Below are 72089 nucleotides of genomic sequence, written 5' to 3' on the forward strand. Positions count from 1 at the left end.
TTAAGTGAGTGTATTTATGCTTATAAAGTGTCAATGCAGTAATATACCATCGGACGACTCAATAATGAGGTACTTTTCGATTTAAATTTAATTCTTAAAACTTGTATTTTAATATACTGAAATGATATAGGATTGAAGTATAATTAATTAATAATTCTGCTAATACAATTAACAAATAAAATTATGTAAGCGTAGATAATTATGGTCAATTAGCTGCTACATTGTCTATCTAAAGAATGTATCCGATTAAACTTGTAGTATCGGTTGTTATGTTAAGTCCATATGTCTTATTCTCACTTCTGGGCAAGTCAATTCACCTATTCATCATGAGTCTTGTTCTCATCTTGTTAATTATTCACTTATTAATCCTGACTATTTTTTATATGAGCGTAGGTGTGTGTACACTTCTTACCCTATTTATCGCATGTCTGTCACCTATTCTTGTCTGACTATAAATATTGATTACCGCTTGGTAAAAGTGAGTTGGCTTACCAGCCATCTCCAATGCGTGTTAGTTTAGTTTCACTTGCTGATATTTATTTATGTGTTTATAACTTTCTGGCCTGCGTCATTTGTCAATAAAACTGTAGCTGCCGCTTCTCTTTGCCTTTTGATTTTATGCACCGTTAAGATTTGTATTATAACGGTTGTCAAGGTGAATGATTAGAGAAGAACCGTACCACAAACTGTAAATAGATGGAACTAAATTCACAGATCAAGTCGCTATTCACATGTAGATATTTTGTTTAAATAAATCATATCGATTTCAATCAACAAATAAATATGTAAGTATTCAAATCTTATCAGTGCAATCAAAATTTCATTGCTACGTAAATCTAATTCATTTATCTACGAATATATCAATGCATTAAACAAATGAATAAAAGAGTTGAACTTTCAACAGTCTATTAAGTTTATAATCACAAACTTTATCAATTTATTAGGTAAATAAAATTTGTATTTGAATAGAGTGAAATGATGATATTTGTTTGGTTTTTATATTTTCTTACATTTGTAACATTCATTTATCATGATAAACGTGTGGAATTTGTTAACACTGAAGAATAATACGATCATGATCCGAGGACTCTTTAATGTTTTATAATTAGGGTCGTTGATAGATAGATATCATGAGCTTAAAGAATAGTACAGTTATTTGTTGACCCAAGTTTCCATACTAGATAAGCGAGAAAAGATAAAACTAACAAAATAGATCGAAGTAATGTAGAAACAGTGACAAAAAGAAAGATTAAGTCTTGAAAATATGATTTGAAAGATGGGGTTCAAATGCCTGTATGAAGGGGTACTGGGATTCAAGAACGTGAATGCATCGACGCTACATTAAGAGAACCACCTAGATTTCTCAGCCACTAACAGTGGTTATCATTCAGAGCACAGCCAGGTACTCTGTATCTATTAAGATGGCTCAGACTATTGGTCAATTATTTGGTTGGCTGACTCCACGTTTCAGTTTACTTCTTCCTAGCTTCCTTCCGATCTACTCCTACATCAACCATCATCACACTTTTAGGTGGGTATATTTTATACACGCCCCAACCATGACAGTTGATAAAAACCCATCACTTATCAATTTATTTGCGTTAATTACCTGTTACTCTGCACCTAACGTCAGAATCGCCAACTCGATGGCCCCCAAATGTTTAAGAGCAATTCTTCGAAGACATTAATAAAGAGTTGCAACCTTATAAACTGATTTTCCACTATTATCAAGTACCTTATGTCTAGCTTCAACACTCCTAGTGTTTGTTGGCGTGACACTTTTCTTGCAAGCTAATTACGGTATAAATAAACACTTCAAACAAACCACATCGTCTAAGTTCTATGCATTGATTCGACAGGATATAATTTTCTTAATAGAAAATATTTTACAAGCAAAGCGTTTGTCATTTTAAGCCAACCCATATTTAAGACGAATCGTTTTTCCTAAAGAACTTCAATAAGCCCAGACTCAGAATTCAACTACCAGACATTAGTCAGTCATATGAATTACGGCAGACAAAATTATTCCAGATAACAATAGACTAGTAAAAACCATGCATTATTGCACTTATTTCATTGATGAAAGTGATATTACTAAGGCTAATTATTGAGTAAATGAATGTTAGTTTTGTTATAAATTGATAATTATCAACATTTTGTAATATACAGTTCACTTAATGTGATTTCTGTATTCCAATATTAGATGCCAATATAAAAAGCAATTATTCAGATCTAAAAGGTTTTTATTCACTTTCGATACATGAATATAATTATTATACAGCATTACATTTCTCCTCTTAATAATAATGATAGTAGTAAAGCAGCTTTCACGATTATTTCAATATGTGATATGTCATATACCTAACCAGTTATTCGTTATATTTGTTGCAGCAAGAAACCCTTTGATGTGATTACTAGCATTAGCTGCTTCTTGAAGTTTTGTCTCAAACTTTTCCTCCGTAAGTTCAACACTTTTCTTATGTTGTTGATGATCTGTGTGATAATCAGATTCGTTCATCATGGATGGTAAACTGGAAAGATTCAAGTGAGACCATGGATTATTTGGGAACTTCATTCCTTCAATATTAATATTCGTTTTATAATCTTTCGAATGTAAATTAAGCGTTCTATTTTCTGTGTTGATTTCTAGTTCAATGTTTAATGAAAAGTTTGTATTCTGGTCTTTTATCCAAGATTTTAGAAACGATGTATTAACATCTCCAAAAAACTGTTTCCCATTTAAATTCTCAGACATATTATAAGAAGCATTTCCAGATGATTTGAATGTATAATGTGTTATGTTGTAAACAAATCTATGACTGGATACACGTAAAGCAACTCCTAGCAGATAAAAGTGTAAAATATTCATTTTCGGAACCTTTCTTCTAGTGAAATGTTAATTTATGGTGTTGAAGACACTAAATAGTATATGCTGAAATATATATATTTGTATATATATATATATATATATATATATATATATATATATGTATAATCACGTGATAATCAAATCTCAAAGTCGAAAATTACTTCAGATTTAAATTATTCGTTTCGATGTGATTGAATGAAGCACCTTGATTCCCCATACTAGAAAGTAACAATTCAAACTTCTAGCTAAAGATAAGATTTGGGAATAATTATAATGACATATATACTTTAATGATAATATACCCCATATGAAATCCGGTTATTCTATTCACTATGACAAGAGTTACACTATTTTAAGAGAATATGAATTTGAAATCTCTGATATTTATTCTTGTTTTTATTCTGAAAAAGCTTAAATTATTTGAAAAGTCAGTTTATATTCTAAACCAAGGATTAGAATGTCCATTATATATCTAAATATGAAGCAGCTAACTGATTGAACTTGATCACTTAAACATAATTACTCAATATTCTATTAAAACTATTTAGCAGATATGTCACTTTAACTATATTTTTATACAAGCGTAATATTAATTTATAATCATACTTGTAGTCTAAAAGTTATCACTTTTTAAACCATGCAAACCATTTTATCTGCTCAGGATAGAGTTCGATGGGGAATGTTGGTAGGTGGCTAATGTTATTCCACGATGGGTAACAAGATTAAGTAAGTAAATCATTTTATCATCTAAATACTCGTTTCATATTTTCATTCTTTGATTATTTTGATTACAGCTGATTACCTCTAAAATGGGAATAAAGATATTGATAGGTCAGTAAATATTTAAATATCTCTTTCTTGTCGAATATTGAACACTGAATAAAACATATTCAGTGTTTAGTTTAATTGCATTGATAGACAGATACATGTACAACTAGAGTTTTCATTTGATTGGTTATAATTTACAACTATGTTGCATTCTATTAGTAATGACAAGACCTTGCGAGAAATAATAACAACTAACTAATTGATCGGTGTACTTTTGTAAAATGTTAACCGTGTTCAAATATATTCTTGCCATTATCAATATGGGGATTTTTGGAGGTTGTGGTATTTTCACTAATGAATTCCATCATGACAATAATTCTGTTAAGCTTTTTATTTTAAAATTTTCTGTTTAAATTTAGGATATGAGGTAAAGGCGGAGTTGTGGTGAATGTTGAGTTTTGACTGAAATCATGAATCGATCAATGTTAGGCCACCAACGAAAACCTAGGGACACTGGACGGCCAGTTCGTCTTAGTATGGGACTTCTCAGAAATGCGCACCCACGATCCCATGTGAGGGACTCCAACCCAGAACATTCAGTCTCGCACGGCCACCTAACTTCCAGACCAGTGAGCCTACATCTGGCGGTGTTAATTTCTAACCTCAACCAATCCACGAAACTGCACAATCATCCTCCATTGTCTTCAGATAGAGACTGCATCAAACCCGACACGGTTAGACTCCATTGATTACGGCTTCTCAATAGAACTCCGAGAATTTCCTCACGGATCTATTCACTAGTCAGCATATAATTATTATCGGTATAGCCGTGATCAGTGGAGTTCAATCGTTGCGGATGTGAGGCGCATACCCACCTAAGAGAATGAAAGATGGTCGATCGATATGGTAGATCGATTGAACTTTTGAAAAACGTTAAAACAATAACTACTTATTGCAAAATTACTCATGTTTACGATTGTTTGTTCAGTTTTATTCATCCGTACAGCATTTTCAAATCACTAAACTTAATGCAAACCTCTATGTAATATGAGCAACAAGAATAAATTTGTGCACTCATCTCTGAAGCATACAACAGGTGTGATAGATAGTGGTAAAGCTTAGTTCCTCAAGCTAAAAGTAATCCGAACCCATAACGTAATGATTGGAATTCGAATTATCCATAGACCACCCTCCTAATATAATAATCACACCAGCTCATTACATATAAAATATAAAATCTATCTGTCGAGTTAAAATAGATGATGCATTATAGAACTAATCGAAAAACAATATTAACCTTCAGTTTTTATCATTCAATGAATTTCAAGCGTAGGCAAAAATGAAACCTTCGGGTAACATGAAAATATGTAAGTCATCTTACAGGTAATGTTTTTACTCACTTCAAATTATATCAAAAAAATATCTGTCAAATAAGCCTAACTATTCAACTTATGAATGAATAAAAACGAAGCATTGAAGTGTTACCCTAAAATAGGATAAAGATAATGTGTAACAACAAAATAAACTGTTACTATTACAGACAAGAATTTGAAGGACCTACATAATTTACATAGCAAAGCATAATATCTATCTATTCAACCAAGTGGAATATCTCTGTATCATCTTTTACATTGATAAACAATTGAGAAGACAAGTGATATATTATATGTTTTATAGGTAATGAAAATGTGAATAGCAATAACCTATTACGTATTTATTATTATGTGACCTAAAATATGGATACATAATCTAAAGATATTATATTATTAATATGTCAGCTTATAAAACAATAAATAATGTTGTTATATACGGAGTTCAGTGTCAAAATGTAAAATCATCGTTATCAGGTCTCGTGGTAGTACGACGTGATTCAGATTCTTGTCTGTCATCATCGTCTTCTGCATTGTTACCTGAATACTCATTATATTTATTTGGTTTCACTCCGTTATATTGATAATCATAATTTGTATTTGGTTGATAATCATCCCAATTATATAATATACGGTCATGATATTTGAACTTAGGACTTTTGAGTTTTAGATAAGCATAATAATCAGGCGCCTGTGTTTGATGATTACCATTATCTGAAGTTTGATAACTATCATAACCTCCAGCATTATAATTGTTGTCATTATCAACATTGTTATAATCATCATGATCATTTCCATAATAATTATTTCCTTCATTACTTTCATATTGTTTATGGGGATTTGGAAGATAACTATAATCGGAATGTTCTTCATATTTTCCTGGTTCTTTAACATCATCATATCTATCATTCGAATAGTAATTATCTTCTTTTCCATTATTATTATTATTATTATTATTATTATCATAATAAGAGGAGTATTCATCAGAATTGTCATAGTTTCCATGGGAATAATAATTTTTAGGTTTATCCGAACCAAAAAATTTATCAAAATCATCTTTTTCACCACTATAAATAGATGTTACGAATGTGAGAAAATATAAAAACCAAACAAATCTCATCATTTCACTCTATTCAAATACAAATTTTATTTACCTAATAAATTGATAAAGTTTGTGATTATAAACTTAATAGACTGTTGAAAGTTCAACTCTTTTATTCATTTGTTTAATGCATTGATATATTCGTAGATAAATAAAAATTGAATTTACGTAGCAATGAAATTTTGATTGCACTGATAAGATTTGAATACTTACATATTTATTTGTTGATTGAAATCGATATGATTTATTTAAACAAAATATATACATGTGAATAATGGTTTTTGTGATATAATCAGAAGGGGTTTTGTGGAGATTTCAGTAGTTTCATAGTTGAAATCATGAGTTAATCGAAGCTAGACCACCATGGAAAACGTGGAAGCACTGCTTGACGGCCGTTTCGTCCTAGTATGGGACTTCTCAGCAATGTGCATCCACGATCCCGCTTCGCGAGATATATATCCTGGAGTTCTAGTGAGAAGCAGTGACCAGTAGAGTTCAACTACGTCTGTTGTGAGATAAAAACTCACTGAAGACAATTGGTGAATGGTTGCTCAAACTTCGTGGATTGGTTGAAGTTGGACATTAACACTGTTGGATGCCGGCTCATTGGTCTATCGGTTAATTGCTCTGGAGCGAGACTGGTGGGTCCTGGGTTCGAATCTCGCTCGCGAGGCGGGATCATGGATGCTCACTGCCGAGTCGTCCCATAATAGGACGAGTTGGTCGTCCAGTGCTTCCAGGTTTTTCATCGTTTGTGATATAGTTTAGTATATACCTTACATTGATAATATAAAGTATTAAGCTTATGTAATAATTATTTTTTATTAAACTTTAACAAGTCAAGACTATTCTAATAATAAATACAACATACTATGGGTTTTATCATACTACTGTTTCCGTTGAATTATATATCCTTCCAATGAGTTCTACATCTAATAGAGTAATCACCATTGACTTTACAGTTAATTAATGACAAGTAAAATCAAGTCTCCATTCAATATCTATGTTATTTAAGTGGTACTATTTTAAGCGTACTTTACAACATTATGCTTCACAAAGCAACTGAAGAAAAGAAACATCTGCTTTCTACGTGAATGTGAAATTATTGTTTTAAACAGACTTTCAACAGTAATTCTGAGATAAAGCATTCATTCTTCTTACATTTATTAAATTGGTTATGGTATTTTGTAAAAGTCCAAAACAAACTGAGTCACTGTTAACTAAGTGAGAATTACAACTACAGATTAGAATGTAAGCTGAAAAATAACAGTGAAATCCACAAAATTACACCTCCACAATTGTCGTCAGTTGAATGTAGAATTAAACCAATTCATTCAGGAACTTTATGTGAGATAGTAAACCTACTTAATAACAATCATGTAGTACATAAGATGGTGCTGAATTTTGACGACATTTAACACCAAATTGCATTAATATGAATATTTCATACTACTTCATAAACGCTGTTTTAGAATCCAAGAAGAACTTTTTTTCATTTGGACGAATTTTTAAAGTTTTAAAATAACCCATTGTGTCATTGAATAAAAATAAAGAGAATTCAGCGAAGAAAGTTTTCTTTTCGACGAAATCATTTACTTAAGCTGTACATTCGTATTTATAGTTTTATGGAAAATATATGTCTATAGAAGGATAGAATAAATTGCATCATAAATTGATTCGAGATTCCACGTAAATGTAAATACGAATGTACAGCTTACGTAAATGATTTCGTCGGGAAGAAAAGTTTCTACGCTGAATTCTCTTTATTTTAAAGTTTTAATTTATTTAATTTTCAACAAATGAAGTTTAGAAATCAGTCCAAACGTTTATACTATTTAACTTCAGTGAGAAGCCGTGATCAGTGGAGTCCAACCATGTCGGGTTTGATGCGGTTACTAACCGAAGACAATGGATGATGGTTGTGTAATTTCGTGGATTGGTTGAGGTTAGACATTAACACCGCCAGATGTAGGCTCACTGATCTGGAAGTTAGGTGGTCATACGAGACTGAATGTTCTGGTTTGGAATCCAGCAAGTGGGATCGTGGGTGTGCACTTCTGAGAAGTCCCATACTAAGACGAACTGGCCATCCAGTGCTTCCAGGTTTCTGATAGTTGTCTAATATTTACCGGTTCATAATCTCAAAGAAATTCGACAGTCTCCACAATTCCAAACTGAGATTTTTTCAAAAGAATATACCATTATTTCTTCGATCTTATTGTGTTTCATTCATAACTTCACCATGAGTCACCGTTAACTTAAACAATAATTCAAATCTCTTCATCGATATCAAGTCGAAGTTAATGTCACGTTTCAGAAAAGATATACTTCAAACTAAATCGAATTTCATCAAACGCATTCCGTTGAAACAGAAAAGAGCATTACACAAAGGTTAGGTCCTGTTACAGATCTTTCCAAAAATCTTAATGATTCATTTGACATATATTCTAGTAGTACGAAAAACGAGGAGAAACAAGTAAAATATTGATCTATTCAAAGGGCTAGATAATCATAAATTTCAATCTGATTATCCTGGCAACTGTAACTAGTAATATTTTTATCGAATCTTCTGTTAATCCAATTAAGACTGAACTAGATGTTTTAACATAAAATTCAAAATTTTTTGTAACATTTAGATATATGATTCACTGAAAGACAAATTTCCATCTTCTGAATCTATTTGTCCAGATATAAGAATTGGTTGTTCAAACAAAGGTTGAACTATAAATATTTAAGTACACACTGATTGACTTTTGTAACTATTTTAAAAGCAACAACCACCATATAAATATTATGTAGACTCGAAAACATTGAGAATCCATAAGAAAACTAAAATCAAAAGACTTCAATAATCACGAAACTTAATAAAAGATCAGATATTGTAATTTCAAACAAGATCATTATAATGGAAAAGATGAATCTTCTGACAAATGATCAAACTAAATTCTCAAGAATTGGATAATGTAAGGACTTGACTGAAAAGACCAAGTGTCAGCTAATCACGACATTACAATTTCTCAATCTACCTATTATGTACTAAAAACTTCATAAAGCAATATTCCACAACCATATGATCTACCGAAATTTCAAAAACCAGGGTTTCCTTTATATCCGATTACAGGTACATCAGAATTACTGTATCACTCAGCAAAAAAATAGTTAATGAAATTGTTTGAATCATTACACCAAGACTTGTTTAAACGCAGTATTGACGACGTAATTGAATTTGTTGGTGTAATAAAAACTATGGATTCAAGAGATAACACTATGTCATCTCTAGACACAATATATGTATTTAAAATAATCTACTGACCAAAACAACTAATTATATAAGCGAATAAATTCCAGAAAAAACAACAATACTTGTCCCAACAAAGGAAACAAAGAAGCTTCTGACTAAACCCATGATTAAAGTTCACTTCATGTTGGACAACAAACTCTAAAGTCAAATAGACGGTTCCATTGGAAAGATTTCATTGTCATTCTGGATAACATGACTGTAATATTTTGCCTTTTTTAAGTCTTGTTATCAGAATTTATTCTTATATTTCTGTGGATTTTCTCATTCGGTTGACCTATGAATATATGGTTGACTGACAATTTCCATATGGATTATCTGAACGAATTTGCACAAGGCTTATGGCATACCTAAAAACCTTACTGCATCCATGATATTACCAAGAATGTCAATGAATGTTTTGCAATTAAACTATCTAGCTTAAAAAAACATACTATCACATCAACTACCTTAAGTTCAAGTACTTTTTGTCATTTCAAAGAGGACACAGTAATTGAAGATAGAGAAGTGGAAACTTTGCACTTAAATTTTAAACAAATTCGAACATATTCACTATTTAAAGAAAAGCAATATTGTTAAAAACGATATCATTTAAAGCCTAAACTCATTGCTAACACCCAACAGGGCTTGATCAAGTGGAACAATAAAATGTTACATAACTCATTCCTAAGTATTGAGTAAATTCTATTTAATGTTTAATTGTTTACGGCATTGAATAAATTATCGCTGAAAGTCGAGTCCTATCAATCAACGAATGAAGTCCTTAAAATGGTTCGACAAATAAAATGTTAAATGAATATAAATACTATTTGAAAAAAGCAGTAATGAAGTGTAAATAAATAATATATTTGTAATATCCCAATGGGTAGAAAAATTAGATTTTATGATGTTTCGTAACTCAGTGTAATCCACTTCTTCAAAGAATTAATAACCAAATTAAAATTAATCCAAGTTTAAATAATACAGCGGAACAACCTGAATATTATGGTTATCTATTCTATGAAGAAGTGGCTTACACTGAGTTACGAAACGTCAGAAAATCCTAATTTTTTCTACTCATTGAGATATTACAAACATATTATTTATTTATAATAATCAACCTTATGGATCGGTTGAAGTTAGACATTAACACCATCGGATGCCGGCTCAGTAGTCTATCGGTTAAGTGCTCTGGTGCGAGACTGGTAGGTCCTGAGTTGAAATCTCGCGAGATGAGATTGTGGATGCGCACTGCTGAGGAGTCTCACAATGGGACGAAACGGCCGTCAAGCAGTACTTCCAGGTTTTCCATGGTGGTCTAGCTTCAATTGACTCATGCTTTCAATTATAACAATCTACCCAATGCTCAATTTATTCGAACTTATCAAGTCAAACCTTGGTAACGATACCTAGTAATGAAGTATGTTTGTATTTTATTCTCACAAAATGTTGTCTTGCTAATTTATACAGCCTCAATTTTCACAATGAAATAATGAGCTAACACTTTTTATTATATAGAATTTCTAGTACTGAAATTTTATCTGTGCTGTTTAGTTATTCAAATCCAAACCTTAAAGAAAGAATGAATTCCTCTATGACTGATGATAATTTTTATTGAGTACTTGAGCGTTGTAAGTATAATAAAATCCATATACTAGTACCCTACAAATATCTGATGTCACTAAATCAGTTACTACGAATTTTATTCATTTTTATTTGTAAAGGTTGACATTTGATTAGTTTTTTTTGATACATAGGCTACTTCAGAAGATTTCTTAATATTAACTGAACAATAAGCATCAGCCGTGGTATCCAGGTATATGCAATGAAAAACTGTATAAAAGACCAACTGTTCATCATAAACTCAACTTACAACCATTATTTCAAAATCTAGTTGGATATTTATTATTACCTTGTATCAGTTTAATAAAACACTTTACAACCCATCATAATTTAGTAGCTATGCACTGATGAAATTGGATGGTAAATAGGAAATATCGCAAACTATTGAATGATAACTTGGTGATTTATAGGTTAAACATCTTCAATGGAATTCAAATGTCGTAGGTTTGAACCCCGGTTATGACTGTGCATGGAGCTGTTTCTTAGCTCTATTTTAGGAAAAAATAGGAACCCAGTGCTTCTTGAGCTTCACTTGTTCTTTACTCAGGATTAATGAATGATATGAACTACAAAAGTCAACAATCTCCACAAAATTATTATGCAAATAATTCTAATTTGTTTTTGGTTTGGAGTAAACATTACCATTTGACAACTTCTTATCACTGAATTCTTGTCATCATTATTATATATGCTTGACAAATACCATAAAGCTAATAACTACAATGAATTTGGTCTTTGTCGTTATTACCACGTTCATAAGGAGATTATTGAAGTTAGGAAACAATTGGATATTCACAACTTCGCAGCTGGGAATCGAATTCAAGTCTTTCGGCCTCTCATAGGAATGTCAAACCTTCAGACCACTAAGCTGAGATCTATTGGCGTACAAGTTCAAGTTCAATCAATCCACGGTATTTTAAGACCATTTTTCATTGTCTTCAATGAGTACCTTACTTACATCTTACACAATTGAATTCCATCTGATTTCTCATTAGAACTCCGATAATTTTCCCTCCAATCTAGTCACTACTGAGCACATGATAATTGTCAGAAAAAAAACCAAACGTTCTTTAAACAATTTATTTTAATTATTATGTGTTCACTTTACAAACTAGTATTAGACTTTTTCTGATAATATCTTACTTATTATTAGTCAAACTGAATTTTTCTTATTTTTTTAATATTGCGGTTGATAAGTGTCAGCAGAATATCCATTATCATTTGATGATTCTCCATTGTTTTGATCATAATAATTATTATTAGTAGTATCATAATTTGTTGGAGCATTATAAGTTGAACCACTTCCATATGCAGCATATTCAATTGGTATTTGTCCTTCACTATATTGTCCACTTCCAGTACCAGCAAGTTGATCAAATTTACCACCATTATATTTTCCTTTAGAATATAATTTACTTTCAATATTAAATTTAGCTTTTACATTTTGTTTACCATATGAATGAACTTTACCTTTTGTATCATAATTAGCAAATTTCTTTTGATATTTACTACCTTTATGGAAATATGTAGTTTGATGATATTTTAATCCTTTATCTGCATTACCATATGCTATAAATTTGCCTTGTGTATGTATTTTACCATGATTATCATTGCCATGATTTTTATCTCCACCATAATAATCATTATTATTGTTATATTGTCCATTATCAGTATATGTACCATAATTGTCATTTGAATATGGTGTATATGGTATATAAGATTCACCGCCAAATGTACATGATATAATTACTAATAAATACAATGAGATAACACTTTTCATTGTTTTGTTTTTTTTAGAAATAATCTCTACTCTACTATAATGTCTAGTTGTAAGTAGTTGGAGATCTTCTTTTTTTTTGTTTACTTATAACTCGATCAACGTTTATATAGTTTTTTCTCTTGTTAAAATAAACTTTTTTTTTAAGAGAAAAATAAAGATTTAAATAAGTGCATTATGATATTACGTTATTTAAAGAAATAAAACCAATGATTGAGTGCATAGTTACGTAATCAGTTAATTGAACTTGTTCATTTAAAGTACACACGTAAATAACAAGAAAGTGTATGATAACAATAAGAGAACTTTTTTCATAGTTGAAAGCGTCAGTCAATTGAAACTAGACCACCATGGAAAACCTGGGAGCACTGGATGTCCGTTTCGTCCTATTGTGGGACTTCTAAGCAGTGCGCATCCATGATCCCGCCTCACGAGCGAGATTCGAACCCAGGACCTTCCAGTCTGGAGCCAGAGCCCTTAACCGATAGACCATTGAGCCGGCATTCAACAGTGTTAATGTCCAACTTCAACTGATCGACGAAGTTGAGCAACCATTCACCAATTGTCTTCAGTGAGTTGATATCTCACAACAGACGTAGTTGAACTCCACTGGTCACTGCTTCTCACTAGAACTCCTGGATGTACTTCTCGAAGTCAGTCACTAATGACACTGAAGACAATTGGTGAACGGTTGCTTAACTTCTTGGATCAGTTGAAGTTAGACATTAACACCGTTGGGTGCCGGCTCAGTGGTCTAGCTGTTAAGGGCTCTGGCTACAGACTGGAAGGTCCTGGGTTCGAATCTCGCTCGCGAGGCGGGATCATGGATGCGCACTGTTTAGAAGTCCCACAACAGGACGAAACGGCCATTCACTGCTTCCAGGTTTTCCATGATGGTCTAGCTTCAATTGACTCACGCTTTCAACTGTAAAAATACTAAATCTCCACAAAACCCCTTCTGAACTATTTTTTGTTTGTTTGGTGTTTAAACAAATCATGATAAAATAACCTTTTGCTTTCTATCATAAATTCATAATTAGTTATGTACTTAGTAACAGTCTCTGCATTATAATATCTAATATTGGTGAAGGTATAGGTACAACAACAACAACAGCATGATGGATAAATACTGTATAAAATATATATCCATCAAAGTGTATCAAGTATGAACATAATTTTGACATATGATTCCCGTTTAAACCTTAAAATTAAAAATACGAAGTTAAGCGAAGGGATCTCTTTTCAACGAATTTATTACCAAGCTGTACAATCGTATATATGTATGAAAATGTTTTGTTAAAGTAATAATTCCGTGAGGAAATGTGAAGACAAGTAACCAAGATGACGCAATAGAAAGATTATAATACTAGATTACGTAATACGAGTAATAATGGAATTAGTGCTTTAACAAAACATTTGAATATATATATATATATACGATTGTACAGCTTGATAATAAATTCGTTGAAAAGAGATCCCTTCGCTGAACTTCATAACAGTTTGGTTGTAATAAATAAAGTTTATAAATCGAAGAAAATTGATCAAATATTTTCACTTAAACAGCTTAATTTCAACTCATTATAGACTCTTGAATAATAAAAAAAATTTGTGGTTTTATCAAGTGTTCACCTGTTTCTTTTCAAAATCCTCTCAATAGATTATATGTTAGACTCGAATTTATACGAATATTGGTTTTGTGATATTGCTTTTTGTAAAAACAAGTTTGTTCGAATAATGTTATGGAAATTGTTAAGTTTAATAGTTTACATCATAAACTGACCTTAGTTAGATAACCAATGAAAACCAGGAACCAGTATGAGGTTCCACAACATAATGTATCCTTTCTATTGATAGGGATAAAACACACGAACTGGAGGTTTCGTTAAGATGTGTTTGGTCTATAGATCATCAACTTGGGATCCAATCGTTTATAATTTTGACTTGAATCCGTTTGTGATATTTCACCACCATCGTTTATTCTTATTAATGATAATACTTCTTAGTTGTCTAACCATGATCACTTCGTAGTGTAAACTACGAACAACAAGTTTGTGTTAGAGATATGAACAAAATAGACTGTTTTTCCTGAAGTTACCCACTTGTGACATCAAAATGTTTAATCATTGATAACTCATTTATTGCGACGTATTAGTATGACTTTTTTGATCAAAGAGAAAGGAACAATTTTTGTAAAGTTAGATTAATTTACTTCGCTTAGCAGGAATAAAAATTTAACTTCATTCATCAACAATTATAAGAACAAAATAAATATAAGATCTAACCTAACAAGTGTTTCGAAGGTTACTATCATTGAAGTTATCATTCCAAAATTACACTACCAATAAAATAATAACAAAAAGGTTAGGAAAAGATTGTCAAAAAAACTTTACTACGGTCAAATCGAATGGATTTTCTACAATCGTCAGATAATCAAACCACCAAAGACAAATTATTTGATCTCGTTACATCCACTTATGTTCACTAATACAACTGCTCCTGTGTAGATAATTATACAGAGCGTATGATTCGGCAAGTCTCTTATTGCACAGCAAAACACCATCTGTCTTAATTGAGCAAAGAAACGTTGAGTGTGATTAACAGTATTTTTCTCGTTCAATTGATGGACACAGGATATCAAATTAACTTGAATGAAGTTTTTAAAATTATCCAAAGTATTACATCAAATTTACTACATGTTTTAATGGTTTGTGTTTTACGTACTACTGAAGCTAAAAAAATCCATATTCATAAATCTATGATTCTTACTGAAAAAACGTTTACACTACCCCTTTCCACCTTGGTTACTAATGTGCGAATGAATTTTATCTTAACTTTGACGAAACTTATTCTTTTAAAAGAGAATTCAAAAAGTTTATTTATTTTGAAGAGAGCAAAAGCAATGAATTGAGAAGAACAACATCGATTACTTTTACTTCTTTAGGTTCTCGTCAGCTGCTTACAACCAATACCGTTTTAAAGACAAAATTATCATCAACTTAATATGCTAATAACAGTGTAATTGGTTAGGTGTAAATATGTATCATTATGGTGGAGCAGCAATTCGAATAAATGTAATGAGATTAAAGGGATATGTATTTTCATGCCAGTATCCTTCACTTGGTCATCACAAAGCGTTTAAAAAACTGACTTCTCTTATTAAATAACCTATAATTTGGAAGCTATTCAATTGAGTTATAAGCAGAGATGGATGATAGCTAGCACTGGAATCCAGGACGCCCGTTTCGTCTTATTTGAGGCTCATTGGCTGGATGTCTGCATTCCAGAGTTGATGTTCACTCCGTGACTCGAACGGAGTATCATCCGCTTGAAACGCCATCACATTAATCACTTTGCTACTGAATTCCGATAGCCACCAGCTTGTGCGATGGTGTGAAGTTTAATTCATTTTTGTATCGGTTGTTTGAATCCTCTCATAGATGTTTAGGACTGTAATTGATCATTATTTTATTGCTATATTTGCATCCTATACAGACTGCTTCGATGTTGCTTTAGATTACAAGCATTCTAAGCAGTGGACGAAACGCGCGTCCTGGATTCCACTTTCGGCTACCATCCATCTCGATAGTTTCCAGATCACAATTACGTGTTTTTTGATTTTTACAAATGATTACTTTGATTACTATAATCCTTCCTATTCCAGTTAATTAGTTCATTACTCAGTATTACTTTCATAATCACTAAGGAACTGTGTATGGTGCTATGACGAAAAACTAAACGAACGGAAATTTCTTCACTCCATTTGTCTTTTTAGGAGCCTTCAATTTAAAAAGATATTTAGACTAGTCAAACTAGAATGTTTATCTGTTGTTAAATAGGACAACTGAATATTAGTTTCTTCCACATCATTTAAGTTTTGATTAATTCGATAATGTGTAACATTTTTAGTTGATATACAGTAGAATGTTTTGAGTTTTAGTACAGATTCTGATATTGACTTTCTTGACTTTTAGTCACTATTGCAAACACTATCAGAGATATTTAGTTGTTTCATTTACCTTGTATAATCATTTATGATTGCTTCATAACTGAAACAAATAACTTCAACAATACTTACATGAGGAAAATTTTCAAATTTGGCTAAACATTTCTTACTGATCAGTTATGTTTTACCGTGATTAACACTAGATCTAAAGACAGTAAGTTTAAAACAATTTATTAGATTCTTATTAGCAGTTCATTTTCATTGATAAAGTTAACAACAGATTTTTTATTATCTAGGGTTCGTTGTATATAGGTACACTCCAGATAAATTTCCAATGCTTACATGTATTATTATTATTAATGGCTTTATTCAATATACAATACAATATAAAATTCTCAGCACGAGTTATTTCAACAAGTTTTTTTTACCAAAAAAAACAGAAAAGGAATGAAAAAGGTTTAAGAAAAACTGAGTTTATACAAATTATCAAATTTGAAACATGCTTATGAATACAGGTCAACTACTAGGTCAACTCTAACAGCCTGTTCGTCACAAAGTAAATTTGCTAGGTAAGGTATTACAGAACTTTTATAGACTTGCTTGCGTGTATGGATTTTAATGTATTTACGTCTCGTTCTACCAGAAGATATACAAGGAGAAAGATATGAATGAAGCGGATGGTTAGTATCTGATAAGATAACACCTGCCATGAGTTTGCAAGACTTAAGATGTCTATCCACAAGCATATTAATAATGACTTCAAAAGATTCACCACATACCTTGCAAACCGCCTTCAGCACTCTACGCAAAACAGCAAAGTCTTTTCTCAAAAGCCCAGGAAAGAATAATGGAGAAGAATATAAAATAATAGGTAATATGCAGGAATTTACAAATTGTAAGAGCAAATGGCGAGTAATCCCAAAAGCATGCAGCCTCTTTATGTAGTATGTCAAACGGTAAACTTTTTTCGATAGGAGTAAAACATGAGAAGACCAAGAAAGATCAGAGGAAAAAATGACACCAAGATATTTGACCTTCGACACTGTGTTTATTAAGGAGTCTCCAATGGCACAAGCATTATGGGATCCCAAAATAGAGTATAGGTTCTTTCCATGTCTCAAGCTAAAATTAACAGCTTGACATTTAGATGGATTGAGTAAGAGACCATTACCAACAAACCACCTTTCAATACGAGATAAAAACTCATTCATTTCTATGGGATGTAAGGAGGTAGAAATCGGCATACATACAGTGTGGTCGTCCGCATATTTTACAAAAGTGTTTTCTGTGGAAGATGGCAGATCATGCAGAAAAAAAGAGAAGAGCAGAGGTGAAAGAACAGCTCCTTGTGGCACACCTACATTAGACAGTAGAGATGTTGAACACTTTCCTTCAAATACAGTTTACTGTTCTCTTCCAGAAAGGTAGGAACATAGCCAATTGTTTATCCAGCTGTCAGTGTCGACGCTGATCAGCTTGTTAAGTAAGAGGTGTCTTGGAATAGAATTCAGGAAAGCGCATCTAACATACTTCTTACCCTTTTCCAACCCGAACACTATATTGTGATGCAGAACAGCAACGGCATCTAAAGTGCTTCTTTTGCATTTGTAAGCAAACTGATATGGATCACAGTGCTCTTTTATTGCAGGTTGAAGTGGTTGAATCAGTAATTTTTCCATTATTTTGAGGAAAGGTGAAGTTATTGGAATTACGTTTTTATCACCAGAAGCTTTCTTTGGTATAGGGATTATCTTTATCTTTCTCCACATTTTCGGTAAGACATTAGTTGAGAAGGATTTGTTAAAGATATTCGTTAATGGATAACATAAAACATCAGCACATTTTTTAAAAAGGAGGTTTGGGATACCATCAGGTCCTAAACATTGTGATGAATTCAGAGACTGGAGACATTTCCGGACATCATTTTCAGTGAAACTGGAAACACAATTATTCTTCAGACCCAAGTGTTACATTCGACACATTTCTTTCAGAGGAAAGGGGGAGGTTGCTAACTAGTGAAGGCATTCGATTTTCATGCATTATGTTACAGAATCAAACTGTGATCCTTCTATCTATTTAAATTATATCGTAATTTATGTATTGTAATTTATTACCAGTGACTAACGTTAAGATGGGTTTCCTGGAGCTCTAGTGAGAAGCCGTGATCAGTGGAGTCAAATTTGTGTCAGACATGAGACAGTTATCCATCTCAGGCGATGGATGAAAGGTTGCGCAAGGCCATGGGTCTATTGAAGTTAGACATTGACATCACCAGATGTAGGCTAACTAGTTTAGAGGTTAAGCGTTTGTATGCGAGACCGAAGGTCCTAGGTTCGACCTTTGATTGCGGGATTGTGGGTGCACCCTGTGAGTAGTCCCATACTAGAACGAAACGGCAATCCAATGCTCCTAGGTTTTCGATAGTGGTCTCACCTAGACCCACTCACTAATTCAACTGTTCAAATGTAATTTCATTTTTAATAGAAGAAATCTAATTATCAAGTAGTACACTTAATATACCATCCCATTTTTACTAATTATTTTAATTAATGTAATTGTCTGATTGATCATAGTTCCACTAGAATGAAAAAATGTAACATGAAAATGCTTAATCTCTCTGAGTTTAACAATGATTCATTTATCCATTAAAATTCATAAGTTTGATGTTCAAAAGGTCTAAATAAGCTAAAGTTTATAAACCTTTATAGAATACGTCGAAACATGAACATACAATAAAAATGCTACACTTTAGTGATAAGGAAATAAAATCTTGCTCAGTTAATTACAAGAGATTTTGTATTTTCTGAATAGTGTTAGTGGTTCAGTGTAGGACACAAGTTTCATTCATTTTGAATACTCGTCAGCTGGATTTACTGAGATTTGAAGCCAGTTGTTCATATTGACACTGGAGAGATATCAACTTGTTCAATTTGCATGATATAAAAATTGTTATACTCAGGAGTGTATTTGGTGAATTATGGGTCCTTCGAGAAAACACCTCAGTAACAGCTGTAACCACTAATTGAGGTTTATCTCTTCATTGTCTTGGATAGATTTTAAAATAGTTCAAACCAAAGGGAAGTGAACAGTTTTGTTGTCTGGATAGATGCTTTTAATATTTCTACAATTCGTGAGTTAGATAAATCAGATGTGAGGTTTTAATTTTCATATTAAACAGTCTGATCAATGACAACTACAAGTAGGAGTATGCTTTCGGAATTTCTTCATTACAGTGGAACTAGTTTGTTCTGACTAAGATGTCGGTGATTCATCGCCTTTAAAGAGTGTGCTACATTTATCTCTAAGCATAAGAATATGAAGACATCAATTTATACAATACTTATATTTGTAGATTGTTGTCATCGTAATAACAGTTAGAAACGAGAGTAGCATGAAGAATTTTTTCATCATTTTTGAGACATTTTAGAGGCACACATTCAAGATACTACATAGGATTGGGTTCCCAACTTAAATGACTCTAAACAAAGATGGTACTTTTATATCACTGACTTGAGATCCAGTGGATCTCAACACTAACTTTGGTTAACTTATGATTAATTAAAATACTCAGATAATGTAATCGCCAGGTTATTTACTTTATTTACTCTGCTTGTTAAGACTCATTAGAAATTCTTTTCCCAACCAATCACCTGTAGGATGGTTTCTATCCTGCGCCGAATCTTGGGAACACACTATTGAACAGCTCCAAATAAAAATATCTAGTGTTCTCTTCTTTTTAATGTTTACCTAATTGATGTTGACTTGCAATTAAATACAATTTCAAACTATACAAACTTATCCACTAAAACAACTTAGTCAAAGATGACAAGATAGATCATTTGAATAGATACTCCGATATATAAATTAATAATATAAATGAATAATTTAATAGTTAAATTCATGAGCCAATTTTAGCTAGAACATCATTAAAAACCTGAAAACACTAGACGGCCGTTTCGTCCTAGTATGGGACTCCTCATCAGTGCATATCCACAGTCTGCACGCGAATATCTAGACCACTGATCCGGTGACTAACGATGTTAATGTCTAACTTCAATCAATTCACGATATTTCGCAACAGTCCATTATTGTCTTCAATGAGTAACTATCTCACAACATACATGGTTGAACTTCACTTACCACAGCTTCTCACTAGACTTCCACGAACTACATCTTGAAGCCAGTCACTAGTGAGTACATGATAATGATTATCAAAAAGGGGGGACGAAACGGCTGTCCAATGCTTCCAGGTTTTCAATAATGGTCTAGCTTAAATCGACTCATGAATTTCACTATTAAATTACTACAATCTTCACAAACCCCCATTCTAATAAATGAATAATGTTTAAATCTCATCATATTTTAATGATTTTGTCACTCAATTTGCACTTATGTTTTGTACATTTTTTTTTGCTTCCTGTAATTAAAGTTCACTTAGCTTTTTTTTCGCTTGTGTGTAGGTTTAACTGATGTACTTAATGTTATTATCATTATCATTTTTTTTAAAAGTTCACTATATAAATATACCTTCATTAGACAAAAAAAATTTACTTTATCTTTGTGTTTACACTAAAATCATTATGAAGATTTTAAGTGTTTGTTTAATCATTATTACATTATTTGTTACTATGACAATTCAATATAATTATCAAGCATATCCGAATAAGTATCGGAGACAATTCAATAATGAATATAACCCTTATTATAATAAGTATGACAATAATAAAGGTAAAAATTATGATGATACTACTACTACTACTAATAATAATAATGATAATAATAATAATAATGACAATTATAACTATGGTTACAATCGTAAACCTGGTAATAATTATCCATATAAAATGTATCCTAATAAAAAACCAAATAAAATACCTTTAACAAGAAAATATATTATGGAAGGTGAAGCTAAACATATTCATCAAAAACATGGTGAAAAACATATAAAAGCTGTTGGTGAATTATTTGGTTTCACTGATACATATCAAGGATCTGATTATGAATTAACAACAACATTTCATAAAGGTAGTATATCTACAAAATCTGGTAAACCAAAATATTTTTCAACTTATGATACAGAAGGTTTAATGAAACATTATCAAAATACACATGGACGAGCTAAATTTAATCTTAATGCTAAATCACATGGACATGAAAAATATAAAGATCAAAAAGAAATGAAAGCAACTGTAACATTTGAAAATAATGATAATACAATAGATGATGAATCAAATTATTCACCAACAAGTCATCCATATGGAAAATTAGAAGGTTATTAATTGAATTATATTTTATATAATGAAGAAAAACGTATATAGATATATAACACTTATAAGTCATTTGCTTGCATGTATATAACGATTATATGTATATCATGCTGTAAAATTGTACTTGTTGTCACTATTGAGAGTGGGGTAAATCTTATCAAAGAAAAGAAGAAGAAAAAATAAACGATTTCTTATGACTTCTTTTTACTGTTTCTTTTTTGTGTTTTGTTTTTTGAATTAATAAAAACTTTTATATATGGTTGAAATTATGAATCGATTGAGGCTAGACCATTATGGAAAACGTGGAAGCACTGCTTGACGATTGTTTCGTCCTATAGTAGGATTCCTCAGAAGTGCGCATCCACGATCCCACCTCGCGAGATTTAAAATTTTCTTTAAATTATTTATGATATATATTTTAATTTGGTTAAACAATCATACATTTATACAGAATCATTTGTTATGGTCAAATTTAGATTTAATTTTGTTTAAATTATCATTTATAATTAAAGCAAGGTAAAATTAATTAATCACTGATTAGTGATTCATTTCATGTTTGTTTAACTCTTTAATTTTGAGTGAATTTTATTGTTCAAGTGATTTAATATCGACTACATTATGTTAAAATGTTAGATGGTTGGATACATACCTCAGGAAACCTATTATCATCTAAGATGTACATGTAATCCTGAAGATATTGTAAGATTCGAAATAGCATCATCGAACTAATAAGCAATTTTTGTAATTTGATCAATTATTCACCGTTTTATTTGTATCTAACAATGTTCGACTTTAGGGTATGAGTAAGAATATTAAACTTTTGCGTCTACTATTAGAATATATAAAACGTTCAGGAACTTTAATAAATACAACTATCGAACTTAAAGATATAAAAATCATGGATAAAGTTCTGTGAATTTATCTACTTATCATTTTTGTACATGGAATATGAAATTTGACAGTGAAAACCAAGAATGATATTTTAGAACCGTAAAACAAATCTTAAGCTCTTCAAGTTGTTCTTCTTATTTCCACTCAATTTCCTGGATTACATTACCTATAGATGAGTCAAAGTAGATGTCACAAGTTGAATCTTTTTCACCAGGTATTCTTGGCAAATGTGAACTTTTGATTAGGCAGGTGTATGTGAGAGGTCGTTATGTTAATTTATAATGGGTTAATTGTTTCCATAGACCAAAAAATTTATTACATAAATGTTAATAGAACTAAAAATTCAGTAATTATGCTTACAATTTATAATTGAAAGTTAACTTCTGTAACACAGTTCAAATGAATGCAACAGTGTTGAAGATGGATTTGAATCTAACTTTTTAAATTCAAGTACGTAAGACTTGTAGATATTTATTGGGGAACTAGATGGTAAAATTGGTGAGGTGATCAGTTTATGATCAGTCAACGTAGTATCAAAGAAAGTTTAAGGCGATTTATTTCAATTCTCCTGTTTTGATTTAAGTGATGATCTAACTTAATGTAGTGAGTATTTACAAATATGGTTAAAAACAGAAGTCAGTAGCAATTATATAGTGATTTTCCTCCACCTTCTTTATAAAAGTGAGAAGAGCATCATTAAATGAAAGAAATTTTCCCTAGTTGTGTTTTTATCTAGGTCAATAAGAACCAATCAACATCGAAGTGCACAGGACAAGCTGTGAATCACATATGGAAAAATTCAAACACTTCACTTCTACCCAAAGTTTGTGGTGATGATGTCGTTCAGAAGGACGATGAAAGCTCCACGACCAAACCATCCAGCTCAGGGAACAATCCCACACCAATATCTAAACTGTCTCATCATATACTCATCTCCATAAAGTTAATTTTTTCTACTTTTCTTTCTCTTCCTTTCCTTATCTTTCTTTTCTACAAAATTATCTTCTTATTTATGCAGTACAAACTTTATTTTGTTACTCAATTGTATCAAAAATTATTTATTAAATAAAATTAATAAAAATTAATGTCTATCCATAATTCCTTTTGGTCCCTATTTGGATAAAATATCAAGGAGTTTTCATTGATATTTCATTACAAAGTGTGTTTCTCAAATGATGTTTAGAAATCATGGTCCTAAGTAATAAAATCTTGTTCTTAGTGAAGGAAAATCAAGAACTCTAGAATAAATTGAAGTATTATGTGTTAATCAAATTAAATCACAGTTGAGATGTTTGATTCGTGATCTACCTTTCATTTAATATGAAGCGAAATCTTGAAACAAGTGGTCTCTTTTCTGTAGAAATGAATATTTTCCTTTTGTTTTAGTAAAACAATTACCTTTATTTTTCAGTCATCTTGTGATCAGCGTTTTTTTAGTTCCTAACTACTTTATTTCAGGTCTGAGGTCAACTAGTAGCTTGTATGATGCAAAAGTGATACAGTTCTAATTTTATTCAAATCATTTAAAGAAAATTGACCTTAAGTGCGAGATAATAGCAGAAACTAAAGGATCAGTTATAAAAGTCTTCAGATGTGTTGTGTTCAGATTATGAGTAAGGTTGACTAAAATGTTAGACTACAACAAGGAGTTAAACAGAGTTAAGTTTGACTGGTATTTATCGTTGATTGTCCTATTGTACAAAGAAGCACAGGGATAGCTTAGAGAAAACTAAAAGCCTTCGTAATCACCTAACTTCAAAGTAGAAGTATGCAACTTTCTCTCCCATAAAGAAGAGTAGGATATTGTTTAATAATACTTAAATAACCATATTGAAATCAATTTTCCTGCATTTTTTAAAGGCTAGCCAAAAGCTGATGTTTAATACAATTTATTAATATAATTTTACCATAATAATGTTTCTAAATAATAAAACCATCAATAATGTAAGCATAAAGGCTACAATATATTCATCTTATTCTTTTCTGTGATGATATTACATACTCTTAGATTACATTATTTGATTATAAAGGGTTGAAAATCTAGATGGGTACTCAACACCGACTTTAAAGTAGCGACTTAATAGAATTATGCAGTGAGTCCAAAGTTTGCTTATATGAATTATCATCAATATGATTTATATAAGAAATATGTTTCTTCGTTTAAAAATCCCAATCATATTAAAAGACTAAAAATATTTGAACGAAGAATATTCTTTTCGATAAATTCTCTTCAGGTTCTACAATTATATATCCAAATTAATAATCCGAAAAAATGGCCAGGTTAAAGGCAAAGTACATCGTTTAATGCATGTAAATTTAGGATTGTCAAATCAAATAGAATAAAATTGTTAATGTTGATATGACTCATATAGAATGTTAACTTGAATCTATATATATGTAAAGTGAACATTTAAGATCTGTGATCAGAATATAAATATGGGTCAGATAGGGTGAGAGAGATATATGATAGTGCAATTACAATTCGATCAAGTGGAAGACTAAATGTGTGAAAAATTAGTGAGACGTAATAAGGAGGGATCAATGCGATGTGAATGAATCATGTATAGGGGGGATTAATAATGATATTTAACCAATAATAATAATAATAATAATAATAATAATAATACAAAGATTTGTGAATAAAGATAAGAGAGACAATTACATTTGACTACGAAAGGTCGTAAGTACATAGTCAAATTAAGTCATACAATAGCTAAGATGATTGTTCATTAATTGGCCTTGTGGTTGGCCAAGGGAGGAGTAGAGGCACCATTTCCGTTTTAGATTAATAAGTGAGCATATAACCATTCAAAGTAGTTACGTTTAAATTTCTTGATGGTGGACTATAGAGATGTTCTTAATACTTACTTACGTACGCCTGTTGCCTCTAATGAAGGAGAATAGGGCACCAATCTGGATTTTTCAGCCAACTCTGTCCTGGGTTTTCCTTCCCAGCTGCTTCCAACTTCATTCTTTCAATGTATGCGTCCAGTTCCCGGGAAAATGTTTTTTTGGTCTTCCTCTTTTCCCTTTCACTTTGGATCCAAACTTAGGGGTCGCCTCGTGCTTCAGTTTGATGATTTCCCAAATGTACGCATATTCTTAAAGCAATCGATAAACTTATACGATGAATACATTCTGTGATGCCTTTACAGATGAAATCCTAAAAGATTATGCCTTTCATACTAGACATTGACCTGTACTAACAATGGTAGTCTTATCAAATTTGTTGAAAATATATTTATTAAACAAGTCTAAAGTTTGAGTTGTGAGTTAAAAAGAAAACAATTGTTTTATCTTTGCCCTGGTTACACAAGCTCCAATCATTTACAATTATGATCGGTATTTCAAAATCATTTTCGGACATTATGTTTATTTAAAACAATTTACCCATCTTTTTTAATTTTACATGAACTTTGATAAAATTCAATCAGTACTGGGAAGGATTTGATAAACATGACTCCGGTTACTCCTAAGTGATCAATCTCCGTCCTACAGAAGGTCTTGTACCAAATAGCCCAATGATACTTGTTTCATACTGTGAATCTGAATGATAAGAATCGATTCCATCGGGAAGCATCAAGAGATAACAGGTACACTTTGTCAAAGAATCCCAAATAGCAAGAAACTTAGGTCTAGGACTGATTTTCTATTGACTATGTTTAACTACCTGACACTTATTAAAAATACTGCTAGACTACGTTGGTACAGGTTTACATGTGTTTCTATAAAAAATTCAGTTTCATAATAATAAAGTATGCAAAACCCAAGTAGAAATTCTGAGATTTCGTGATGTACAAATATGAATTTAGTAGAAATAAACTAATTGAACGCATTAACTTACATAATCATTGCCATACTAGTTTGTAACACAAGGATAAATAAATGTTCAGTGGAAAAAAATATTCCCTTTTCCAATTAGTTCCTCGTCAAGGCTCTACAGTAGTATATAAATTTATAAGTTGAAAATTAACATTAAATAAATAATGATCCGTTAGTTTAGCAATGTATAATAATGTATGTTTTCTAAAGACAATGTTAATAATAGTGAGGATTATAATGGTAATAATAATGGTGAGATGATAATTTATGGATGACCTTTGAGCGACGCTAAAGTAACCTTGAGAAGGTTCACCTACTCACTAGGGTTAAATTAGGGTTATAAACCAGTGTGAAGAATAAGGATTACGATTTATAGTTGATGGTTAGGGTTAGGAATTAGATTCAGGGCTTCCATCACGAACTGATATCAACTAAAATGCCAAAACGCTATTTAGCCAAATGGGTAAATGAATTTTACGCCGAAATTCAAGATCTGTTATCTGATTGGTCCGTTCACCAATTATAGTCTCGCTATAATAATAATACTACTGCTAATAATAATAATAGCAATAGGTAATTTATTAAAAACTAGACTAGAAAAACTATAAAATATTTGATTTCCCAATATTATCAATTCAATAAGGATACAGCTGGACGATTTAGACTTCGCAGATGATCTGCCTCTTCTATCACACACACAACAACAAATGCAGGAGAAAACGACCAGTGTAGCAGCAGCCTCAGCAGCAGTAGGTCTCAATATAAACAAAGGGAAAAGCAAGACTCTCCGATGCAATACAACATGCACCAATCGAATTACACTTGACAGAGAAGCTTTGGAGGATGTGAAAACCTTTACATATCTGGACAGCATCATTGATGAATACGGTGGATCTGATATAGATGTGAGGGCGAGGATCGGCAAAGCAAGAGCAGCATATTTACAACTGAAGAACGTCTGAAACTCAAAACAATTGTCAACCGACACCAAGATCAGAATTTTCAATACAAATGTCAAGACAGTTCTACTGTATGGGGCGGAGACGTGGAGAACTACGAAAGCCATCGTCCATAAGGTACAGGTGTTTATTAACAGTTGTCTACGCAAGATACTTCGGATCCGTTGGCCAGACACTATCAGCAACAAGTTACTGTGGGAAACAACAAACCAGATTCCATCCAGTGGAGGAAGAAATCAGGAAGAAGCGCTGGAAGTGGGTTGGGCACACAATGAGGAAATCACCCAGATGCATCACAAGGCAAGCCTTAACATGGAATCCTGAAGGTCAAAGGAGAAGAGGACGAACAAAAAACACATTACTCCGGGAAATAGAGACAGATATGAGAAGAATGGACAAAAACTGGATAGAACTAGAAAGGAAGGCCCAGGACAGAGTGGTTTGAAGAATGCTGGTCGGCGGCTTATGCTCCATTAGGAGTAACAGGCGTAAGTAGATAAGTAAGTATCAATTCCATAAAAGTTCTTAATTTCAATATTTCCTACATATAAAAATAATAGTTTATTTCAAAATATAATTTGTATACATCAATGTTTTAATAAGTGCGGAATAACAGCCTGCACTCAACATTTTATACGCAACCTTAATAATAATAATAGTAATAATAAGTTATTCAGTATACATGTTCATATCAGTGAATAAACCTATATATATATTCGTATTTAATCTCGAAGCACTCTCATTTTATCATTTACAATAAACTATGCTGTTTAACAATTATTATATAATAGGAATAATAATATATATTACTTCAATGAATTCAATTTATACACATTCTAATTATCGTTATAATGGATTTATGGATCAATCTAAAAAAGATTCATATGAGGCTATTAACTTTCCATTGAAAACAATTCATGGGCATAAATATGATATGGATTATGGAAATGGATTTATACCAGATAATTATGGTAATCATGATAACCATGATGATCAAGAGTATGATTCATATCATAGTAATGATTATGATGATGGTGAAGAGCACAATTATGGTCATGTTAATTTAGCAGAACAATCAATGCGTAAATTAAAAGAACTGAAACATCGTAAATACAATGAATATTATAAAGATAATGAAGAAGAAGAGGAAGGTGGAGAATATAATGATCGATATTATAGACCACGTGATGAGCCGGATATCGAATCAACAGAAGAAACGACTGAAGGGCCGAGAAGAACTACAACGACTCCAATTTTTATGGGAGAGTAAAGTATTCATCTACTAATTCAGAGTATTCAGATAATGAATTTAAAAAAATCAACATGTAAATGAGTTAACTGACATTTTTAATGATCTAATATCATGAATATTTGTTGTACGATTTAATAAAACAATACCGTCATCAAATATAATTTTTTTAAGAGTTCATTAATATGTATTTCTTAGCATAGAGAATTAAAGATACTTTTGAATTTCGTAGTTTTAAATTACAAATTAACTTTACTTACGTAACCAATGAAAACCAGTAATCATTCGATAGCTGTATCGTCTTAGTATGAAACTCGCCAACAGTAGGCATAGCGTTTTCTTTTTGTTTTTGTCGATTTTCTAATACCACTTCTATGGTATGACTCCATTGGTATGTGGTAAGTTTGTCTTATTTGTTGTTGTAAAATTGTCACTATTACTGTAAATATCTCACTAATTAGCAAAAGTATTTGAACATAAACAAATGGACGGGTGTTATAGACATTGTAGGGCCAATGAAATATCACTGAACCCTAGCCAAATCATCCGAAAGTTGAGTCACTAAATATCGAACAGATTATCGATCCCCGTCAAGGTCAAGGGCAATCAACGCGCATCAGTTAATCATACGCCATGGACTTGCCCATGCGGCAGTGGTTCTACTTTTGCTTGTATCTACTTTAACTAATATGCTCCTGTAATAACGTCCTTTGTGTTGTACAGTCTTCAGAGCATCCATGGTCCCTTGATACGTCGACGGGGCAATCCACGTAAGATGCCGGTCGCGAAGTGTGACTTCGAAGTTAGCTTGTTCGTTACACCGTTCCCATCTTACTCGAGTAGGCCTCCAATTATTCGACATAGATCATCAACGTTGATGGTCTACAACATTTTGTCGCTATGTAATAACATATTTTAAATTGCATTAATTAATGATTCTCTATGTTGTTTCATTCACTCACACTACTTCTAATTGTCTATTTCCTACTCTGAGCGAACTGTTTAATGAGAAACATGTTCTAAGTTTTGTGAAAAAATACAAATAATTTTCTGTTTTATAGTATTTATTAAGTCAGATGTTTCTATGGTCAAATGTACATCCAGACAAATTTATATCGGTGAGTAATTTTGCGAATGAATTACTCATCGAAGAAATTAAGCATTTTCTAATGATAACAACATTTCTGACGGTAAACTGTTTTCAAAGTACTACGTTTTTTTTAGATATCTTATTAAGGTAGAAATACACATGAAATGAAGAAACGATTTCTTATTTCGTCAATAGCCAGAATATTATTACAAAAAGATAACGTATAGTTAACTGAAACGTGACTAGTATGTTTGGATACTAGCTAGCTCTTAAATCAACGATGTACATTCTGTAATGTTTAGCATTTCTCAGCTTAATACAGCTTCATCTCAATATTGGTATTCACACTTATACTCAAACCTAGTCCAAATCTTTTCAAACATTAGCAAGTTATCCTTTACAGAGTAGTCAAGGCGCCACCAACTTGCTCAGCCAGTACAGTGTTTATTCATATGGGTTTATTTTATCCTGTTACTGATTTTCAAGATTTACTTTTGACCACTCATTTTTGCAATATTTTTTAACCTGAATGGATTTAATTGATATAGCCGTTTAGCTGCTGAATGAAATTCAGTCTTAAGTATCAAGAATAGAATAACAGAAACTCTCAATAATAAAAGAAATCTAATGAATTCTGAAACTATTATGTAGTACATTTCTAGGTTATCGTTGCAATACTCCGGAAAAAGCACTGTATCAGTTTTCTACGTCGTTAAACTATTCAATAAAATGTTATTTTCTTAAAGGAAGTAGTATATATATATATATTCACAAAGTTGTATATATATATATATATATTCACAAAGTTGGATTACACGATTGTTAAGTAGTCATTTATGTACCTGTATGAGTTTTTGGGATAACTATAAGTAGCCGAATTCGGTTTATCAACCAGTAATTCCAATTTTTACTCTATTAGTCACTCCAAAATTCGAAACAGAGAGAATTTCGTTGGCCTAATCGTAAGTATATTGACTAGGCAATTCAAATTATACACGGAATATTGTATAAAGAAATTATTATTACATACAAATATCACAGTGTTCTTTGATACAAGTCGAATGTTTCATACTTCAAGCATATGCATATTTAATGAATAATCATTCATTGATGGAAACTGAAGGATAAGATACATCTGTAGAGTTATTCTCATATTGAATGAAAATATTTAACTAAAAATGTTAAATGTTGAACCTTATATTTTGAGCCCTGAGTAATCAGTTGAATTAATTCAATGAATACTTTACTCTCCCGTAAAATCTGTAGTCGTTGTAGTTCTTCTCGGCCCTTCAGTCGTTTCTTCTGTTGATTCGATATCCGGCTCATCACGTGGTCTATAATATCGATCATTATATTCTCCACCTTCCTCTTCTTCTTCATTATCACCTTTATACTTTTCATTGTATTTACGATGTTTCAGTTCTTTTAATTTACGCATTGATTGTTCTGCTAAATTAACATGACCATAATTGTGCTCTTCACCATCATCATAATCATTACTATGATATGAATCATACTCTTGATCATCATGGTTATCATGATTACCATAATTATCTGGTATAAATCCATTTCCATAATCCATATCATATTTATGCCCATGAATTGTTTTCAATGGAAAGTTAATAGCCTCATATGAATCTTTTTTAGATTGATCCATAAATCCATTATAACGATAATTAGAATGTGTATAAATTGAATTCATTGAAGTAATATATATTATTATTCCTATTATATAATAATTGTTAAACAGCATAGTTTATTGTAAATGATAAAATGAGAGTGCTTCGAGATTAAATACGAATATATATAGGTTTATTCACTGATATGAACATGTATACTGAATAACTTATTATTATTATTATTAAGGTTGCGTATAAAATGTGGAGTGCAGGCTTTGAATAGATTAATGAATTAATTATGTTTGATACCCCATTTGTTGTTATTCCGCACTTATTAAAACATTGATGTATACAAATTATATTTTGAAATGAACTATTATCTTTATATTAAGAAAATATTGAAATTAAAAACTTTTATTGGATTGATACTATTGGGGAATCTAATTTTTCTAGGCTTGTTTTGAGTAAATCACCTATTGCTATTATTCTTATTAGTAGCAGTAGTATTGTGGTGTGGTCTACTCATATCCATATAAGTAGTATATGGTGTTGGTCAGACATAGAATGTATTTGGCAGAAAACCGATGAGGAAAGAACTGAAATGAAGCGCAATCGGTAGGAAAATGCACAATGAAATTAGAGAAGATGAACTGATATTTACAGAAGAAACGGTGAAGATTGAGACAATTGGTTGTTATTTTGCAAACTAACTGTTTGTTGTGTGGTTATCAGAATTTACTGAGATAGACTGTAATTTTTGCTCAAATACATTCGATTATCCCCAGTCGTGTTCTGTTCACTGCAGCATTAGTATTATTATAGACAATCGAACACCAACCATCGGTGTAAACTTGGTAAGCATTTATATTGTCTTTCAGCCATAATCGCATTGAGAAATTCCACAGTGAATTTATTAATCGCTTAATGTGAAGCAGCTAAAGTGGAAATCTACAGTTTAATTTATTGGTCAGTAAGACAGAAAGTTTCTTCCTCCGGATTCTGATTCATTCTACTCCTTAGTGAAAACAATCGTATTGAGCAATCTATTATTTTACTGAATCTATTAGCGCTAATCATCTAGTCACTTGCAATCTAAATTTAGATTGCATTAAAATTTATACATATAGTGATATTTTTTAATTAATTACCCTCATTCACTGTCACAAGTCTCATTTTCCTGATCTCCCGTTCAGTGAGTTACAAAGTTCTGGTGGAAGAGGGATAGGTAGTAGTCATATTTTTATCGAATAATATATTATAAATTGAAACTTGTTCCTATTATCTTATCTTTTTCATTCGATTATATCGTCACTAAACATTTTACGAATTCTAGACAGAACTATTCTGTGAGATGGTAGATTGGAAGAATCTTTTTCAAGTTCAGTAAGTCATAAATGTGGTATAAATAAATCATGTTTTAGGAAAGCAAAGACTTCGAACGTCTTTAATTCTCAAGATATGGTTATAATCTGTCAGGAAATATTAAAGATAATCTAATAAATATGAGGTATTGCTAATATACTAACAAACGTAACGCGGTTAAGCAAGAAGACAGTAAATAATTAAGTATAAGAAAATAAATTTAAGGTAAGTTTATTTTCTTCATCAGACAGTAAGAAATCTTACGTAAAAATGTTAAAAATTTATTCCATATGCAAATTTCGTATATAAGAAGGTATAAGACATTCTCGTATGAATAAATTCTATGGTTCGCAAATTAATTATAGATCATCATTGTGACAGTTATAGTCACCTATTGATTGACGATAAATGATGAGTTTTACTCAAATTCCATTATTTACGGACATCCTAATGACTTCAAACTCCACAGTGATCCAGATCAGAAAGATATTGTTGTGAAATTACTTAATATCGGGTGACAAACTGATGAGCATAGTGCACATAAAAAGGAGGTTGACCTTGATTTCACTATATCAATTGTAATTTTATCCGCTAAGATGAAAAGAGATTGATTCCTATCTATGAAACAGCTGTCATGTTTTCCACCTACCCAGACTTTTGAGGTCTTTGCTTTCCTAAAACATGATTTATTTATACCACATTTATGACTTACTGAACTTGAAAAAGATTCTTCCAATCTACCATCTCACAGAATAGTTCTGTCTAGAATTCGTAAAATGTTTAGTGACGATATAATCGAATGAAAAAGATAAGATAATAGGAACAAGTTTCAATTTATAATATATTATTCGATAAAAATATGACTACTACCTATCCCTCTTCCACCAGAACTTTGTAACTCACTGAACGGGAGATCAGGAAAATGAGACTTGTGACAGTGAATGAGGGTAATTAATTAAAAAATATCACTATATGTATAAATTTTAATGCAATCTAAATTTAGATTGCAAGTGACTAGATGATTAGCGCTAATAGATTCAGTAAAATAATAGATTGCTCAATACGATTGTTTTCACTAAGGAGTAGAATGAATCAGAATCCGGAGGAAGAAACTTTCTGTCTTACTGACCAATAAATTAAACTGTAGATTTCCACTTTAGCTGCTTCACATTAAGCGATTAATAAATTCACTGTGGAATTTCTCAATGCGATTATGGCTGAAAGACAATATAAATGCTTACCAAGTTTACACCGATGGTTGGTGTTCGATTGTCTAAACTACAAAATTCAGACGACAATCAGTTCATAACTGTAATTTAGTTATTGAAGAGCATAGGATTTCTAGTGATCATGTAATACATGTTAAAATAATCATTATTTCCAATGTTAACCAATTAATCTTCTTTAACCGTGGTTCATGTGCAGACAACAATGAATGAATGAATGGAAAAAGGTATAAACAAGGATAAAAGCTGCATTAAAAAAAGAAAATCTCGTCATACATTCGGAGAATTAAATCAGTATGCGCAAAGTATTCCGATAAATTTCAAGTATCAAGCCGCAGTTCTGATGAAAGGATTTCGTGACGATTAAACAAATCTGAAGGTGTTATTTGTTACAGATTGACGCCAATCGATGTACCATTAAAAGACAGGAACTTTAAATAGCTGTCTCACCTTAGTACTGGACTACTCTGTGGCATGCACTAAAAATCCTGGTTGCGATTACTAGCCTAATTTTCCGTGCCAATTCCTGAGGAGACCAGTACCAGGAATAACAGCTGTTCAGTGGCCCTAGTTTCTACTTGTACCTCAAATGATATCAATCGGTGACGAATAAAATACAAGTAAATCAACCGTCAAGTCTCCCAGCAAAACTACCAGACAGTTAAGCTTAATTCATTTACTATCATCAATTTAAAATCAACTTTGACGTTAATCGAGTTGCGTAAAATGTTAGCTAAATACTACGTAATACATATCTTTTTGTCATACTTAGTGTTCTGATTTTTGTTGACCTCAAAATGTACTTATTAACTGTGTCATATGAAGAACAAATTCATATAAATGCGTATATTTGGTTAAGTTAGCCAAATGCTTAGAAAATTTTGGTTTATTCCTCTTAATTCTCATTATGATGGAAGAAAGGATTAATAATCTTCCTTTACTACTACTATTCAGTTATATAATATTCAATTTAATAACATTAGGAAATATGCAGTCACTTTTCAGTCATCAACTCATGCAAACGATTGAGACTGCTCAGAAAGAAGCACGGAATGCAACACACACACAAGAAAGAGAAGAAGGTGTGTCCAAGAGTAGGGAAAGTGATTTGAGCTTGATGCAAACCAGTGGAAAGTATTATAACAAGAGACTATCAAACAAGGCAACTGGCAAACGCTATGAAGGTCTCTTCTTCTCTCGTGGTTATTCAATTTATGGTGATATTGATTCAGAAACAACTACATTTCAATATGGTGGCAAAATCACAAAATATGGTAAACGTAGACGAAAGTATTCCGACAGAGATACAATTGGAAGTTCGGATAGATATGCTAGTTCATATATTAAAGATGACTTTAGGATTAGAGCTAAAACAAAGAAAAAATATCAAAGAGATTATGATGGAATGTCTGATATGACTGGGAGGGGAAGGCAAATCACTAGTATTTGGGGCACTCATGGAAATCGTGGGATATCGAAAACCAAAGGAGAATCTAAAACATCAGAATCGCAAAACAGAACTGAATTAGATATTTTTAGTAATGACGAAAATGGAAGAAGGATGTGAAGTTACAAATGCAGTAAATCATCAAATGTGATGTGCTTTATTCCACATAGAATCAAATTTATTTAATTACAAAATAATGTCAAAGATATACATATATATATCAGAAAATCTTTCAAGTAATATTATTATTTCTTCCAAAAAGCAAAATGAATTTTACATCTGTTACGCTATTTTCTTACCATATATAGCCGTTTGCGTCTAGCTAAAAGGTACTTTGTATACTGGGGGAGCATGCAGAGTAGCGTGAGTGAGAAGAGTTGGTAAAGAGACGGACAAAAGAAAAAGTGAGTCAACGACCTAGCAAGCGCACAAAATCCACTTACAGTTAACAAGAAAAACAATAGACAAAAATCAACAATGAAATAAGTGGGCAATATTATTTTCAATTAGATTGTCATCAGGTTTTACTGAAGAATATAGACGGCATAGTGTGAAAAGTGACAAACGAATACGGAATGTGGAAACACTGCTAAAATCGTTTATTAAGTCGTATCGGACCAACGAAGAAACAGGAGTGTCAGGAATTTCTTCTGAACTGAAACTAGGTCTATAGGTTCGGATACTCATAGCTTCTGCTATATGCAGGAGAAGGGATCGAACTCCACTGGAAAATGACTAAAGTTTATGATAGATTACTGGTAATGATTTCTTTTTCTTTATCGAATTCTCACTGAATATGTGGATATTCATAGATATTAGAGGAAAGATTGATGACCATCTCAGTAAGAGCAATATTGTTCGGTTATGCGTTGTTCTAAGAACAAAAGGAATATAACGTAAGATATTTCAGCAACTACATTTACTTCATCTCACCTCAGATTCAATATTTCAACTGTGAAATCGAGGTAAGTCTAGGACAACGTTAGAAAGACCTGGAAATTTTAAAGTCACTTTTGTCATTGTTCTTTTTACCAGTTCTGTCTTCAACTAACTCGACTTTAATGCAGTGGACAACATACATGGTCAGTTGATCGATAGTTTACTATGGGTAAAGCTAACTGACTTGGGTGTTATGTACAATCTACACTTTAAAAGTGTGTATCTAACACACCTAACACTATCATTTCCATTATGTAATGACAAGTGATATCTTATAATATTAGTTCTAGACAATTCGATAAATAACAAAAGTATTTCTACTATACTTATGACACGATGATACAAATTATTGTGAGTACTATTCTGATGAATTAACTTTAGGGCGTGAATCATCACAAATTTTACATTCGGTTGATCTTCTGCTTAATTTCCATAAAACATCGAAATCTTAGTTTCATGTGCTGGATATTCACGGATGATTCACGTTTCCCACAAATAAAAAAACTGTGAGTATGAAATTCAGGAACAACTGGTGCATTTATAATACGTACACTAAATTTAGTTTGATCACTTAAAGGTTTAAGCATTGACGATTCACTTTACCAGCACAGATTTGATTAAACACAGATAACTTCTCGAAATTGTGACGAACACTGAGAGATCACATTAACAGACGGAAATGTTTCGCATGAACATCCAAAAAAGTTAATCAAGAGTGAAATCAGTTAAAATGTAGGTATACTGTTTATACTCTGGATAAATAAAATTCTTATGTTAGAAGAATGGAGAAGAAATTAACGACCACGTCAACTCATGTATTTCTTGTTGTCAAATTAAATAACAAAGTCAACAGTATTAAAGGCAAAGATGGACGATGATCAGCAAGTACATCCAGATGACGCGTCCAAAATAGGATCAAACGTGAGTCCTGGATATCACTGATAGCCACCATCCATCTCTACTTATAATGCGCATGACTTAATGGCACGATCGAGGCAATCCATACAGGATGTACATATGCCGAAAAGAGAATGATCAATTGCAGTCCTAAACATCAATGGAAAGATAAATGAATTAAAGTCAATAGAGTAGTGAACGAAGACTTGCTGGATGAAAGCTATTTATTATTTTACGCGAAATTACACAGTTGTCCCTTACTGACTTCATGATTCTTCCAATTATGTCGTTATTCTAGTTGCTCTCTGTTTCCATTCCTATTCTTTTCAACTCAGTCTTATGCTGGCAGGCATCCCACATCCGATTGCTGCTACATACTTCTTATATCTGTTAGGATAAGTAGCATACATCAAAATAGTAGTTATGAAATCTGGAAGTATACATCGAAGATGAAGAAGGAACATATACCATAACAACTGGTAAATGTTGACAATCAATAGTTAGTCATTATGTGCATTAAATAATAAAGTTTCGGCTTACAGATTAAATTACTAAACATCCAGCCATTGTTACGATTTCAAACTGTGATGTATAAATTTCAGTTTGAATAGTTGTAAATTATTACTGAGCTTTACATAAGAATTCGGTAGTATTCCAACTGAAATCAATCCTTGACGAATACAATCTACAACTTGGAAACCAACTTCTACAAAACTAATTCAACGAAGTAATAGATCAGTATGGGGATACAGACTCAGTGGTCTTGATCTTAAGTGTCCTCACGGAGACTGAGGATTCCAGATTCGATTCCCACAATGGATTACAAATCAGTATTACCAGGATAGGTCAAGAGTAAGAACAAATTGTTTTTGAACATACAAAGGATGTTTTAGTTTTCGTATAGCTAATGCTTCAGTGTACTAAACTAGTAGATATAGAACATCAGTTTCATTTAAATGGAACAAAGCAGTGTAGCGTATTACTTCTTAGCACTTCAAATCATTGTGAAGTAATGCAGATACTAATACGGCTAAATATGATAAAAGATCAGGTGTTGTTATTATGAATAAGTCGGATTAGAAATATAAAATGGAATCCATTGGCGGTGATGAAAGCAAATTTACGGCAGTGTGTTGACTCTGATGGAATACGGAAATTAGAAAGGTAAATCAACTTGAGTCTCATGAAATTGCTTAACATTGGTGCTAGCAACAAAGAGAAATTCAATTTATGAAAACATATGGGTTCGATGTATCCTAATTTATATGGACTATCAAAAATTTATAAGCTCAATACCCCGTTACGCCCAATTCTATCAATGTGTCGGTCACCTACACTTAATCTTTCAAAATAGTTGACAAAAGCATTAAACCCTATCCGAAATCAATTTCGTTAATGTTCTTTGAAAGACTTATTTGGGTTAATTAGTTACCTGATGGATATTAATATAAAAACCAAGACAATGTACTCCCTTGATGTGAACACTATCTACATATGTGCCTCTTATGGAGACTGTCAGTATTTTGTGTGACTATACCTTATTAAGTAACCGTCCATTGCGATTTTCTGTAAAAGCTCTTAAAGATTTATTATTATTATGTAATGGCAATGTAACTCCGCCTGTAGCTCCTCTGGGGGTTGCTGCCGGTCCCAAGCCCGGGTAAAGGAGGAGGGTTGGGCATGGGGTTAGCGACCCCATCCCGTAGAAAATCAACTCGCTAAAAAAACGCTAACCAGAAAAAATCATTCAAACCATTTAAACTCTGCCCTGGGAGTAGAAGGAATAATTATGACGTCTCATGATGAAAGCCGAGTTCATTCGGAAGTCATGAAGCCGATGCACCTTCTTACAACCAGAGCAACAATTCTTATAGGTGCATGGAATGTCCGGACAATGTAGGAGACCGGAAGAGTCTTCCAAATTGCTGCAGAAATGAGAAAATACAACCTGGAGGTGCTTGGAATCAGTGAAACGCATTGGACGCAGGTTGGACAACAACGACTGTCTTCAGGAGAACTTCTGTTATACTCCGGTCATGAAGAAGAAAATGCCCCACATACACAAGGAGTTGCATTGATGCTGTCCAGAAAAGCACAAAATGCACTTATAGGATGGGAATCTCATGGACCAAGGATCATCAAAGCCTCCTTCAAAACAAAGAGAGAGGGCATTACAATGAACGTCATCCAATGCTATGCGCCGACCAACGACTACGATGAAGACGCTAAAGACCAATTCTACGATAGGCTGCAGTCGATCTTCGAGAAGTGCCCAACCAAGGACCTGACCATTCTGATGGGAGATCTCAATGCCAAGGTTGGAAAGGACAACACTGGATATGAAGACGTCATGGGACAACATGGACTGGGAGAAAGGAACGAAAATGGTGAGAGATTTGTAAACCTATGTGCCTTCAATAAACTGGTCATAGGTGGCACCACATTTCCACACAAAAACATATACAAAGCCACTTGGATTTCACCGGATCACACTACACAGAATCAAATCGACCATATCTGCATCAACAAAAAGTTCAGGAGGACGATGGAGGATGTGAGAACCAGAAGAGGAGCTGATATAGCATCCGATCATCATTTGCTGGTCGCCAAGATGAAACTAAAACTCAAGAAGCACTGGACAACGGTGCGGACAACATCACAAAAGTTTAATACGGCCTATCTTCGAGATGCTGACAAACTCAACAAATTCAACATAGCCCTCAGCAACAGGTTCCAGGCCTTTCATGATCTACTCAATGAAGAGGGAACTACCATGGAGAGCAACTGGAAAGGTATCAAAGAGGCAATCATTTCAACATGTCAGGAGGTTCTGGGCCAAAAGAAGCACCATCACAGGGAATGGATCACTGTTGGTACACTGGATAAAATTGAAGAAAGAAGGAACAAGAAGGCAGCAATCAATATCAGCCGAACAAGAGCGGAAAAAGCCAAGGCACAAGCCGAATACACAGAGGCAAACAAGCAAGTGAAGAGGAGCATCAGAACCGACAAACGTAAATATGTGGAAGATTTAGCGATGACAGCGGAAAAGGCTGCAAGAGAGGGAAACATGAGACAACTGTATGATACAACCAAGAAACTTGCTGGAGATTACCGTAAACCAGAAAGACCAGTGAAAAGCAAGGAAGGCAAAGTAATCACCGACATTGAAGAACAACGAAACAGGTGGGTAGAACACTTCAAAGAACTCTTAAATCGACCAGCTCCACTGAACCCACCCAACATCGAAGCAGCACCCACAGACCTCCCAATCGATGTTGGCCCACCAACAATTGAAGAGATCAGCATGGCCATTAGACAAATCAAGATCGGCAAAGCAGCGGGACCAGACAACATCCCGGCAGAGGCACTGAAAGCAAATGTAGCAGCAACTGCCAAGATACTACACATCCTCTTCAGTAAGATTTGGAACGAAGAACAAGTACCAACAGACTGGAAAAAAGGACTTCTGATCAAAGTACCAAAGAAAGGTGATCTTAGCAAGTGCGACAACTACAGGGGCATCACTCTTCTCTCAATACAAGGAAAAGTCTTCAACAGAGTATTGTTAAACAGGATGAAGGATTCCGTGGACGCCCAACTTCGAGATCAGCAGGCTGGATTTCGTAAGGATAGATCGTGCACAGACCAAATCGCAACTCTACGTATCATTGTGGAACAATCAATCGAATGGAATTCATCACTCTACATCAACTTCATCGACTACGAGAAGGCATTTGATAGCGTGGACAGGACAACACTATGGAGGCTTCTTCGACACTACGGCGTGCCTCAAAAGATAGTCAATATCATACGGAACTCCTATGATGGACTAAACTGCCAAATCGTCCACGGAGGACAACTCACCGACTCGTTTGAAGTAAAGACTGGTGTAAGGCAAGGTTGCCTACTCTCACCGTTTCTCTTTCTCCTGGTAATAGACTGGATCATGAAGACGTCAACGACTGGAGGAAAGCACGGGATACAGTGGACAGGCAGGATGCAACTTGACGATCTAGACTTCGCGGATGATCTGGCTCTTCTATCACAAACGCAACAACAAATGCAGGAGAAAACGACCAGTGTAGCAGCAGCCTCAGCAGCAGTAGGTCTCAATATAAACAAAGGGAAAAGCAAGACTCTCCGATACAATACAATATGCACCAATCCAATTACACTTAACGGAGAAGCTTTGGAGGATGTGGAAATCTTTACATATCTGGGCAGCATCATTGATGAACACGGTGGATCAGATGCAGATGTGAGGGCGAGGATCGGCAAAGCAAGAGCAGCATACTTACAACTGAAAAACATCTGGAGCTCAAAACAATTGTCAACCAACACCAAGGTTAGAATTTTCAATACAAATGTCAAGACAGTTCTATTGTATGGGGCGGAGACGTGGAGAACTACGAAAGCCATTATCCAGAAGATACAAGTGTTTATTAACAGTTGTCTACGCAAGATACTTCGGATCCGATGGCCAGACACTATCAGCAACAAGTTACTGTGGGAGACAACAAACCAGATTCCAGCGGAGGAAGAAATCAGGAGGAGGCGCTGGAAGTGGATAGGGCACACTTTGAGGAAATCACCCGATTGCGTCACAAGACAAGCCCTCACATGGAATCCTGAAGGTCAAAGGAGAAGAGGAAGACCAAAGAACACATTACGCCGAGAAATAGAGACAGACATGAGAAGAATGAACAAGAACTGGATACAACTAGAAAAGAAGGCCCAGGACAGAGTGGGTTGGAGAATGCTGGTCGGCGGCCTATGCTCCATTGGGAGTAACAGGCGAAAGTAAGTAAGTAAGTACTCATATTACCTTTATATATTTTTTTATCTATTCACCACAAATTCTTGGCTAAAATGATATGAAATGTCTTAAGCTAAACATTAGAATACTCATTTTGTGGACAATATCGAATTCACTGACTCTAAAAAAGGATTATGCTTTGTAAGGACTATTTTTAAGATTGTTAAAACTATATATTAAAGGTTAAATAAAGTAAATACTTTTAGGCATAGATTTTTTAAGCTGAACATTTTTTAGATTTCGACACCATACTTTTACAGTGAAGTATTTATTAAATGATGTTTTTCTTTTTACTTCCGTTTACTAGTTTAAATATTACATAGATGTTCAACTATTACTTGAGTTATGATAGTTTATTTCTTGAACCTAGTTGGCTTTAATTAAAGATAGATTTCATGCGTTGGTAGTAGAAAGTGATTGAAATTGAATGTTTGATATCGTTTCTGTTAGTCTGAATGTAATAGTTGCTCGTTGAAATCATGAAGCGATCTAAGTTAGACCACCATTGAAAACGTGAAAGCACTGGACGGCTGTTTCGTTCTAATACTGGACTTCTCCGCAGTACACATCGACGATCCTGTACGTGATAGTAGAAACCAAGACGTTTGATCTGAAATTAAATTGGTTCATGACTTCAATGAAATTCAACAATCTTCACAATCCCATATTGTAATAGTTTCTTTTAAACCAATTTATCAACAAATAAAAATAATGGTAAACGTTATGCAGAATAAAACAAATTTACTTTAAATTTATTTTTATCTGCACAGCTATACTGTTTAAAAATGTTAGTAAAGTGAAATAATTCAATAATATAGTAGTACCAAAAGACAAACTAAGGACGTGGATCTGTCTCATTCATGATCATGTCAGTGCATACAAAAATAGTACAATTTATCAGTTACAATTCATACAGCAACGTAATCAATAAGTTAACTTTGAAATATTAGTTCTGTTTCAAAAACCAGCTTTACCAAAAAACTGATAATGTTGACCTGAACTTAACACCAACTCTTGTTTTGATGGATTGACTCAAACAGAAACAATTTATTATCATAATCAAGAAAACTGTAAAATATTAGAAATATTTATGTGATATACTTATTGCTTGTAGCCTCATTGAAACTTTATAAATCCAAAACAGTTCATATAAACGTTGAACTTCTGAGAAAATATTCAACATGATAACCGGTTTCACATTTAAGAGAAATGGTGTTAAAATTAAGGAAATATTCACAGAAAGCATACTATCACTATACAATATCTTAAACAGAATAACTATCAGAACTATCATCTCATTAGTTGTAAGCGATAAATTTATACTTAATATATAAACTGAAATACAAGATACCTGTTACTAACAAAAGCTTTCAGAATAAGTTTAACATTCTATTCAATGAATTGTTGGTGCTTTAACATTGCTCAAATAATTTTTCTGAACTGACTACCTTGTGATGTTGGTTTGTTCTCTGAGCTGGATGGTTTGGTCGTGGAGCTTTCATCGTCCTTCTGAACGACATCATCAGCACAAACTTCCTTGTATTTTGATATATTACGGCACTTCAATAAAATCACCAAAACATTGATTTCTATACATCGCATGCATAAAAAGCTTTTTTTTAGGATAAAACAACATACTGTGATTCCTTCACAACTGTGTTATACACTTGAGTATTATACCGCTGAAGGCTAAGATAAGTACTTCTTAACAACAAATAGCATGGACTTTTAATATATTTAATAATGTAAATGGCATCTATGATGAATCTGTTTATCAAACTTGAACTGTCAAGTTAATCCATACACGCAATTTTTTTTATCACTGCTAGCCAAAATATTTCGTCAAGACGTTAAATGGCTAAACATATAAACTTGAAGTAATAAATACTGATTTATATGAATTTAAAACAATCTAGACCTTCTCTCTTTCAAGGTATTGAAGTAATCTATGGTCAAAACGTTTACAGTGTGAATTCTCCAGATAAATGATGTTCAAAATATTGTAATCGTTAATAGAATTTATAGGCGTTTAGTAGATTATACTCATCTCTTTAAGTTACTTTATTATTACTGAATAATTTATATAAAAATTTCAATTACTAACCTTCTTATTACAATGACAAGTTCCCTTTTTGATTTTATCATATTTTTCAAATATTTCTGAAAATTTATCACAACATTTATAGTTCCTTTCAAAACATCTTATTCTTTAGTTACAGCCTTTATAGGATTTTCCATATTTAATCATTATAGTAGTTATTTTAATTAGCTATTTATGAGGTCGAACGGAGTTTGAAAATGGTCATTATATTTTTTTGATTGTCATAGTGTGCTTTATTGTAAGTTGAAAAGGTTTTTAAACCATAGATTGATGTGTTTGCTTAGTATAAATATTAATCAGTAAATAACATTAGACTTAATATTGATAAGTCAAATTGTCAAATCAATCTCACTTTATCATCAAACCTTATAATATATTAAACAAAAGAAATTTGAAGCCGTCACACACATAATATACAAGAATTGACAAACTCTCATAAAAGATCTATTAAAAACAGCACCCTTTTAGAAGCTAAAGAAAGACAGAATTATGTAAGTCTCTTAGCTTCCTGCATACTTTTAATAGATTTGCTAATGCAATACAACTATGTAACTGAGAAGTTATTCATTACATATGGTGCTAGACCTATCATTTGAAAATATCATATTTGTATTAATATTTTTGACAAAACCAGAAATATATGGCTTTCTTTAATAGGTAATTTTCATTTTTTTCACCGTGACTATTTTACTGTGATAGTTATCTATGTATATATGAGCTTAGACAATGGAATCCACTTGCTTTGAAAAAGAACGAGTGATTAATCAGTCAACTACTTCTTAGTATAGCAATATACCATAGTGAAATAACTGACAGGCTCCAAAAGAAAAATTTGGTTTTAATCATTTTAATCGATCTTACATGAATAACATAACCAAGAGCTGTTTTTTCTATACTTATTTTAATTATTTGACTCTTTCAAATGAATTCATCAAAATACTGTAGTCAATTTAGTTATTTCTTAAGTCGATCAAAAATCATGAGTTACATCGAAGAAGCACTTTTCTGCAATCTTTTTTTTATGAAGCGTTTTTACCATATATTTTCATCATTCAAATATCAATAAATGATACTTATTTCATTATCTTAAGACATCACTATATATGCCTAAGCATCACATTTGATCAAATAATAATAATGATGAAATAAGTTAAGCATATGATAAGTGATACTTGTCAATAAATTAAGCTTTAATAATGACAAGACTTGTTTAGATAAAAATGTATTCAATAAATTTATAAAATAATGTCGTGAATTTCCAGTCAACTAATTAAATCCAACATTTTCTGGAATGAATAACTCTGTAATTGTATCATGTGAATATACTAAAAACAATTTTGAATAGATTAGATAATGTTTTTTAAATCGTAGTTTGATATTTGTAAATGAATTCAAAATGAAGCCTAACTGTTTAAGGTCAAATGTAGAGAAATGTTAAAATTTATTTTATATTACTGTGTGATATTTTAATATTTTGCATAACCAAACAAAATGAACTGCTGATTACCACTTGATATGTTACGCAATCGTTTCAATTCATGATTTGGATATAACATAAATAAATATTTTATTAGTGGCTGGATTTTAGTCTGATTCTTATGTCTAATCGTTTGGGTTGTAACTTGACAAAACTGCAGCGTGAGTGGGACGAAAGAAATACCGTTGTTCAAAAAATCATTATATACGTTAGGGAAATTTATCCGTTCAGACTGATTTGAAAGTCATTATTACCAACTTTAACTTCTCTAATACTTCCATCACACATTAATGCTTGCAAACGTTCCCTAAATTTTTTGTCAAACTACATTCAAGTTGTAAAATAATTTATATCAATATTCATCGAGATTAGAACAAACAGCTTGACAAAAATTGAGCGCTGAGTATAGAGTAGTCATTATATGTGAAATAATCTCAGCGATTGAAATTTAAATAATCCCAACGTTTTGTCCACCAACATAGTCCGGACTTCTTCAGGGTAATGATCAAAATCAAAATCATCTTTCAAGTTGTCGTGATCGCTCATTCTCAATCTGAAAAGATGGATTTAGGAGAAACTTTCCCAAATCCACTGCTACATCTTAATCTAATGGTTTATTTGCTGATAGATAAAACTGTTGTATTCCCACAATTCATATATCATGTCTAGCATTTTTGAAATGAGCCTTTTCTTCATTATCGACAATGTGCTTAGGTAGTTATCTTTTAAATAGTTTCTTTAATTATTGATCTTAGAACTGAACTCTAATTAGTCATACTTTTGCGCCTTTTGGCTTTCATATAACGTATGGAAATGATTGCTATCAATAATGCCAATCGGAGTCTAAATAAATCTTTCAAGAAGAGCATCAGTCGTCTCTTAAAAACGATGGTTGATGTCGATAAGTTCTCCGTGCACGGGTCGTTGAATCATTATTAAAGGTCACTAGTTTGGACAATTTCTCCCCTGCTTAAAGTTTGAGCTTTCTGTGAATAAACGATCTTCTGAGAATAACTGAAACAAACATTCACCTTTATCTACGGCTGGAGCGTCAAAAGAGTGACTTAAGTACACTTTACATCAACTTAGCCTAACGAATTGACCATTACGTTTACATGTCGCAATTACTACTCTGAAAGATGATCAAGCGTTCGGGAATCTCAAGTCTCTAGTGTTGGATCGTTGATTCGCACTGTTGAAGTCTCATAATAAGACGAAATGGCTGTTCAGTGATTTCAGGTTTTCAATTGTGGTCTAGCATTGATCTGTTCAAGATTCTAAAACTCATTAAACTTTCAATCACACTTTTCACGAATCATCAACTTCTAGAAAACTTTGAACCATGTCTGTAAAATGGGGTGCATTCTGTAATTATTTCTGAAATATAATCTTTTTATTTACATAAATCAAAAGGTGTTTACATTATGGTGGGGGGAAACAATTCGTAAATGATTTTACTGTGAAGTATATATTATATCTGAGTACTTGCTTATCATTATCCGATGTCTATTTATAATAATTAGTTTATTTCCATATATCACTTAATTTGGTTTACTCAGGTGACTGTTTTATTTTGCTAGATCTTTTTGCTTTCAACTATTAGTTTTCACGTTTTTACTCTTATTTCTTTCGTATGATATTTAGCGCCATAAGAAGTAGGAAGAATTCTTCAGCATCTTAAGCTTAACATTTTTCTACACAGTCACATTATTGAGATATCACGTATAGTGATCATAAAATTTTACTTCACCTTTACCGATTTTGTTTATCCGCTTAGTTAATTCGTCTTTCATATCATTTACTTAAAGAAACTAATTCCAACTCTGAAATGCCTTAAAGGAATGTGAAACTAATTAGGTCAAGTAAAATAATGTTCACTTATGTCTTATTTTGCTAGTTTCGTAAAAATGAACATTTATATGGTATTACTGTCAGTATAAATGCTTGATTTTTGAATAACTTTTCTAGGTTATGGAACAATCAGTCCAGTTACTATATACGGTAAAGCTTTTTGTATATTTCTGGTTACTGTTGGAATTCCGATGAATGTGATCCTGGTTTCTGTATTAGCTTCTTTGTGCATGCCCGTTATTCGCAAATCACGAAATGCCCTAGTTAATTTTTATTCTTATTCAAGCGATCATGGTACACATCATAACAAACATAATAAAAATTCGAAACATTCAAATTTCAATTTTTTCAACGAACGTAGAAAATTTATGGAAGATGCTAATCTACGACTAAATAATGAAAATCATCATAGAGTTTCAAAATTATTTTTCAAGCTTAAATCTCTTTTCGGACGACACATTAATGCTCCAGATAAACGATGTGAATCAAGTGTACTTCATAGATCATTATCCGACAGGTTAGTTTGCTGTTTTGCTGACCAATTAGATTTTTATATATTAAACAAATTGTTTAAAATATATATTCTCGCATATTAAAGCACATGGTTTCCAATCGCTATCTGAATAATACCAATTTTCAATTTGATCTGTGAAAATTCATCTATGCAAACCTCCTATAACGACGTATGTGTGCGCTCGAGTCCAGAAATGTTAATTAAATATGTGAATGCTGGAAATAAGATTCAAATACAAAATGAAACTTTCATAAAGAATTCTATAACTACTTAAATATATACTAGTAAATACCGAAAACGATTTCGAAAAAGGTTTAAAATAACAGTTCATTCTTATTCATTATTAAGAGATATTCGTTTCAACGTATCCAAGATAGGTTGTGGCCCTAAATCTGACTCTAAATTGGATCGCATGAATGATTGCTAGCAAAATACATATCTCGCCAATTCTCGTATACAATCACCGACAGGAATCGCGTTGGTGAATGACAGAACTAAATAAGTCAAATACGAGAATGGATTTTTGAATACGTAACTTTTGTATAACCGTTGATTGGATAACGAAGCAAAACAAAATGACGCGCAACGGAGAAGGAGAGTGAGTCAACTCAGTTTAGCCAAGCCTGAATCGATGTTAATAGTCGAACAAAAATAAGTTACAGATATGTGATGAGCGGGATAAAAAGCGTACACACATACACTCATATAAAAAACAGTGAAGGTTGATAAGCGAACAATTAACAAGTTCAAAATGTGACTCAAGTAGAATGAATAAACTGGTCTGTCCGAAAGCTAGAATAAGCCGTGTGGACTTAACATAACAATCGACACCACAAGGCACTACTAAGTACTATTCTTTAAAAAAGTTGCACTTGCAACAAGAAATAAGGCAAACTATGGTACCACTAACTCAACGGATGAAGGGCAACAACCAACTGACATCATAAGAACAAAACGCCTTGAAGAAACTCAGAACTAGAAAAGATATTGTCATTGTTCCAGCGGACAAAGGGCGCACCACAGTGATTACGGATGAAGAAGAATACATCAAGAAAACCGAGGTACTACTCGAGGATAGAAGCATATACAAACTGATAGACATAAATCCAGTCAAAAAGTTAGACAATCAAATTTCAAAGACTTTAAATAAGCTCGTCAAAGCAGGAGAAATAATAGAGCAAGATCAATGGAGAATGAAATCCAATGGACCTCGATTCTACGGCCGGCCGAAAATACACAAACCAAACATCCCACTGCTTCTAACTGTAGCACTACCCGGAACGCCAACGTACAATTTGTCAAGAGAAATTTCACGAATATCGAAACATTTAGTTGGTTTGTCGAACCAATCCATCAAATCCGCCACACAATTTCTTGATCAGATTAAGAAAATTCGAATCAGCGACGAGCTGATGATATCCTTTGATGTTATGGCGCTATTCATTTCGGTTGAACAAAGCTTAGCAGAAGAAACTCTATCTTTGCTTCTCACCATCGACGGAAATCTCGCAAAGTACACAAAGCTTCAAAGTCAAAGTCTACTAGAACTCATAGATTTATGCCTAACGATACATTTTCAATTCAACAACAAAATCTACGAACAAACAAAAGGAATCACCATTATCGGGACTTGTCGCAGAAGCAGTGATGCGGAGACTAGAAACCGCGATCTTACCAGTGGTCAAGCCAAAAATTTGGATTCGTTATGTAGACGATACATTCGTCATCGTCAAAAAGGATGAACTAGAAAACAGCTACAGGCCGATCAACTACGTCTTCAATGACACCATGTTCACAGCGGAACAGGATTCAAACGACAATCTATCATTCTTGGATATTTTAATCACCAGAACCGAAACAGGTAAACTGGAGATTCAAGTATACAGAAAGCCAACCCACACTGATCAAATTCTTAATTACAATAGCAACAACCCACTTACTTACTTACTCAAGCCTGTTACTCCCAATGGAGCATAGGCCGCCGACCAGCATTCTCCAACCCACTCTGTCCTGGGCCTTCCTTTCTAGTTCTGTCCAGTTGTTGTTCATTCTTCTCATGTTTGTCTCCATTTCCCGGCGTAATGTGTTCTTTGGTCTTCCTCTTTTCCTTTGGCCTTCAGGATTCCTTGTGAGGGTTTGCCTTGTGATGCAGTTGATTGACTTCGCCAATGTGTGTCCTACCCACTTCCAGCGCTTCTTCCTGATTTCTTCCTCCTCCGGAATCCGGTTTGTTCCCTCCCACATTAGAATGTTGATGACAGTGTCTGGCCAACAGATACGAAGTATCGTGCGTAGACAACTGTTAATAAACACTTGTATCTTCTGGATGATGGCTTTCGTAGTTCTCCAGATTTCCGCCACATACAGTAGAACTGTCTTGACATTTGTATTGAAAATCCTGATCTTGGTGTTGGTTGACAGTTGTTTTGAGTTTCTGATGTTCTTCAGTTCTAAATATACTGCTCTTGCTTTGTCGATCCTCACCCTCACATCTGCATCAGATCCACCGTGTTCATCGATGATGCTGCCCAGGTATGTAAGGGTTTCCATATCCTCTAAAGCGTCTCCGCCAGGTTTTATTCGATTGAAACAGGCTGTATTTCATCGGAGAGTCTTGCTTTCCCTTCGTGCATATTGAGACCTACTGCTGCTGAGGCTGCTGCTACACTGGTCGCCTTCTCCTGCATTTGTTGTTGCGTGTGTGATAGAAGAGCCAGATCATCTGCGAAGTCTAAATCATCCAGCTGCATCCTACCTGTCCACTGTATCCCGTGCTTCACTCCAGATGTTGACGTCTTCATGATCCAGTCGATCACCAGGAGAAAGAGAAAGGTTGAGAGTAAGCAACCTTGCCTAACACCGGTCTTTACCTAGAATGAGTCGGTGAGTTGTCCTCCATGGGTGATTTGGCAGTTTATTCCATCATAGGAATTTCGTATGATATTGACTATCATCTCAGGCAACCCAGCTGTAGTGTCGAAGATGTCTTCATAGTGTTGTCTTGTACACGCTACCAAATGCTTTCTCGTAGTCAATGAAGTTGGTGTACAGTGATGAATTCCATTCGATTTATTGTTCCACAATGATACGTAGAGTTGCGATTTGGTCTGTACACGATCAATCCTTACGAAATCCAGTTTGTTGATCTCGAAGTTAGGCGTCTACGGAATCCTTCATCCTGCTTAACAATACTCTGTTGAAGACTTTTCCTGGTATTGAGAGAAGAGTGATGCTCCTGTAGTTATCGCACTTGCTAAGATCGCCTTTCTTCGGTATCTTGATCAGAAGTCCTTTTTTCCAGTCTATTGGTACTTGGTCTTCGTCCCAAATCTTACTGAAGAGGGTGTGGAGTATCTTTGCAGTTACTGCTACATCTGCTTTTAGTGCCTCTGCCGGGATGTTGTCTGGTCCCGCTGCTTTGCCGCTCTTGATTTGTCTGATGGCCATGCTTATCTCTTCAATTGTTGGTGGGCCAACATCGATTGGGAGGTCTGTGGGTGCTGATTCGATGTTGGGTGGGTTCAGTGGAGCTGGTCGATTCAAGAGTTCTTTGAAGTGTCCTACCCACCTGTTCGGTTGTTCTTCAGTGTTGGTGATTACCTTGTCTTCCCTGCTTTTCACTGGTCGTCCTGGTTTACAGTAATTTCTAGCAAGTTTCTTTGTTGTGTCATAGAGTGGTCTCATGTTTCCTCTCTCAGCCTTTTCCGCTGTCATTGCTAAATCTTCTACATATTAATGTCTGTCGGTTCTGATGCTCCTCTTCACTTGCTTGTTTGCCTCTTTGTATTCGGCTTGTGCCTTGGCTTTTTCTGCTCTTGTTCGGCTGATATTGATTGCTGCCTTATTGTTCCTCCTTTCTTCAATTTGATCCAGTGTATCAATAGTGATTCATTCCTTGTGGTGATGGTTTTTGTGGCCCACAACCTCCTGACATGTTGAAGTGACTACCTCTTTTATCCCTTCCCAGTTGCTCTCCATAGTAGTTCCCTCTTCATTGAGTAGATCATGAAAGGCCTGGAACCTGTTGCTGAGGGCTATGTTGAATTTGTTGAGTTCGTCATTATCTCGAGGAAAAACCGTAGTAAACTTTTGTGATGTTGTCCGCACCGTTGTCCATTGCTTCTTAAGTTTTAATTTAATCTTGGCAATCAGCAAATGATGATCTGATGCTATATCAGCTGCTCTCCTGGTTCTCACATCCTCCGTCGTCCTCCTGAACTTTTTGTTGATGCAGATATGATCGATTTGGTTCTGTATAGTGTGGTCCGTTGAAGTCCTTGTGGTTTTATGAATGCGTTTGTGTGCTGCCTATGACCAGTTCATTGAAGGCACATAGGTTTACAAATCTCTCACCATTTTCGTTCCTTTCTCCCACTCCGTCCATGTCGTTCCATGACGTCATCGTATCCAGTGTTGTCCATTCCAACCTTGGCATTTAAATCTTCCATCAGAATGGTCAGGTCCTTGGTTGGGCATTTCTCGACGATCGACCGCAGCCTATCGTAGAATTGGTCTTTAACGTCTTCACGCAGTCGTTGGTAGGCGCATAGCATTGGATGACACTCATTGTAATGCCCTCTCTCTTTGTTTTGGAGGAGGCTTTGATAATCCTTGGTCCATGAGATTCCCATCCAATAAGTGCATTTTGTGCTTTTCTGGACAGCATCAATGCCACTCCTTGTGTATGTGGGGCATTTTCTTCTTCATGACCGGAGTGCAACAGAAGTTCCCTTGAAGATAGTCGTTGTTGTCTAATCAGCGTCCAATGTGTTTCACTGATTTCAAGCACCTCCAGGTTGTATTTTCTCATTTCTGCAGCAACTTGGAAGACTCTTCCGGTCTCCAACATTGTCTGGACGTTCCATGCACCTATAAAAATTGTTGCTATGGTTGTTAGAAGGTGCATCGGCTTCATGACTTCCGAAGGAACTCGGCTTTCATCATGAGGCGTCATAATCATTCCTTCAACTCCCAGGGCAGATTTCAAATGGTTTAAATAATTTTTCCTGGCACCGTTTTTTGGAGAACTGGTTTTCCACGGGATAGGGTCGCCAACCCGATGCACAACCCTCCTCCTTTATCCGGTCTTGGGACCGGCAGTAGCCCCCGAAGGAGCTACAGGTGGATTTAGTAACAATCAAAGAGTTCACAAAACCAACTGCGTACAAACCTTGTTCAAGAAGGCGGGGACACACTGCAACACAATACAGTACGAAAAAATGGAGAAAAATAGTTGAAGACCATCTTTAAAAGAACGGCTGCCCAATCAATTTCGTCAAAAAATACCAGTCACACCCACCAGCAGAAAAGATTTCAAGTACAGAAATCAACAAAAGGATCACCCTACCATACATGAAAAGTATATCAGAAACGACAGCGAGACTGCTGAAAGCCTTTGGAATAGGTGTCGCTCACAAACCAACTAAATCCCTCCGTCCAATACTATACAAACCAAGGGATGAAATGACAAAAGAAGACAAACCAAATATCATCTACAAAATAAATTGTGCCAACTGCGAAAAACACTACATCGGACAAAGCGGACGTCCTCTTCATCTTCGCCTGCATGAAAATCAATTAGCAGTCAAACTCCATGACATATCTTCACTTATATCAATGCACGTGGACAATTGCGGACACACATCCGACTGGAAAAATGTGGAGATTTTGGATAGAGGCAATTCCAAAAACACCAGAGAATTTTTAGAAGCTTAGCACTCAGGTCAATCAGCAATAAACAAGAACATTGAAATCAATCCAAATTGACAACCAATCAGGAAAATTATGCAGAAACATGGGAACGAAAATCAAACCAATGGGTGATACAAACAAAATAAAGAGGCAAACAATGACAGATTTAAGGTCAACAAGAACCAATCAACATTGAGTTGTACAGGACAAGCTGTGAACCACATGTGGAGAAATTCGTACACTTCACTTCTACCCGAAGTTTGTGCTGGTGATGTCGTTCAGAAGGACGATGAAAGCCTCATGACCAAACCATCGAACTCAGAGAACAAACCTCCATCAAAAAGACACAGTATACCAATTAATACTTTACACCATAACTAGTTAACGTCTGGAAATATCTTGTGATTGTAAATCTTAAATGTGAACTGCTGATAGCAGACACTTAGTAAACGCATTATTTACCCTGCTATTTGCATATACAATGTCTTGTATCAGAGTTTCGCTTTCGAGTTGACTTTCATCAGAAAGTCAACTTGGATAGCTAAAACGATAAGTACTCATTTTAAAATAGAGAAATTCAAATAACTGAAAATACCACTTAATAATAATTGACCTCTGGAAACGTGTAAATGCATTTTTTAAAATAAGGTATGCCTAGTGGTAAAATTGACAAAAATGAAAAAATGAAAAGAATATTAAGGCCTTCATAGTATTGGTAACATTAAAAATAATACTAAATGAGTAAACTTAGTAAGATTACCACTCTCTTCTCCGATCTCCTATTTAAAACGTCTTTCTAGGACACTGTCCTCGAGGGCACCGAGACTATGTTCTGAAGATTCACTTGTTAGTGCATCGAGACTTATCTGAAGAACTTTAATGAACAGTGGTTATCTTGTAAAGTCTATTCACAAACACCTTATTTCAACAAATGAAATATCGCAATTACTCATTGCTTCTAAAATTTATGTATTTTTACGTCAGAAAAACAGAGTGGATCTTATCTAAAATAATGTAATAGAAGCACATTTAAGGATATGACCGTGGACGACTTCGATTTACTCAGCAGAACTTCAGAAAGAAATATTGTGGATACGGGCAATGGCGTAGATACGGTACAAGTTTTTGGGTAGTATATGGAACGAATAACAGTGGGTTTCTGAGTTAAACAAATGCAGCAACCGTTCATTGCCTCAGTCTTATATTTGTGAAAAGAGTCTTTGGTTCATTTGATATTATCATGGTTATCTAATTTACATTTTTTAATGCTTCCCAGAACAACATTTGATTTTTTATCAATTAATCCATTCAAGTATCTGCGTTTTTGTCATAGAACCTTGTTTTCTCACTTCTCTTTGTTTGATATTCTCGTAACTTCCTTATAGTCGTTTATCGAATAGCATCGTAAAAAACAATCCTCGACCAACAGTATGCAATATTACTGAGCCAAAAAATGTCACCGAAGGTGAAGGATTGTCAAATAAAACTGCCTCACTAACTTCCTTATCGACATCTTTATCAACAAACAAGATCCAATCTCGAAGTTCTCTGGCAATAAAAACTGGAAATTATCCAAACGATTTTAATGGTGGTAAAAACGATCTAGACATCTCAAAACGTGAGCAGTCAAATAAACCAATATTATCTATTATGAAACATCATGAACTTCATTTAAATAATGACATATCAATGAATCCCAGTTTAGCTACGGTAAAAATTAACAGACCTAAAACGGTACTTGATAACGCTAATTTACCAAAGAAATTAACACATAGAGTTTCTTTAAGTTTTACAGCAAATAACCATCCAGATTCAGTTGACCATAGAATAGATCAGCTGGATACAACTCAATCATCTCCTGGTCGATTCAGTGGGTGCATCGAAAAAGAAGCTTATGTAAAAAATGTCAATAAACCAGCTCGACATTCATTGAGTGAACTATTTAGAGAAGTAACACAAAATACACGTAATCCTAATGATTGCTTTTCTACAGAAACTTCACTAGCTGATCGTGCTCATGTTTCTTGCATAGCATTTCTACATTATTTGGTGAGTAGATGTTTCTATATATATCAAGATTTTGAGCTCAAAATGGCCTTTTTAATTTCCTACTCGGTTATTTCTTCCGTAAAAATTTTGTATAACATGTATAGTTTTAGAAAAGTTTAAAAAGTAAAACTTGGAATACTCGTACATCACAATGAGTAATTGGGAAAAAGCACATTAACTGAAAGCGACAAAAGCGTCAGCAATTTCCAACTAACGGTAAACTGAAATCGTGTACAGAATACTGATACTGAAACAATCTGTATCTACCAATATACTGTCTTTCCATACTTTTCGAAAAATTGCAGGAGTATGTAATAGCTATTTTGGAATAAATGTTTGAATTACAGTAGATAAGTAAATGATGCGAAAAGTTTTTGAATTCCTTAGAGTCTGTAGTGCCGCGATTCGTTAATCGTTCGTTTCGATAATCGATATAATTCTAATCTTAACGGTGCGTAAAATCAGAAGACAAAGGATAGCAGCAACTACAGTTTATTGTCGAATAACTCAGGTCAGAAAGTTAACAACACCTGAGCGAATAATAACGAGCGAGTGAACAGGCGAATAAGCGAAGGAAGCGAACGAGGCGGAAATGACATGCAGTGGAGATGGCTGGTAAGCCAACTCGAGAGCGAAGCGAAAGATAATGCGTATTGGAGATGGCTGGGAAGCCAACTCAATTTGAGCAAGCGTTAATCAACATTTATAGTCGGACAAAAATGAGTGACAGACATATGATGAATAAGATACGAAGTGTGCACACATATGCGCTCATATAAAAAGTACTCAAGGTTAATAAGCAAATGATTAACAAGATCAAAAGATGACTCAATGTACAGGTGAATTGGCTTGGCCAGCAACTAGAATAAAGTATATGGGCTTAACATAAACACCGATACTACAAGTCCATAAATTTAAGTAGTTAAGTGGTATTGATGATATTGGAAAGACAACGTACATATTAGTTTATTCTGCTAGTTTATTATTCAAAATAAGAATGTCACATCCATGTAAAAAACGCTTCTATTCTGAATTCATCTCTCAATATTAATTTATTTCTAAACTAAATTATGTGACAAAAGTAATATGCTATGGCTACTTGTTACCACACGCCACATAGTTTTGGTTAAACCAGTGATTACACTCTGAGAATCTTCTAGTAGTAGTATATGCAACTTTTGATACCGCAGTAAAGGATAGTATTTAATTACAGTAATCACCTTTTACTTTGTTCATAATCCGTATATCATTCAAAGAATTACCAAGTCAGAATAGTCATACCTTATAAAGAAGAATCTTTTGTTCACTTGTAAACTATATTACACTGAGATTATTTAACTGTCAAGTCAAAATACAAAAAAAGTCAACTATTACTATTTCCGGCATTGATCCACTTTTTCAAAGTTACTTTTTTTTGTTTTGTTTACTACCTCAGTTATCTAGAAGTGATTTGGCTTTAACTACACAAGTTAAACTTTCACAATTTCGATATGTGAATGTACATCATGGTATATTTCGTTTACGATTATTACATTTCTTCATTGTATTTTGTGTAGTAATTACATGCTCAATACTTATACCTGGGATTATATTTACCTATTTAGAACAGAATTGGACATATTTTGATGCAATTTATTTTTGTATCATATCACTTAGTGCAGTTGGTTTTGGTGATATGGTGGCAAGTGAAAGTAAAGACAGCAGTGTATCATCAATAGTAACAATATTATATGTGAAAAATATTTACAGAGTAATGACTGCAAGTGAGTCCTATATATTTAATTATTATTTAAATACTTGACTGATATACTTATTGGAAACAGATCACATAATATAAAGACCGAGTGTAAAGTGTTACTCAATTTCGCCATTGACCAGAAATGCATACATTCAAGTTTCAGCAAATTCCTATTTCTAATATGGCAGCATAGAATAGCGTGCCACATTTCATAGTCTTAATAATAAAAATAATAAGTTAGTATATTGTTGATATTTTTTATTGTACTTTCCAAGAATAATTCCAAACTAGACTGCTATAGAGCTGAATTCTCAGCTAGATGTAGTATCTGTCTATTATCTTGAGCACCATATTAATGCGTTGTACTACCATATTTATACACGGTATATGATGTTAATATGTTTTTGCAAAGGTTAATTAGGGAGTCTCCATTGAAGTGCAACTATTATTTTAAAGTTGTCTTTTGATTGCATTATATTCCTAATCTGAATACCAAACAAATCAATTGAATAGTTTTACTTCAATTAAAACGTAAGCAGGTCTTAAATCTACCCATATAACAGCTCACAGTTGCCATATAAATGACGACCTTAAAATTACTTCCAAGTCTAGAGAAACTTAAGTTTCATTTATAACCTAAAATTAAGACAGCGGAAGAAACCTACTCCATTATTACGAAAACAAAAGCTATTCAGCTAAGGAAATTTTATTCTCAACAATATCATCTATCAGAGATGCACAGTCGTAATCATAGTTAACTTTACACACAGCTAATAGCAAAGAGATGTTGTACGATTTACCGAAGCTATTAAAAATTATCGAATGTTTTCGAATACCGAGCAAAAGTCCGCTTATAGTTTTTAAGGTGGAGAGACTTACTTACTCCTGTTACCCCTTGTGGAGATATATAGGCCTCCCACCAGCATTCTTCATCGTAACGTAGCAAAGTAACATAAAAATAACCTACAAAGGAGGGGGAAAGATAGCTGTCAATCTTAAGAATCTAAAAAGGATGTAGAATAAAAAATCAAGGGGAAACCACAACCTTTAAAATTAAGATTGTCAAAACAATCATAAAGTTGAAGATTGCCCATTTCTGTCTTGTCTACTAAAGCAAATTCAAATCAGTGCACAAATTTGTGATCCAAACTCCTGTTAAGCCAGTTCTTTTGATTTTGTAGACGCTCTTGTAAGACAATTCCAGTAGAGCTACGTGACGAAAGTTAACTACGAGTTCAATAATTCAATCATGAACTGATTAGTGACCACCTCAGAAAGTACTAGGACACGCGTTCATAAACTTCACGCTTTTTGTAATCAATATTACCTACTATCCAAGAACAAATAAACTGACAAGTAAACACTAAGTTCACCCAAAGTTGCAGTTTATCCTTGATACTTCCCTTCAAGCGGATACCTATTGAAGTGACAAATTCAGAGCTCAGCTAAATAAAAAATTATTTCACTGAATTTTAATGGTCGGTTTTCAGTTTTTCTGCTGCTGTATGCTGTTCGAATTCAATATTCATGAACGAAATCTATTTTGGTATTGTAAGAGCTTTGCCAGTTTGAAGTTTTGATTTCAAATTTCGTTTGATGAATCTGTGGGGTCAACCAATATCCATAAGTATTTAGTGAATTTAACCAATCAAATATTGATTGTTGCTTTCATTTATATTTAGAGGTTTTCTGTTAATATATTACTAGCTATAATAAATATCTACCTATTGTATATTCCTAGGTGCGAATATCCAAACCATCACAAAGTCACGAAAGATTTGCATATTAAAACTCGATTATAGATATTAATAGACAATAAGTTGAAGATTGGTTTGATTATTGGATTGTTGAAAATTTTGTAAATTAAATTATCTTAGCTTATTAGTTGAGTAGATTGCAACCAATAGACACTGAGTCCCATTCTGTTAAAAGTGATAAATCATTACTTTCACGTCATTCCAAAACAGAAGAAGGAGAAATTTGATGCCTCCAGATTTTTAATATCTTTCAATTGATGATAATTCCTGATAAAAGTTACTCTAGAGTAAACTATTATTTTAGAAAACTGTTTTAATATCAATCATTATTTGATAGTCGGAATAAACATCCAGTTAATCACAAACCAATGTATTATGTTTATTTAGTATTAACAGAATATTATATAGTGCAACCACCATCCAATTCCTCTGGTAATAAATACTTCGTTCCCTGAGACATTTATCCAATTTACTTAAGTTGGGAACGTACATTACTGGATTTTAATACGGTGATACAGTAGTTAAGCGATATCCGCGAGACTAGGAGGTTTTGAGTTCGGTCCCTGGTAGATCATGAGAGCGTACTCCGAAAGGACCCCACAATGAGATAAAAGATCTCTCAACTGCTACCTGTTTTAGTAGTATTCCAAATGATGTTGGTCTATGACAATTGTCATATACAAACTAGAATTTTTTTTCGAAGAACTTCATTTCTTTGGTTATGTTTGTTTCTTAAGTTGCTGTCGGTTTAAGTCAAAAAGGACCATAAAATAAATCCTGTACTTAAATCAGCAACTGATATAAAAAAGTTCAGTCAAAAATCATAGTCTACTAAGTCAAATAATAACCTTTATTATAATTACAAATAACACTTTTACTTACTTCTTTATTTCTAGTTTATTTAGTGTTGGGAACCGCATTAATCGCCGTTCTAGTGCGAAGTTTTCAAGAGATTATTGACTATGAATTTTTAAATGTAACAGGAGGATACTACGAAGAAAAATTCGATGAACATATGGCACAAAATTCATGTTCAGAATTATTTTTTGATGATACTACACCTTCACAGAATCGCAAAAGCCAATTAAAGCATAGAGATATAGGCTGAGAATGTATTTCAATTACAAATAATATGCAGTTATCTAACATTTTCATGGTGTATATGACGCCATACGTCTTTCTAGGTAATTTAAACTAAACAACTGTTATTTTTTATCCACGAACTTTTTCATAATCTTCCGGCAGTATATCTATTAGATGAAATCCGATAAATTGACCAACTGATGTATATTATCACCTGTAATTTTATCATCCATATAACACTAAATATATCACATTATTGCTGCCGCCACTATTTTAACAGTTTATATTCGCTACAAAAATAATAGATCCTGCGTTTTCTTTATAAATTCACCGTAATCACTAAATTGAAGTATTACTCTGTTGCTTGATAATGCCCTTAACCCCTAACAATTTTTTAGTCGATCATTCGTTTTGCATGTAGCTTGGTCATCTGTTATAAATGTTCACAAAATCATTGAAAGGTTATTTACCAAAGAAGCGAATTTATAATGACGAAATTTGAAAAAGAAGCTCAAATGTGAACTTGAATTACAATAATTGCTTTATTCAATATTATATGTTTAGTACAGTAAAGTATATTGAAGATAAATTACTTGAAAATGTGAATTTTAATAGATACTGACACTGTAAAAAATATGTACATAAGCAAGTTATAAATAATAAAGTGTACAGTTGAAAATAACATGCATTTATTTCCAACCACTAGTTTTTTTTGAGATAATTCGATCGCTACACTTTTTTCTCACAGATGGAGAGATTTTAAAAACTTTTGTGCTTTTCGCAGACATTCGATTTTATTGTATTTGTATCTTGTTCTTAAATCATTAGAAGACAAAAAGGTTGTAAGGCCAGCGTATATATTCTTTTTGATAAATGATACTTGTTTATTGTCCGAGAAGTTTCAAATTACTCTTCGTAACTATATTCATAATCATACCGACCAATGCATTATAAGTAACATTCCACCCCTTATGCATCATATAATTTGTCTGAAATGTTTAGCAAGGTCTAAAGATATGTAGAATAATGATAGATCGTAACCAACAAGTCATTTAATCGGTGCAGACACGAAACATATGCTGTGAACTTACGTACACCTGTTACCCCTCGCGGAGAACTATGAGACACCCACCAGCACTTCCCATCCAACTCTGTCCTAGACAATCCTTTCCAGTTGTCTCCAGTTGCTATTCATCCTCCTTACGTCTGCTTCCCATTCTCGATGTGGTGTGGTTTTCGACCTTCGTATTTCTGTTTCTCCTCAGGATTCTAGGTTAGTGCTCGCCTCGTGATTCAGTTCGGTTAGTTCCACAATGTGTGTCCTATCCACTTCCAACATCCTGTTCTAATTTACACTTCAGTTGGAAGCCGGTTTCTTCTCTCCAACAGTAGACTGTTGACGATGGTACCAGACCAACAAACATTGAGTATCTTACGTAGACGATTGTTCATAAATACTTGAACATTCTTGATGGTGGTTGTGGTAGTTCCTTAAGTTTTAGCTGCGTACAGTAGAACTGTGTTGACATTCGTATTGAAGATTTCGACTTTGATATTGGTTAACAGTTGTTTTGAGTTCCACAAAATCTTCAAATGTCGGAATGCTGTCCTTGCTTAGCCAATTTTTGTCGGATTCGCCTTGTTCATCGATGATGCTGTCCAGGTATGTGAATGTTTCCATCCCTTCCAGAGCTTCTTCATCAAGTGTAATTGTGTAAGTGTTCTCTGTGTTGTATTTGGGGATCTCGCTTTTCCTTTGTGTATGTTGAGACCTACTGATGCGGAGGCTTCTGCTGCTCCACTGTTTGTCTTCACCAGCATTTGTTGGTGTGTGTGGGATAGAAGAGCCAGGTCATTTGCGAAGTCCAAATCGTCTAGTTGCATCCATTTCGTCCATTGTATTCTGTACTTCCCCTCTGATGTCGAAATCTTCATAAACCGATTGACTACCACAAGAGAAAAGGGAAGAGTGACCTGTCTTATCTGATTGTGGTCCTCACTTGATATGCGTCTATCAGCTGTCTGCCATGTACCACTTTGCAGTGATGATCGATTACATTCCTATAGAACTGATCTTTATTGTTGTCGTTGCTATCATTGTGGGTGCATAACATTGGATAACATTCATTGTGATCCCCTCGCTCTTTGTTTTGAATAATGCCTTAATGATTCTGGATCCATGAGATTCTACGAGTGCATTTCTTACTTCTCTGGACAGCATTAGAGCAAATCCCTGAGTGTGTGGAGCATTTTCCGCATCATGACCGGAGTACAGAATCATCTTTCTTGTATCTAGCCTTTGTTGTCTAGCGTTGATTCAATGGGTTTCGCTGATTCCAAGTACTATCTCGTCATTTCCGTTGCTATTTGACTGGTCTTCCCGGTCTCCCATATTGTCCGGACGTTCCATATACCTATAAAGAGTGTTGCTCTAATTTTTAGAAGCGGAATCGGTCTCATGACGTCCGACGAATTTCAGCTTTTATCCTGAGGCGTCATAATTGTTCGTTCAACTCGGAGAGCACAATTTAAATGGTTTACATTGTTTATTTAAGTCAGCATTTTTTGTAGCGAGATTGGTTTTTAGGAAATGGGTTTGTCAACCCCATGTCCAACCCTCCTTTTTTACTCGGGCTTGGGACCAGCGGTAACTCTAGAAGAGCTACAGGTGGAGTTTATGTTGTGGTCAATTTCAAATAGACACTATACATACATTCAGCAGTTTACATCACTAAATATTTTTGAATTCATGCATATTTTGTTTTTGGGTGGAGTCGAGCATTTAGTACATTTTCATGTTTTTTTAATTGGATAGCGATCAGCTGTATCATTTACGAGACGCTTTCTTGCCTATTTGGAACTTGTGAGACGAATGTACCAACAAAATTTCCCACTCTTGAAGTCATATAGCTGATGAACAGAGCTCAGAACCTTTACATTAACAAAGAATGCGCCACAAGAGATACAAAACACCCAACTTAGGTTTCGAACGTGACGAAACCATGATGGCAGATTTTCAAACTCCCGTAATGCTGAAATGATTGACTTGCTGAAGACCTAACGACATGAAAGCATTTTTAGAATACCTTGCCCATGGGGAAGCTTATTCTCTAGATTTGTCTTTATGAACACACTGCAACACAGGAAATCCTTAACCAGAATCTAACCTTGATGATACAGTGGACTTTGTAAAAACAATTTAACTGCAGCGAAGCCAGTGAGTGATCAAAGTGGCTTTTAAAAAGTTAGTAGAAAAAGCGAAGACAAAGACCAAGTATGAATTGATTACCTGGTCAGAAATCAAAAGGAAGAAGTGTGTAATCTCAGAGTTCGACGAGCCAAATCACTCAGACAAGCCAGCCATTTTCAATAAACTAAAAGTGACTTCTGATTAGAACACACCAACTAGGTTTTACCATGGCATAAGTCCCCAATACTCTAGGTACTCTAGAAAATACTATCAGGAGTTCGAAACAATAAATTTTACAGAACACATCATTTAGATTTTGAACGTCTAAAATTGAAAATGACTTTCAGTTCCACTATTCATTAACTGGGTTTGTTTTAGGGTTAGACTCACCAGTGAGCTATTTTAATCACAGATTGTCTGCAACCGAAATTTGCTTTTTTTATGGGCCAGTATTAGACGGGCTCTATTCAGTACGAGGATCAACTGTGTTTGAATTTTCTTGACATCCATCACTGACAGGGACAATGTTAGTTAAATGCCACTATGGTTTACAAAACAGAAATTGGGACATATAGTAAGAGAATATGCTGCAGATCAACCTCACACTTTCTTTTGAATACTGAACATTTGTCTAGAGATAATCAGTTGAAGAAATATGGAGACACAATCAGGAGTAATGTAACCTGATAACTCGATTTCAAATATCTTTGACAACTCTAAAAAAACAAGAAATATGGGTATCCGCTGAATTAAAAAGGTCATGGACGAGGTGGAAGAAGCTTTGCTCAACAGGCTTTTGTATCTAGTAATAGTGGGTCACCGATTCCTCAATGTAAGAATCTATATATATATATTCAACTATAAAAGAGAGAAAAAAATTGACAAATTATAGCGACATACTGTCCTCAGTCCTTTAGAATATGATGACGTTTCCCGCAAACGACTCCTAGGAAGTTGTTCGGACCAGCTCAGTCGGAAGCCAATTCAAGGATTTGACCACCTCTAAGGAGTAGAAGGCGTGTCTATTGTCAGTTTTGTTGTATTGTGTCTCCAGCTTTTAGGTGCTACTCCTAGGTCTTGTGTTGGGACTAAGCTTACTGAGGTTTTTAAGAGAGTGCCCAGGAGTGTTCATGATGCTGTAAGTCATTAGGTCACCTCCAAGACGTCTGTACTCTAATGGGTAGAGGTTCAGTGATTTGAGGTGCTCTTTATAAGACTTCAATTTCAGTCCCAAAATAATTTCGTGGTTCGTCTTTCGATACGTTCTAATGTATCCTTATCCTACGGACTGCAAAAGGAAATACCATGTTTGCATACTCTAGACGGCGTAGCATAAAACTGTCGAATATTCGGTGGAACGTTTCACTATCGAACTGGCCGCAAATGAACTTCAACGTTGCCAGTGCAAAGTTTGCTCGAAAGGCATTTCTGTCGCAGTTAGCGCAAGACTTCAGATAATAAGGAGACCAACGCTCCTAGATCTTTTTCAACTTCAGATGCCATCAGAAGGGAGTCATCTAAGTTGTATTCGTAGTCTAAGACATATCTCAGGTGGAATGCGTCACACTTCGAAATGTTGGAAGTATGTTCAGTGCTTTCTGCCAAAATTTGAGGTAGAGTCGGGTTTTTTTCCTGAAGTGCCAGTTTATCATCTTGGTCCAAACCTTCTCTCAGAAGTTTCCCATCGTCAGCGAAAAGCAATAAGTCAGACGATACGTGCTTGGTAAGGTCAAAATAGGTGGATGTTTGTTGTGACCAAGCAAAAAACGTTGAAATGTCTGCCGCAGTCTTGAAACAGATGATGCAGCAGAAAACAACAGATTGGTCGCTCTAGGTATTGGAAGATACTACCGTCGACCTGTTCTCTGTCGCACTTCAGATGCAACTTACGACTAAATCGAACATTAAAATTTATTGTCCACAAACGTCAAAAGGATTATTGGCAGTTACTTGATAATCTTAACAAGAGTAGCCCATTAAGTAACTACATTCTGTCACGTTACAAATTCTATAACAAAACAAATTAGTGACGAAATATATACTATTTACTCTTTCTCTGAGGCTTGTGCTAATTAACCGATTTTAAGAACATTATTGTGCTTATTTCGAATTGCAATACATTAAATTCGACTGCGTTCACTGAGTTCTAGCTAACTCTATTGATACCAATACTGAAACACGATAATAAAGGTCACAAGACCCAGTTTAGATAATGAATCGGATATTTCCAAAAGAGCCAGGAGTGTGACTGCTCAACCCATTCAGACATTAAGTATCGTATCGAGAAAATGTGAAATAAAAAATTTGCCTTTTTTACCTTGTGCTACTGTATATAGTTAGAGGAAGACATTATATATCCCCTATGCAGCTGCACTTTAATCAAAAAAATATACGGTCTGTAAGTCTTCGACATTGATGTCAAATTCACTATTTTTACCAGATGCTTCGTCAAGTAAGCACACCTGATCAGGATTTAGTACGTCAGGCTGCACATCCCTCATAGCAACTAACCATCTTTAACCACAAATTTCACGACGCATCGACTATCTTCCAAGCATCGAACCTTTTCATTACTGACTTCGAGTGTGAATGGGTTCGAGGTAATCTGTTAATTAGAAGCTGACTTTTATGAGCACGGCATGACAGGTCCACGTGCACATATCCCCGTAGTAATGAAATCACCATCACGCGGATTCAACAGGTATGTCAAACCTAGTATGTTTACTAGTGGTGTTTTGGAGCCTTACGACACTTTAAAAAAAGGCTATTCTTAAATGTGGAGGCCCAACCGACCAAAGAAGGTTAAATTAACTTTTCCACAACTCCGAGCTGCAACATTGTTCAGCAACAGAAATGTTGCTACGAGTGAAAAAGTTCATTGTTCAACGAACCTTTGAAGAGAGCTGTCTACACAGCCCTTCTTATCTAAGCTCCCCCAACAGGTGCAGGCAGTGCTTGCCTCATTTCAAAACAACCCTGTAGATGAACTGGCTGCAGCTGCCGATCGAATTCCGGAGATCACCAGAACTTTCGACGCCGAGGTCGATTCAGTGAAAGAAAAAACCTCAAACAACACGAAATGACGTTACGGAACTCTCTCATGCTCTGAAATGTTACCTTAGTATTTGTTATGACCATGGATGATCCCAGACTCCTCAAAGTAGTACTTCGCGAAAACGATCTGCCTCTGGATCTCGATAAACACATAACACTGATTGGTGTTCGTATCATAATTATTATGGAAAATCTCGAAATAGCAGAAAACCCTTTAGTTTCTTGAGCCTCAAACCATCAGCCATTAAAAACGTTTCGGAAAACTTCGACTAGATTACAAAATGTAGAGGTTGGCCAATAGCGAATTCGACTACATCATATGTTTGGGACTTGTTCGGTCATTGAACAATCCATAAACATCTCCCTTACACAAAGTCCCTAAAAAGAACAGCAATGATTGTCGTCCAACTGATTAGTACCAGCGACTGAATACGAAAACCACTCTCGTTAGTTACCTCTGGCCACAAATCCACGACCTAACAAATACTTTAAAGGGCATAAGTTTTTTCAGGAATATAACTAGATTCACATGACTGCAGACGACATTCCTCAAAAGAAGCATGTGAGAAAATTCGCATGGTCCGGAAGGACCCATGCGGCAGTGGTTCTACTTTCGCTTGTATCTACTTTAACTAATATATTCCTGTAATAACATCCTTTGTATTGTACAGTCTTCAGAACATCCATGATCCCTTGATGCGTCGATGGGGCAATCCACGTAAGGTGCTGATCGCGAGGTGTGATTTCGAAGTTAGCTTGTTCGTTACACCGTTCCCGTCTAACTCGAGTAGGCCTCCAATCACTCGACATAGGTCATCAACGTTGATAGTCAACAGTGTTAAGGACATTTTTTAAGTACTGAAGTCGGATTTTGTTATTGCTGTTAGTTGCAGTAGTGGACAAACCTCCGTTTTTGTTTGTGTGCAATGTTTATCACCTATTAAGCTCTAAAAGACACTTTGTCCAGAGATCGATTTCCCATTTTTGTTCTTCCTGTGAGATAACAAACAAGTTTATGGCGAAATGAAAACATCGTTGTGGCAGACATGAATGCTAATTTCCCTACCGGTGATGGAATGCAGTGTGATAACTGCGCTAAATGGTATCACGATGTGTGCTCCGGACTCATACCGGCTGCATATAAAAGGTGCCGCAAACCACTGTCACGTTGCCTGTGCAAAACATGCTACTCTAAAAAGTTTCTGCTGATTCTTGAGGCGGTTAGCCCCGTTTAGCTAGAAAGTTGCCCTCGGATAAACAGGCAGATGTAGATGAGCAGAATTCTGCTTTCGAGGAAATAGCGAGCGTTAAGATATTTACGTATTCCGCGTCTCCTTTATTTCTATTTCCTTAGTTTCTTCCTTTCCTTCTTCAAAATCAATTCAAACTTCTTGCTAATTACACAGAACCTGATTTATTATTACTATTCTATTATTAATATTTTATTTTCCTTTTCCTTCCTTTCTCAAACATGGCATATGTAATGCTAACATTATTGAAAATTGTGTATTATTGCATTTTTTGAAGAAACCCGAAATGGTTTCTTCACAGCACTTATGTACCCATAAAGTGTTTGTGAATAATAATAATAATCAAGAGCTCAGCTCTAGATTTGAATGAGACCATAGAGTGGACAAGCATACCGATGTAAGCATTGTTACGAGGAACAACAAAATGCCCACCGAGAAGAAACAAATTATAGACAGTATTGAGATATATGAATCTGCGGGTCCAGTTCCGCATTCATATATCAACGCAAAACAGAACATGGGGAGGCAAAGTCTGGGCGGTGTGGAGAATGTGATCAAGAGACAAGATAAGGCAAATTATTGGCTCATAATCGTACCCAAGAAAAGAAAAGTAGGAAAACAAATTGAGACCCCTGCTTTTGACGCTAAATTGGAATCGGGTTGCTGGAGGGCAAAGGTTTCAGGATTAAAAATTCCACAGAGTTTTAAGACGGACCGCGCTGTCAGGTCAGTCACTTTTCATGAGTTAAGAGAATCCTCTGAAAAGTAACCAAAAGCTTGATTATAGCACGACCTTAGTCACATTAATTCCTCAATAAGTAAGCTACTCCCAAAAACAGTTTCAGGAGTTAGCATCTGTATGCTAGATGGATCCTGAAAGTACTCAGAAAAGCCGCCCTTTTTAAGATTATCTTTGTTTCGGGTGAAGAAAAAAGCCTGGTACTGGGGAACTCACTCAAACTGGTTGGATGCGGAATATATATCCTTGAGGACCTCAGCCTGGTTGACTGTATCAAGAGACGATCCGCAGAAGCAAGAATAAATGAGCGCCGCCGAAACGGTGAAAGAAACCTCGAAATTAAGGGTTTTCAAAATGTAAGCTTTCCGAGCCAAACGATCCCTAAACCACTTTGGGTGGTAAGGGAATGTCCACAGAATTAAAGCTGTGCTACAAAAATGCTCGCAGACTACGGAATAAAACGGAGGGGATCAAGACAATGGTGGACATTGAAAAACCGGATATCACCTCTGTCTCAGAAACATAACTGACGTCATATGTGTTTGATAAGGAAATTCAGTTGACTGGTTTTTTATTCAGTAGGGCTGATAGATTGAACCGTAGAGTAGCTGGCGTTATCCTGCACACAAAAATTACCTTGACTATGCAAGCTGTTGGGACAGGGGCACATGATTTAGGGTCATATGAACTGACCGGTTATATTCTGAATTGTAGACGGCAAGATATTGATTTGGTTGTAGTATATCGCATCCCAGAATGCGTAGTAGATGACTTCCTACTAAGCAAACTGATGTCCTGGTGTAATATGGATAAAAGCCTTATAATAGGCGACTTTAATGCACCGTGTAAAAGCTGTGTGAACTTAGGAGTAGGGTCATGGACAACGTCATCTGATTACAAATTGTTTGAAACTACAATTGCATTAGCCTTATTATTAAAGATCCCATCAGATACGACGTGCGAATCTCCTCGTCTCTCTTGGACAAAGTCTTCACACACGGTCATGATGTCGGTCAAATGACTTTCCTACCTCCTCTAGGGAGCTATCATGAGGTCGTCTTATTCAAGTTAATACCTCGGATGGCCTGTCTAATAGTTACTCCATCCCGTCCTTAAATATGGAAGGCAGATATGGAGGCGTTAAACTCTGCAGCATCCGCTGAAAAACTGTAAAATCGACTCAGGGGCATCAGTAGAAGTGTCATGGACTCATTTCAGGCAGTTATACAATCAAGTAACTCGAAAATTTACACGCTGGATAGTTTCGAAGAATGAGAAGCACAGTCACCCCTGAATAGACCAGGATATTCGTACACAAATTACAGGAAAAGAATACATCACTGGATTTCCAACCTAGTCAAGCATGTGAGCGGATCTGAAATGATAGAGGATGATCAGGAAAAAGCAGATGCTATGGCAAACGCTTTTGGGCAGTTTTCACGAAGGAGCCTCTTTTAGATGAAGAACTAGACCCAAATACAAAGTCAACAAACCATCTGCTCATCATGGACCTTGGTCGAGACGATGTACATGAGGCACTGAGCGCCTTCGACACAGAAAAGTCAGCAAAATCTGATGAACCACACGCCGAAATCCTGAGACAAATCACTCAATATATTGCAACACCACTAACTACGACATTCAATATGTCACTTGACCAACGTGTATTACCTACAGGCTAGAAGGATTCAATCGTCACTCCCATACATAAAACGTGACCGAGACAACTTCCATAAAACTACAGACCTGTCAGCCTCACCAGTATTGCAGTTAAAACACTGGAAAGAATGATCAGAAAGACCATGATGACATTTGTGGAAACCAACAACTTGTTAAACAGCAAACAACACGGTTTTACGAAAGTTTTATCTTGCGCAACAAATTTCCTAAAAGCAAAAGAGAAATCGATAGACGCTCTAGATTGTGGGAAATCATTGGGTGTTATCTGCATAGACTTCAGCCAAGCATGTGACAAAGTGCCAGCTAATAGACTGCTATTGAAGCTAGAAAATCTTGGCATTGCCTGACCCCTCTTAAAATGGCTTAAAGATTTCCTGGTAGGTCGAGGACAGAAAACAAGAGTGAATTCGAAGTGCTCCACCTGGAGACCAGTACTTAGTGGAGTCCTTTACTTTTTCACACCGTATGTAAACGAACTCCCAAGTATAGTTTAGTCCCCAAAGTAATTATGCGCCGACGATGTAAAAACCTGGTGAGAAATAACAAGAGACGCAGATGCAGACTTAAATACTGTGATTAACTGGTCTAAAGAGTGGCTGATGTCTATTGACGCGACAACGTGTGTCTACGTGCACTTTGAGGATAAAAACGTAAATACGTACAGCATAGGGTGAGTGCCTATACCCGAGGCTCGGACTAACAAGGATCTTGGGTTGATAGTAAGTCATGATCTTAAGACCATGGCCCATTGCCGGGAGGTTGAAGCTCAGGGGTTTAGGACCCTATGGGCTTTAAGACGGACATTCACCAAGTTAGATACTAACATGTTCAGTACAGTATACACAACCTTAGTGAGAGCTAAGTTTGAAAACTGAGTTCCGGTTGCAAGCCCTTGTTTAAAAGGTAACTCGGATATCCTCAAAAAAAAATACAGAGGGCAGCTACCCGGTGCCATTCCACAACACCGATGTTTACCATACAAAGAGAGGCTTGAAAAGCTAGACCTCTTTATTCTGTCCTGTCACAGATTATGAGGTGATCTGATCTTGATGTATAGAATACTAAGAAATGATTTGGGACCTAATATATCGTCTCTTTTTTCCTACTTGATCAGGACAACTCACAGAACATAGCAGGCAAGTAAAAAAGGCAAGAATCAAAATACCTGTGACATACAGGTTTTCACATATAGTTATCAATTACTAGAACCTGTAACCCGAAGCAGTGGTGCATACACCCTCCACTCACTCATTCAAGAGAAGACTAGACGCTCATAGAAGCATATAAGAAGAGGAATAACATAGGCTGTAGGCCTTGTGTTCTTACGATATACATCTGAATCTGAGATGTCTGTAGCCTTTCAAATATAACTTCGAACTTCTTTATTTCTGACTTCCGACTTGTCTGGGTCGGAATACTTCAATTATAAAGGCGTTACTGGTCATGACTTTGTCAAACTTCAAATAATTGTGGCTTCTTTACAAGTAACACGAACCGCGTATAAGGTAGGTCATTATCTTTTGAAATGTACTGCTGAAAACATTGGTTTCTCCACGTTCATTTGACCAGTCTGAGGACAGAAACGTCCATTTGCTTACT

The 72089-nt window shown here is 34.3% G+C and overlaps 7 protein-coding genes across 7 annotated transcripts; 3 read left to right on the forward strand and 4 right to left on the reverse strand.

The window, feature by feature from the left end:
* Window positions 1–2353: 2353 nt before the first annotated feature.
* Window positions 2354–2869, reverse strand: Smp_122280 (hypothetical protein; the record flags this gene model as incomplete). Its single annotated transcript, XM_018790419.1, has 1 exon — window positions 2354–2869. The coding sequence occupies one exon, from the start codon at window positions 2867–2869 to the stop codon at window positions 2354–2356; it is 516 nt and encodes a 171-aa protein (XP_018646329.1).
* A 9203-nt stretch (window positions 2870–12072) lies between these two features.
* On the reverse strand, window positions 12073–12789 carry Smp_191910 (eggshell protein, putative; the record flags this gene model as incomplete). The annotated part of the gene is made up of 1 exon (XM_018790420.1): window positions 12073–12789. One exon carries the CDS (start codon window positions 12787–12789, stop codon window positions 12187–12189), a length of 603 nt encoding a protein of 200 aa, XP_018646330.1. The 3' UTR covers window positions 12073–12186.
* An 8784-nt stretch (window positions 12790–21573) lies between these two features.
* Window positions 21574–28938, forward strand: Smp_000410 (hypothetical protein; the record flags this gene model as incomplete). Its single annotated transcript, XM_018790422.1, has 3 exons — window positions 21574–21685; window positions 21719–21976; window positions 28736–28938. 3 exons carry the CDS (start codon window positions 21574–21576, stop codon window positions 28936–28938), a joined length of 573 nt encoding a protein of 190 aa, XP_018646331.1.
* A 1652-nt stretch (window positions 28939–30590) lies between these two features.
* Smp_000400 (hypothetical protein) lies at window positions 30591–31408 on the reverse strand (the record flags this gene model as incomplete). The annotated part of the gene is made up of 2 exons (XM_018790423.1): window positions 30591–30611; window positions 31250–31408. 2 exons carry the CDS (start codon window positions 31406–31408, stop codon window positions 30591–30593), a joined length of 180 nt encoding a protein of 59 aa, XP_018646332.1.
* Window positions 31409–35091: 3683 nt separating this feature from the next.
* Smp_000390 (Trematode Eggshell Synthesis domain containing protein) lies at window positions 35092–35945 on the forward strand. The gene has a single exon (XM_018790424.1). It carries the CDS (start codon window positions 35122–35124, stop codon window positions 35779–35781), a length of 660 nt encoding a protein of 219 aa, XP_018646333.1. The 5' UTR covers window positions 35092–35121; the 3' UTR covers window positions 35782–35945.
* A 3521-nt stretch (window positions 35946–39466) lies between these two features.
* Smp_000380 (hypothetical protein) lies at window positions 39467–39922 on the reverse strand. Its single transcript, XM_018790425.1, has one exon. It carries the CDS (start codon window positions 39857–39859, stop codon window positions 39521–39523), a length of 339 nt encoding a protein of 112 aa, XP_018646334.1. The 5' UTR covers window positions 39860–39922; the 3' UTR covers window positions 39467–39520.
* Window positions 39923–47936: 8014 nt separating this feature from the next.
* On the forward strand, window positions 47937–60602 carry Smp_151120 (twik family of potassium channels-related; the record flags this gene model as incomplete). The annotated part of the gene is made up of 4 exons (XM_018790426.1): window positions 47937–48262; window positions 55336–55999; window positions 57435–57762; window positions 60391–60602. 4 exons carry the CDS (start codon window positions 47937–47939, stop codon window positions 60600–60602), a joined length of 1530 nt encoding a protein of 509 aa, XP_018646335.1.
* Window positions 60603–72089: the final 11487 nt, after the last annotated feature.

Source organism: Schistosoma mansoni, assembly GCF_000237925.1.
Source record: "Schistosoma mansoni, WGS project CABG00000000 data, supercontig 0113, strain Puerto Rico, whole genome shotgun sequence".
Classification (NCBI taxonomy): Eukaryota; Metazoa; Platyhelminthes; class Trematoda; order Strigeidida; family Schistosomatidae; genus Schistosoma; species Schistosoma mansoni.

Coding starts and splice junctions, on each gene's coding strand:
- Smp_000380 (XM_018790425.1), bottom strand. CDS start 39,859: ATGTTGTCCCATGACGTCTTCATATCCAGTGTTGTCCTTTCCAACCTT.
- Smp_000390 (XM_018790424.1), top strand. CDS start 35,122: ATGATGGAAGAAAGGATTAATAATCTTCCTTTACTACTACTATTCAGT.